The 71,433-nt window shown below is 44.0% G+C and overlaps 3 protein-coding genes across 5 annotated transcripts in view; 1 reads left to right on the forward strand and 2 right to left on the reverse strand.

Moving 5' to 3' along the window:
• Positions 1-873: 873 nt before the first annotated feature.
• LOC123030899 (24-hydroxycholesterol 7-alpha-hydroxylase) lies at positions 874-32,944 on the reverse strand. The gene is made up of 12 exons (XM_044445217.1): positions 32,762-32,944; positions 19,210-19,345; positions 17,403-17,577; positions 14,603-14,752; positions 13,890-13,983; positions 13,552-13,650; positions 11,544-11,634; positions 10,919-11,052; positions 9,235-9,330; positions 6,906-6,994; positions 3,759-3,846; positions 874-2,163 (listed from the first exon to the last, which is right to left on the reverse strand). The coding sequence occupies exons 1-12, from the start codon at positions 32,942-32,944 to the stop codon at positions 2,092-2,094; spliced, it is 1,407 nt and encodes a 468-aa protein (XP_044301152.1). The 3' UTR covers positions 874-2,091.
• A 5,265-nt stretch (positions 32,945-38,209) lies between these two features.
• On the forward strand, positions 38,210-51,739 carry TDRD6 (tudor domain containing 6). Its single transcript, XM_044445141.1, has 5 exons — positions 38,210-40,367; positions 40,482-44,345; positions 47,780-47,898; positions 48,036-48,125; positions 51,351-51,739. Exons 1-5 carry the CDS (start codon positions 38,210-38,212, stop codon positions 51,438-51,440), a joined length of 6,321 nt encoding a protein of 2,106 aa, XP_044301076.1. The 3' UTR covers positions 51,441-51,739.
• A 5,120-nt stretch (positions 51,740-56,859) lies between these two features.
• The window catches only part of PLA2G7 (phospholipase A2 group VII), a 53,087-nt gene continuing 38,513 nt past the window's right edge, over positions 56,860-71,433 (reverse strand). For all 3 annotated transcript variants that reach the window (XM_044445232.1, XM_044445231.1, XM_044445234.1), the window contains 3 exons: positions 64,787-64,957; positions 60,606-60,754; positions 56,860-58,931 (listed from right to left, as the gene is read on the reverse strand). In XM_044445232.1, the coding sequence (XP_044301167.1) occupies positions 58,819-58,931; positions 60,606-60,754; positions 64,787-64,957 (433 nt within the window). In that variant the 3' untranslated portion in view covers positions 56,860-58,818. The remainder of the gene's footprint in view (positions 58,932-60,605; positions 60,755-64,786; positions 64,958-71,433) is intronic.

The following is a 71,433-nucleotide window of genomic DNA, read 5'->3' on the forward strand; positions in this document are numbered from 1 at the left end:
ACCTCGGCCAGGCACCGGTTCAGCACAGCCACTGCCTCACCTGGATTGGTGGAGAACGAGAGGTAGAGCTGGGTATCATCAGTGTACTGATGATTCCGCAGCCCACACCTCCTGATGACCTCTCCCAGGGGTTTCATGTAGACGTTAAATAGCAATGGGGACAAAATGGATCCCTGCGGTACTCCATGGCATAGCTGCCATGGCGCAGAGCCATAGTCCCCCAGCACCACCTTCTGGAATCGGCCACTGAGATAGGAGCAGAACCACTGCAAAGCAGTGCCTCCGACCCCCAATCCCGCTAGCCTATCCAGAAGGATAGCATGGTCAATGGTATCAAAAGCCGCTGAGAGGTCCAGAACCAACAGGGACACACTCCCCCTGTCCTTCTCCCTGCACAGGTCATCGTACAGGGTGACCAAGGCAGATTCAGTACCGTACCTGGGTTTGAAGCCGGACTGAAATGGGTACAGATAATCAGTTTCATCCAAGAGTGCTTGGAGTTGTCCCGCCACCACCCGCTCCAACACCTTGCCCAGAAACGGGATGTTGGCCACTGGTCTATAATTAGTGGCCATCTCTGGATCCAGTGACACCTTCTTCAGGACCGGTTGGACTACCGCCTCCTTTAAAGGGGCAAGTACCCAGCCCTCCCTCAGAGAGGTGTTAACCACTTCCAAGATCTAGGTCCCTATCCAGTGCTTGGCATTGTTAATTAGCCAAGATGGGCAAGGGTCCAATAGGCAAGTGGTGGGACATACTCGTCCAAGCACCTTGTCCACATCATCAGGCCGCAGTAACTGAAATTCCATCAATTTTGGACCAGACGGCGACATTGGTCTCTCCCCAGAAGCCTCTGAGTCACTAGTGGAGTCCAGCTCGAGATGAATCTGAGTGATTTTCTCCCTGAAATGCTTGGCAAACATCAGAGTTAAGAACCACCCCTACTTATGAATGAGCAAACCCCAAAGTTCCGCCTTGTCCTCAAACAGCAAGTGGGAACCCTTGGGTGCCGAACAGGAAGCAGAGGAAGAATAGGAAGGGAAGGAAGGAGGGAAAGGCAAGCAGGAGGGAAAAAGTGGCATGCAGCTAAATTGGAACTAATTTCGTGGAGGCAGAGCTACAAGTTTTTCGTACTAGTGAAATCATGAAAAAGGAGTGCATTCATGCCTCCATATTTTGGATCATGTGATGTGTTGCCATCTGTAACTCTGTACTGCATTTGGCTCATAAACATCCCTCCTAAACATAAATACAATGTTTATGTATTGTATAAAATGTATATTGTATACAATGTTTATTGTATGTATTGTATAAAGTGCAAGTGATGCATAGCAGAAAAGAAAATCACAACTAAAGTGGATGTAATAATGTGATAAGAGAAAGGTGAGATGCCATCAGTGATTGGGAAAGTATTAGGCTTTAGTCAATCAAAAATTCACTTCTTTCTCTCTTCACTACCTGCAGTTACTATATTACTACTGTGTTACTATTTTTACAGTGCTGCATCGTGATTAAGATGTTTTAGTTTGTATGAAAGTATTTTTAAGTGTTCTATGTGCTTTTTATAAATGTGATCTGTCTTACATACAGATTCAACTTGAAGACAGTATCAGGAACAGAACTTGCCCATAACCCAGGGACTCGGTGCAATTTTAAGTCTGTGTCACCACCCAACAGGTGTTTTGTGAACAGCGGCTGTAAATATTATCTGTACTTTCTCTATTTCAAATTCCTTCTCACTTCACTGAGAATCCCCCTCACAAGTTTATGCTACAATATGCTGCTATGTTGTCTTTCAGAACCACAAGGCCCTTTGATGTTATGCAGCTTCAGCACATCCACTTTGTTCTTTGTTGTTTTGAAGCAGCAGCCTTATGAACTGGCTTTTTCTGTTAATCAGATAATTAGTTGGGCCTTCAGGATGCAAAAAGTTGGCACTTTTCTGGATATGTCCCAATTCTGTGATGCATTTCTGGATGTTGAAGTTATTAAGTGTCTGATAACACAAGAAGTGCAGGAGTGGAGCAGATCCACATACGCTCAGTCTGGCAGGCGCTGGTAGGAAACTGGGTTGGGCACCATTGATCTTCTTCATGCTCTCAATTTGTATTGAATTCTGCATGGTCCCACAGGCTGCTGTGTCCCTACCAAGTGAAGATAGCTCTGCCCAAGGAAAGAAAGGCAACAAGACATTATAAACACGCACCTTTGATTATTATCATGAATATGTTTCAGGCCTGTTTTGATGCTGAAAACAGAACTATAGGTGAAATCAAAACGTATTTTACACTTCAGTGTTCAGTTGCTTCTGTCATGCAATCTAAAGCAGTGGTTGAAAACCACTGTGGACTGGCCCCAGCATGGAGGAGGTTTCCTGCTAGGTCCATGGGAGGGCTGCATTGTGTTAGCTGCAGACCGGCGGGGGGCTGGCGCTGCTCCAGCACCTCTTCCTTGGTTGGCATTTTGTTTGTGGGTGTGCGCTGGTGCCAATGGGGACCAAGGAGGGGAGAGACAGCCTGGTGGGAGCCATGCTACCCCGATTTTGGTATTTTGTTCTTTGGTGGCATTTTTTGTTGCTTGGTGTCTGTTTGTTTTGGAGAATTTTCATTGTTTTGGTATTGTGTTTGGAAACTAATACACATAATGCTGTACTATGTGTCTGGTGCTTTTTGTTTCTGCCTCAGCGGTCCCCAAGGTGGTTTTCCTGTTTTCGCTGGTCCCCAGCTGTGAAAAGGTTGAAAACCACCGATCTAAAGCACAAAGTCCCGAGTGGGGGACAATGGGATGGCATTCAATGCAGGTAAGTGCAAGGTCTTGCACTTGGGGCACGGAAAGGGTGTCACAGGTACAGGATGGGGGACAAGTGGCTGGAGAGCAGCACTTGTGAAAGGGATCTCAGGGTACTGGTTGACAGCAGGGTGAATATGAGCCAGCAGTGTGCTGCAGCAGTTAAGAAGGCAAACGTCACCCTTGGATACATAGCCAACAGCATGGCTTCTAGACTGAGATAGGTATTACTGCCACTCTATACGACTCTGGTGCACCTGCAACTGGAATACTGTGTTCAGTTCTGGGCTCCAGATTACAGGAAAGATACTGCCAGGTTAGAATTGGGGCAGCGTAGGGCCACAAGGATGGTGGCCGGATTGTGGGGGAAGCTGTATGAGGTGAGACTGAAGGAACTGGATCTTTTCAGCTTGAAGAGGAGACTCCAAGGGGATCTGTTGGCAACTTATAGGTAGGTGAGGGGGTGTCATGCGTTGGTGGATCAAGACCTGTTTTCCCCTGCAGAGGAGGGCAAGGCACATTCCAATGGAGCAAAGCTCAGGGAACCCAGGTTCGATCTGAAGTACTTCCTGACAGTCAGGACCTGTAGGTATGGAATGGGCTTCCACAGGAGGTGGTTGAAGCCCCTTCGGTGAGGGTGTTCGAGGATAGGCTGGACATGCACATGGTAGGTATTTCATGAACACAGCCAGCTGTAACCAGGGGTCAGACTAGATGGCCTGGGAGACCCCTTCTGACTTGCTGTGTTTCTATGTTCTATGTTCTCAGAATTTTGTAGAAAAGATAACAAACAGCAAACTGAAATGCAAGATCTGTACAAATGAGCTGACAGGTTTTCAAGTGCATTTTTGATAGATACATTCCACAACAACAAAGTACTAGGTAAGAAAAGATCCAAAATGTGCACCTTATTTCAGAAATGTTCCAAAATATCAACATATGAGATAAAGGGCAAGTTATGTAAACATTACCTCTTTGGGTAGTGGATCCAAAAGACTACATTCATATTTCCGAAGGAACAAAATGACTAGAATCTGGATCTCCATGAGAGCAAACCATCTAAAGCAATATAAAAAAGTAGAAGTCACATCTTCAGTATGAAATGACATAGATGATAGATATCAGGCTGGATACAAATATAGTTTCATTTGCTTTCCACTGAAATCAGTAGCACTAAATTGTAGCTAACTGTTGACACTGATTTCAATGCTCAAGTGCAACTAACTTATTTGCACAAAACCCTTTGCATTTATTTATTACATGGATCCTCAAACTACAGCCCGCCATGCCCATTTATCTGGCCCGCATGAGAGGTTTTGGACTTGCTTTGCCATAGCTTTCCTCCTAAGGAGCAAACTTCTTTTAATTTCTTGGCTGCAGTCCCCGTCTGCGGTGATCTTGGAGCCCAGGTAAATAAAATCTGTCACTACCTCCATTTCTTCCCCATCTATTTGCCAGGAAGTGATAGGACCGGATGCCATGATCTTAGTTTTCTTAATGTTGAGTTTCAATTATTTTGTTTAGGATTTATAATATATTGTAAGCCGTCCAGAGATGACAGTAATGGACGGCCTACAAATTTCCTAAATAAATAAATGCATTTCCAAATTGCTGCCACCACTGCCCATTCTGCAGAACCCCTCAGAGGAAGCAACAGGTTGGCAAGCTCCCGGAAGAGCCACCGTGGCTGAAAAGCAGCCTTCATTGCTCTTCAGTGAATACCTGGATGCCTGACTGGAGGTGTCTTTTCCTAGAACCAGGGCAGGGGTTCTGCTCTAGGCAGGGGGCTATCCCTGGAAATTTGGGCCTGATCCAGTTTCTGAAGAATCATGCCAGCCACTTTGCTGGCCAAAGTGGATCTTCAGGGGCAGCAATAACCTAGAAGCCACAGCAGGTGGTTTACTGACCCAAAGGGGTGAATGAGCAGGGTGGGAGGAGTGAGTGGCAGCGAATGGCAGAAGATGGGCAGAGGAGTCTCTGATCCTGTGACATCACCATCCCTCAGTATTTGAAGGGGGTGTCTGTTTTTATTGCTTGGGTAGCCGTAATTTTATTTCCTACCCATAAGCAATTCAAGGGGAAGTATGGCACACACTCGACATATCCAGGATTTTAAGCATGTATGTTAAAAGGATACAGGCATTTTTATTAATGTGAAGGGATTTGTCCTTTCTCCCTACTTTTTCTGGGCAGAAAAGGTTTCCAGGGATCTTTGCCTGGGTTATTGCACACCTGCATTTCCCTGGCTTGTTGCTGGACAAAGAGATGGGTGCTTTGGCCACCTCCAGAATGAATATGCCTGTTCGAGCTCAGGGCAGGGCTGCCAGACGGGCTTCTGTTTCTTCAGCTCAGACTCAGACAGGTTGTGTCACTCCCTTTCAGCACTGCCTCTCCAGTGTCTTCTTTGGACCCATCAGCAAGGTGCTGGATGGCTGTAGCTCTGTTAAACACCCTTGAGCTGGGGGCACTAGAACAATCCCTGCTTCCCTGCATGGACCTTTGGCTGCACAGCTAGCAGAGCTGTACGTGCTCTGTCAGGAATCTGAAGAACATTGTTGAATAGAAATGGGAGAGCAAAAGCTGCTCAGTTTTCACCTATTTTGCCTTCAGAAGACAAATGCCTCATTTTAGGAGGCGGAGGCAGCAAGACCTCTGCCCTGGGATGGGCACTGCTTTCTAGCATCCTCCTTCACTGTCATAAAATGTAATGTTGGACTTACTGTGCAAGTGCATTTCCTACAATTGGTGGAAGGCATCCTAGCTGTCTTGGTTAAAGATGTCTCATTATTGGGGTGGGGAAGCAGGTGTTTTCCAATTTGGCATTGGTGTCTTTCCCTTGGATGCTCCCTGCAAGTTTTCATAGCTATTAGATTTACTGTTCTTTTCTGCCCTCAAGATTGATAGCTCTTGCATGAACTGGTAACCTTTAGAGTTATCACTTTCTTTCTAATGCTGTTTTAGTCCTGAAACTTGGAATGGGGGCTTTCTTTCCCACCACACCTTGGAGTGAGTGGAAGAGCAACCCTTCAAGGATGCGCTCCATTCCAAGGCAGAAAATGAATGTGTCAGGATGAATCTAGCACCACTGTCCTTATCGTTCCTTTGCAATAGCCTCCATTTGGCCATGTGCAGATCAACCAAACCAGCTTGGGGCAGTAACAATCTTACAAAGCTTTTCGAGAAACAATGCAGAACACAATGCAGCCTTCCTGAGGGTTTTGAAAAGTAGAGAGGATGTTAGAGAGATGTTAGTCTAATACAGGGGTCCTCAAACTTTTTAAACGGGGCCAGTTCACTTTCCCTCAGACTGTTGGGGGGCCGGACTATACTTTGAAAAAAATATGAATTCCTATGCACACTGCACATTAAAAATTACTTAAAATTAAAATAAATTTAAAAATTAATTAAAATTAATTAAAATTAAAAATTTAAAAATAATTTTAAAATGTTTGCTCCATTCACTTGGGCTGCAGCAGAAGCCCAAGATGAGGTGGGGAAGAGTATGTCCATATTCAAGAGACACAGCTACAATGTCTGCGATTGTGCAGGGGGGGAAATGGGTGCGGTTGCGCTGGGGGAGAAGATGGACATGATTGTGCTCATGCAGGGAAGATGGGCACGATTGCAGGCACACTTGTGCAGGGGAGGCAGGTGTGACCACGGCCATCTCCCCCCCGCACCCCAGCACGATCGCAATCGCGCCTGTCTTCTCTGAATGAGCGCGACCACGATTGCAGCCATCCCTCCCTGCCCTGAGCATGATCTTGCAGGGAAGGCAGGCGAGATCGTGGGCACACTCCTGCAGGAAAGACGGGTGCAATCGCAGCCATCTCCCTCCCAGCACGATCAGGCCAACTCCCCTGCCCCCAGCACAACCACGATCGCGCCCGTCTTCCCTGCATGAGCACACCCGCGATCGCGGCCATCTCCCCACAGTTATGCCTGCACCAGCTCAGAGTTTTTGGACTCGCTTGGAGATAGTTCTCTCCGAGCGAGTCCAAAAGCTCTGAGGTGGGCCGGATAAAGGAGCAAGGCGGGCTGTAGTTTGATGACCCATGGTCTAATAGAAGGACCAGAGTTGCTCCCTGAAGGGTATAAACTGTAGCCATTCCACTGACCTTCCTGGACACTGATGTGCCCCTCCTCCAAATGCCACAAAGCCATCCAAGAACGTATTTTTCTCTAAAGCTGCTTCTTTCCAACGATCCTATGGGAAGAAAATGTTCTTTTCCAAAATCAAGTTTGCCCTGTCAATGAACTTGAAGTGAAATGTGATCTGTTACAAATAATTCCTGAGTAAGACTCTATCTTGGTGGGTAAAGATTTGGATGATAAATTGTAGAGAGGCTTGAAGAGTGTGGTAGTTAGGCAATGTATGCAGATGGTTTGCATAACAGCTCACGGGCTTCTGCAGGATCCCAAGAACACTGGCACACCGAGTGAATCACAGCCCTACATGAGCTAGTGATTGGAAACATTTCCCTGGCTTTCTTCATATTTGATTATTCCAAGCTTGCTTAGAGACTTCTTGGAAAAAAGCCAGAAATTTCCAGGTAATGCCAAAGAATGTCTAAAAATCAAGTCTCAAGAAACTTGCAACAAGCTCTTCTTGCCCCTTCCCCCTGTATCAGATACATTTACCTTATGAACACTGAAGAATAAGCAGTGGGGATGGGCTGCTGTCAACCAACCTTCCCTAACCTGTCATTTCTGGCAGAGTGCAAGGGATTTTCAGTTTCCTCTGACTCCCACTCAAGACTCCAACAGGAAGTGATGCTCTGAAGCAGGGTTAAACAATAGGCAGCTCACAGGCAACGTGTGTCCCTGCCCCACTGTAGACCCCTCTACCTCAAAGTAGTTTCTACTCCAATTCATTCTAAAGGCATTTCAATGACTATAGAGTAGCTAAAGATCCAAATTTAACTTGTTTACAAGCTAAAGTAGGCCCTTTTATCACTCTATAGCTGCTAGAGTACCAAAAAAGATTAAATTTAACTTGAATATATTAAATTGAACCACTGTAGTGCTCTGTAGCACTGTTAATTGCAGCATTTTTTAATTTTAGGTCAGCCCTAGATTACACACAATTTCTGATATATTTCTATGGCAGCAGTCATATGGCAGCAGCCCCTGAACATCACCTGAAGGACCTCTGGATATTCCAGATTTCCCTCCTCCAAGGTTTAAGGCAGGGGAGTCAGATCTCCCCCACCCCCAGCTTTTTGCATTCAGCCTTTGATGTTGGAAACTCAGCCTCAGAGAAGGGATAAAGGGCAGTGTGCTGGGCAGCAGGAGGAGGAAAGCAGAGGCCAGGATGTGAGCCATCCAGAGGCCTCTCTGGTCTCCATTCTTCCCCTTCCCAGAACACACAAGGAAGGTGGGATTGCCTGTCTGGCAAAACATTCAGGCCAGGAAGATGTGGAAGCTTCCAGTCATCAGGGGCGTAATTGCTATGAGTAAGTAAATCAGGGCAATCTTATCTGATTGGCTGGATCACTAGCTAGAACATTTTGATCACACTGTACTAGAGATCTCTGTTTTCTGAAGCTTGTAATGCAGTTTTCTGATCAATGTGCAGAAGAAAATGTTTGTATTAAAGAAAACTGCACACATTCCAAGAAATGTGTATCAAAAATAGTTTATATGCATTTCCCCTGATATACTCTTGATTATGAGTTAATAATGTTTGATTCCAGAGTAATATCAGCATGTGCACAGTTACACCTGGGTGGCCTTCTTTACCTGAATTTATGCAGTGGATCAAAAGGCAGCCAAGTTGTTGGTGGTTCCTTGAAGGAATGTGGAACCAACTGGGACCTCTGCATTGTGGTCTTACCTAATGACACAGAGACCTCCTTGCTAAAAACAGTTCTGTCCTCTTGGTCAAGGGAGGGAAAAAACTTCTTCCTGACCCTTTAAAATCATTTTGGTTCTCCCACACACTCTGAATGGTTTGGGCTTTTCTCTAAATAATGGCATGAAAAACAAGATGGATGGCAAGATTCCACAGTGACATGGTGCCAATGGCATGCCAGCAATTTGCAGTGATGATTTCACTGTTCAATCAACAGCATAACCCATCAATAGCGGAGAATAACCACAAACGACATATATTCCCCCACCATCTATGGAAGTCTTTTGTCCCAACAGCAGCAATCATGAAGTTCTGCCTAACCATACTCATACAGTAATCATGAATGAAAGGAAGGCATATGATAATGGATGTGTGGATGGCACCACCCCATCTTTCTCCGTTCTCTCAGCAACCATGCTCCATGCATACAGCAAATAGGCAAGAACCAAAAGTGCTTTCCTCTGTGCAAACCAGCATAAAGTTCTGATGTGGCTTTCCAAGCACAAGGATACCTATGAGGAAAGGGTTCACGGGTTATACTACACAACAGCCAACAAGAAAAAACACAGTTGGTCCTAATGAAAATAACTTACTGGTTTAAAAATATGGGGTTCAGGAAAATATTTTGGGTTTCTATGAATCCAGTATGGAGACAACATCAGCAGGTCACCAGCAGGGATAACAATATTCTAAAAGCAGGAAAACATGTTCTTAGAAATATAAACCAGACAATTTTGATACCTATTTCAGCAGAGGCAGTCATCGTGAACCCATTTGATTTGTTACATTTCAGGCAATCTTGTCTATATACGTATGGTGACCTGGTACATGCAGTTAACCCTATTTGAAGTCACGCAGTCTGGTGCAGCAGCACCACTGGTACTGGCTGCCCCCAGGGAGAGTAAAGCAGAGCCAGTCTCCTCAGTTGCTTGGCACTGAATCCCTTGGGAATGACTGGGCAAGGATCTACCAGGTTCCTATTTGTTGGGCTTCTTTCCTGCCCACCTGTGCCCTTAGGGGAGCACAGCTAGATTACAGGTTGTACTCAGCCCACTGTGTGGACTGGGTGTTGAAATGGTGTAGTGTGAATTCCTGGGAGACTAGCTCCTGGCACTTGTGCTGGAAAAGAAAGGCACTCAGCTCCAGTGGAGTGTATGTCACATGGCCCCTGTCAACTTACCTGGGTGGAGATTCCAGAATAATCTCTTGGTTTTGTTTGTTGAGTTTCCAGTAATGGCTCAGCTCTGAGATGAGTGCTGGAAGAACTTTATTGTTTAGACACTGGGACAGATTCCCGGGTTGGCTAAGAGGCAATGTTTGGCCTACAAATGATCTCAGCCAGGTCACCTGTCTTGCCAGCACCAGGTGAGCTGGACTTTTGCTTAAGCAGAGTCTTGTAACTGCTTGCAAGAGGGAGCTTTCTGTTTCTTGGACCTGGCTAAGATGGAGTCGGTATGGTCTGGCCAAGTAGGGCACTCCAAGCCACGCATGACAAGTCATCACTCAAAATCCTCTTCAGACAATACACCTAAGCAGGGCGTATTTCTAAAGAGGTGTAAAGAGCACAGGGCAGCCTATGTCAGTCTCTTTTGCCCACCTCCAGCATCCCCTGTCCTGCTATACTTACACCTACTTTGCCAGATGGGAGGGCCAAGATCTGAAGAGGCTCAATTTGCATTCCCATGAACATGAGTAGAACTCTCCACACTTTGTTAGGGCTCCTGCTCACGTGGGACATTCTACTCACTTACACAAAAACATGCATAGAAGTTGACTTCTCCAATCCATGCGAAAGTCTCAAGAACTATGGATTTGTTGCCTACAGGCATGTGGAGGGCACACACCCAGCCCTGTGTCCCTCACATAAATTTAATACTCCGTTCATGAAAAATTACTGATCAGGGCTAAAGTGGTGCATTTAGGAACAGTGCATATATGAAAGTCTTGAGTGTTGCTCAGGCCCTGAATGAGGGAGTTTAGTGTTCTCCAATATACCTTCAATGGAGAAATGAATCTCAAAACAGTAACATTGTTTGGGACCTACTATACACCACCAACTGTAAATAATCTTTAGCAGAACTCATCCTCTTCAGTAAGGAAATCACAGTGCTCAGGATTCGTTTGTTCAAGAAAAATGGATGACTTGAAAGAAAGCACCATCTACGCTTGCATAAGTGGTTCATATATTCAGTGATGTATTAATTTGGAAGATTATTAACTGGGGAATTACAATGCATTGCTATAGGTCTTTTAAAAAACAGAAAACAAAAATCTTACCCCAACTTTTATTGGATTCATTACTTTCTTGAGAATGGCCCCTGGTGCCCTTAACCGTATAGTTTCCAAAATGCACCACTTGGTAAACTGGAGCCTTTTAAGGTCATCCTGAGAGACTCTGATTTTTTCTTTACCTGCAACAGTTGTATACAATAGTATTCCATGTTTGCACTTTCACAAATTTTACCATATCTTGGTCCTTTAACTTTTCTGTGTAGGATGAGGGTTGGGGAATTGTTTTTGAGTGTTTTTAGTTTTTTGCGTGTTTGCTGTGATGTGTGTGTGTGTGATTGTTAATTTCCATAAATGTCACTTCAAGCAAGAATTTTGTGTTTTGAGGACTCCGAACCCATCTCTGCCATGTAATTGGGTAAGTTACTTGTGAATTGTGTGCTTTGTGACTAGCTATGCCCCCTATATTTTGTGAAAAGGCACTCCGCCACACACACAGCATCCAAATTGTGAGAGCAACCTCAACACTTTCCCATAGTGTCAAATGTCAGACAGGACCAAAGAGGTTCAGGATCTCTGAAATTAATGGGCAAAAGAGTTTAGGGTTTGCATTTATACTAACTGCTTTAACCTGTTTACAAAATGCCACAAATATCTCTCTGGCTATACTTACCTGATTTTCCATAAACAGATTCTAGTTCCTTCATGACATTTTTGAAAATAGAAGGCTGAGACAGAATAAATGCAAGAGTCCAGAATGAAATCTGAAGAAAGACCAGAAGGAATTATCATAGAATGACAAAAGACCCCTCTCTGTTAACCTAGAGAATTTACTGTCACAGGATGTGATGATGGCTCTTAGCTTAGATGTCTTAAAATGGGATTGGAAAGATTCATGGAGGAATCTACAAGCCAGGATGGCTGTACACCAGCTCCAGGATCAGAGGCAGCGCACCTCAGAATGCTGGTGGCTGAGGAACCACATGGGGATGACTGTTGCCTGCATGGCCTGCTCATGGTGGACTTCCCAAAGGCATCTGGCTGGCCAGGGGGAGGAAGAATGCTGATCAGATAAGCCTTTAATGTGACTCAGCAGGGCTCTTGCTTTCTTTCTAGCAATTAACAGTACTAGGATGACCCAGCCCAAGTTAAAAGCTTGGAGGCTCAACTGATTTAAATGAAAGACCAAATTTCTTCTTAAATTACTAGGACTTAAACTATGTTACTTTGGTTGGATGGTGGTCTACATATTTAAACCTGGCCTGTATTATAGTCCTAGAGTTCATTTCTGACTGGATTCCTAAGAGGGAGGAAGAGGAAGTTCCATCCCTTGCCTAGTAATCATCCTTTGCTTTTCTAGATGATGTGGGAAGACTTGAAGCAGAGGTGCTGTTTACATGGCCACTAAAAGTTCCTATGGCACAACGCATAGCATTCTTAAATGTTCAGGTGTGGTGGATGGGGACATATGGAGCCGGCTGGAGCTGGGAGTCAGACTAGATGGTCTAGGAGGCCTCCTTCTGACTCGCTCTTTTTCTATGTGTCCATGTATCAAAGCAGTCATCCTGAGAAGGAAGCAGACCTTCTTCTTGGCCTATCTCAAGAAGCAACTACTAAATTTCCCTTGCAAGCATTTTCTCATAGAAAGAAACCTCAGGGACATCAATTCCTTCCTCTATCCTCTGCTCCCAATAATGTTTCCTTGACAACATCAACAGACAGCAATGATAGCTCCTGGGAAATTCCATATGCTTGAGATATCCTTCCTTTGCTACTAAGCCAGGTAACAGCAGATATGCTGACATCATCAGAATCATGAGTTAGAAGAAAATTACTGCCCTTTTAATGGGGGACAGATCTTTTTCCAGTGCATCTCTCTGTTCAAGTATTTCAAAACCTCAGTAGGTTTCAACCCAGGTTTTTATTTTTGTTTTTTGTTATTTGCAACAGATTGCCAATTCTCTGACCTAAAACGTACCTGTTAGTCCTAACAGGCCTCCAACTTTTATGGTATGTTCTCTAAGGTTTTGATGACTGACTACAACTAAATGCTTCAATCTGCAGCCCAGTTAGTGGTCTAACTCATCCACAACAGATACCTGCAGACAAAGCAGTGGGAGCATCATGGAAAACTCCAAGGAAGCAATTTGTTCTGACAAAGTCTGCAGGCCAATTTTGATTTCAAGAGTCCTTCATCTAGCACAACTCTCTTAAACTCTACCTTCTGCCTTAAAGAGCAGAATTTCTCTTGAAAGTGAGCTCCTCTCTTTTCTGTGGCCTCCTGCCTGATATACTCCCTGTGCAGTTGGAAAGGCACAGTGGAACCACAGGGACTTGGACTGTGAATTATGCTCAGAGGAAGCAGCCCAGGAAGGTACTAGTTTCTCACCCAGAGAGCCTTTTGGCCTAATGCAATGGTATATAAATCAAATCAGTAAATCAATGATAAATACATAGCTTTGATTACAAAGGTTCTTGACCACTAGCCTTCAGATCCATATTAGGAACTTAGTCTTGTTCCTCAGCTGTTGGTACAGAAGTTCCAGACTGAGCCAGCTCATCTTCCACTGACTCTGAACTCAAGGCCAAAGCTGTGGCAGGTAGGTCTGCAGGTGCTTATGTTCATGGTTCCTTGATTGAGTTTACCTCTAGATCAAAGGATCTTCTAGATTTATACTTACAGGAATTGCATTAGCCTGAGATGCCCAGAGGAGCAAGAGACCATAATTAGCACTGAACTGTTTCCCATGCAAGGTCTCCAACACATTCTGGAATAGTGTCTGTTATAAAAAAGAAAGAACACAAACCGAAAGACAACTAGGATCTCACAGTGTGTGCTGTGGGACACACTCAGAAACAAGTAATGTTTCACTTCTGGACCTCAGCTGTTTCTATAACAAGCTGATTTACAGAAGCCATTGGCAGGTACTTTTGGTTAATTGTCCTGTACATAGTAAAATGTTAGATGTTTTCTAAATAATAATTAATACAAACTTGAGAAGACATATACAAAATTTACCTTAGAAGAGCCAGGTGACAAATTAGTTTTCTCTGCACGCAATACAACTTGTGCAAAATGTTTAAGAAGCCACTTTTTAGATATAGACCATTTTCTACATTGGGAGAAGGAAACATATTGAAATGCATGTGATAAATGTCTTATGTGCAATTCAAAAGGAAGCCTGCACAGAAGTGTACATTTGAGGGATGCTAATTTGCAGAAGTTCAAACCACAGTGGCAGGTATCAGCACTCTCTTTGGACAATGTGGTCCTCAGCGTGAGCCATCAGCTTGTCCACAAGGATGGCTGAGCAACAGGCTGCTTGGTCTGAAAGGGAATCGTGGCCACTTCAATAAACTGTCCCTAATGCTAGGAACACAAGGGAGCAGAGGGAGGAAAGCTGCCCAGTGCATTGCTTAAAGGAACCTGATTTGGGTTGTTCTGACCAGGATGGCCAGTCAGCATAAAGCAAGGCTTGATGAGCTCAGCACAGCAGCTGAACCGTGCCCTCTCTGCCATTGCACTCAATAGCTACAGTGGTACAGGCAAAAGGTGGTAACCAACCTGCTCTCCCTGGACAGGGGAGTCCATGGGGGCAGCCTTTGTGAACCCTTAAGTGGCCTATGGATCAAATCCAAAATACTGTAGTCATAATGAACAGTCATCTAAGGATAGTCATAGCTAAAACATAGATAAAATTATACTGTGAAACAGAAACCCCAAATCTTTACTTCATAAAATATTCAGGAAGTTGGGTAGCATATTCAAAGTTGTCATCAAAGTTTTGAAAGTGCTCTTCAAAGTCCTTGATATTATTCCTAACTGTCAGAAATGTGTCTTTTCCAAACAAGATGTTCACTACTGCAGGGAACATGATATGCCTGTGAGGGAAGAAAAAATATAGTGGTACATGAAAGAAAATAATTTTATAATCTATTTAGAATATTTATAATGGAATCTGCTTAGAATGTTTTAGAATCTTTCCATAATAGACAGTTGTTCCACACAGCTAGTAAAAGGTAAGTATAAACTATATAAACTGAAGAGCCAGTGTGGTGCAGTGGTTGAGTGTGGGACTGGGTTCTCTTCCCCATTCAGCCATGGAGTTCACTGAGAAGCTGTGAGCAAGTGATTTGTGATATAAATATGATAAATAAAAAAGAAAATAAGTAACAATGACTGTAAGCCAGTAAAAGCAGTCAAACAGACTAAGAGACCTTCTAGTGCAGGAGTGGGTAAGTAAGTGTTCAGTCCCTGGCAGCCAGGTTGCTCTCAACCCTTCCCGAGTCCTAACTCTGCAAAGGCCCACTCCTGACATCATTCCACTGTTTCTTTGCATATTTTCCTCTGTGCAGAGTCAGACAACTCTCTGCCAGACTGTGCATGAAAGAAAAAAAATACTTTTCTTTGTGAACAGACTGGGAGGAGATGATTCCTACCTTCCCCTGCATGGAGAAAAATACTGTCTCCTCCATACAGAAAGAAACAGCAAATTTCGTGCCAGACTATATATTTCTCCATGCAGACACAGGCCAGAAGCTGCTTAGAAGAGAATACATTTTATTTCTGCAGAGAGTGGGAGTTGTTTGCCCATCTGTGCATGAATGTAAATGCTTTTTCCTCCATGCACAGGCAGGAAGGAAGCCACTGTCCCTTGCACAGAGGAAACTTCTTTCTAGCAGAGAGAGGATTTTCTGCTACTAATAACCTGGGGTAACAGCAGTAATTTCTCTGAACTCTGCTTCCTCTCCCAGTCAGGAGAGCAAGTGGACCACAGGAGAGTCCCCACTGCGGGCAGGCATTCTTTTCCCATGGGGTCAGGGCTGTAGGCAGGATGGGTGAGCTGAGCGAGCAAAAGGCTCTCCATCCCTGTTGCAGCTGTTCTGTTGCTACTGTTGTGGGGTGGGTGCACCTGCATGTTTTAGTAAGACCGTGGTGTGGCATTTTTTCTATAAAACTCTGCCCACTTCATTCTTTACAATTTGCAGGATTGCCAAAGACTGCACCTTTCCATGCCAGAAGAGGTCAGTCTAACACAAGGTATCATGATTTTAGGTTATTCAGACAGAATTCCTTGGAGTCCTTTGCATTTTTGTGCACTTTGTGTGCAAGAGTCAGTGCAGAGTCAGATTGGTCTATACCAGTGATGTGAACCTTTTAGAGACCGAGTGCCCAAACTGCAACCCAAAACCCACTTATTTATCGCAAAGTGCCAACACTGCAGTAAAACCTGAATACTGAGGTTTTAGTTTAGAAAAAAACAACTCATACATTAACATCTTTTGTCTTAAAAGAAAAACACAGTAACAGAGCTTTCAATGATACAAACAGGTTTTTGTTGAAAGGTAAAAGTTTGCATTTGGCGTGCTTTTGCCTGCTCTGGAAAAGGCATCTGAGTGCACTTCCTACCTTGTGGGGGCTTCTGCTAAAATCAAAGCCAGTCCAAGCTAATACACACACACGCACACACACACACGCACGCACACACATACTTGCTCTGGATTTCATAAATTCTTCACAAACAACTAAATATGATGCTACAGATTCAAATATGCCAGGGGAACAGCACAGCATTAAAATAATCTCAGTCTCTTAATTAGAACATCTCTTTGCTGAATCTTAGATATTAAATTTCAATTTTTCATAAGAAAACTCAAAAGCTAAAATCTTGTGTTAATAAAAAAGAATGTATTAAAACTCACAGCCAGTCCAAGCAAATATACACACACAACACACACACAGTGCTTTTTTTGTAAAAAAAAGGTGCCGGAACTCATGTCCCCGCTGGCAGTAAGCACACACACCAATCCAAAGCCGAACAGCCAGCGGGAACAGCTTCCCAAGCAGCTATCTCCCACTATCAGATAGCAGACACAATAGCAGCCTGCAGGCACTATGTTAATGATGTTTGCTGCTGATCTGCTACTCCAAAATCACTTCCTAAAATCCATTGAAAAAAAGGTGCCGGAATGCCGTTCCGGTGCGTTCTATGACAAAAAAAGCCCTATATATATATATATATTCTTGGCAGCGCACTGACCGACCATGCAAAAGCTCAGACGAGTTGCAGCTAATGAGTCGCAGCTCATGATGTCATTGCCTGGCGCTGCTACTCCTTTCCAAGCATGTGCATGGCCCCATGTGTGCTGTTATCCGATGTTCGGCTGCTGGGGTGACTTGGCTCACATGCCGACAGAGAGGGCTCTGCATGCCTGCTGCGGCACTCGTGCCATAGGTTCGCCACCACTGGTCTATACCATGAAATACATATGGAATTTGTACTGATTTGTTCAGTGGTCAGTTCCACCCAGAACAATAGCAAGCACAAGGGAGTAACTCTGGAAAGACCCTGGGCTTGAGAGCAGCCACAGCATCACATATATTAGCCAGACTTCTTAACAGCCACATACTTGAAAATGCTCATTTATTCTCCTTGAGACTATGACTTATGGCTTATACAAAATCTTTAGTCACATTGAATGAAAAGAAGAGAGGCCTGTGCTATTGGCCCTGGTTTGTAAAATCACCCACCTTACAAGGTCTCTGAGCTCTTTTGTTCCCTCAGGACCTAGAGCCTCCATGTTCTCCCAAAGTTCCTGACAGAGACTGTCAGACAACAGATGCAGATTTGAAACAGACAGTATCCCCTTCATCATGCTATAAAGCCTGCTCCTGTTCTTGTAAAATATTTCTTCAGGAACGGAAACTTTAAAAGACAAGTTTTAAAAAGAACACCAATCAATTAGAATAAGCCCTAGAATCACCCTGAAAATACCTGGATTCTACAAACCTCATGAGCAACCTTGTTTCTAGATATACACAAATATGCAGGGGCAGAAACACATGATACTGGTCGATCTCTTTCTTGTAGTGCTCTTTCTTGTTTTAATTTCTGCTGCCTTTGGCCAGTTTGCTTAGGAAGAAAGAAATTGAAATCTACAGGCTATATATTTCCTGCATGGTTCAAGGGTGGTTTTTTGTTGGTTCTCCATGCTACATTATTCATGTCTGTAGCACTGATTTGTGCAACAGTACTACTTCAGCGAAGTGTGAACAAAGCCACTTCTCCACCCCCTAAATTTACACATACCCAGAGAGAGAGAGAGAGAGAGAGAGAGAGAGAGAGAGAGAGAGAGAGAGAGAGAGAGAGAAACACCCCTCATTGAGTAATGAAAATGCTACTAGTGTGGACCAATGGAAGAAGTCAGTCTGGGCAGTATAACAGTGACACTATTTTAACACATATTTTTGAATAGCAGTGTTCACAGTTTTCCAGCTTGATCCCTTAAGGAATCTAATGTCCCTTTAGCTTCTGCTTCTTGACCATCTATCTCTTCCTTGCCCACCCTGCCAGACCTCATCTGATTAAGAAAAATGGGGTCTTTTCTGATACACTTGGTTAATGAACACGCCCAAATTCCACAAATTCATCTAGCTGCCTCTGCTAGCTAACAAAGAGTTTTGTTACTTAAAACCTCTACAGTTTCAAACCTCAAGGTACATAGTAAATACTGAACTATTCCATCGCCTTATTTTCCAGTAAAAATAAAATTGTTTCTTTTTAAAAAATGGTTCTTTTTTACACTATACTTTGTTTTAGCTTTGTTATATGATTTGTACATACCAAATAGAAAATTTTTCTGACAAAGGAAACAATGTTTAAAGTTGTGATTAGATGCATATAACATTTAGTCCAACTATGAATGAAGTGTTAATGAACTTCAGAGATTTTTTAAGTAGTAATAAAATTTGTATTCCCTAAAAGGGGTGATGCTTGCAGGCTTACCGCTGTAAAATAAGCTAAGCTGAAAGATGTCAGCAAGCCCAAGTTTTCCTGGCAAGCTTCATGCCTAAGCAGGGATATGAATACAGTTCTCACTATCCAGTGTTCAACAACATACAGTTTTTGGACTGAAACAGAAAGGACTTGGGAGGCATGTGATGAGGTTATCCAATATGTTTGTTTTATCTTTAACATAGCTGTGCAGAGCTCTGATTTTTTAGAAGCAACATTGATGGGGGAGGGGTAATTAATCCTTCTCCCCACACATCTAAATTACCCCCATGAAGCTGGTTTTAGTCCAACAGGAAAAAAACAGAGGAAGCACTGCAGTGCCTATACTAGACTAATAGCAATTCTGAGGGTAGGATGCAGATTGAAATCAAGACCGCTGTGTTAAGCACTTCCTCTGGCAACAACATTGCTCCAATCATAATGTGAGTCCCAAAGTGTGTTTTAACATGAAAACTAAGGTACTGTACATCACATCTGTTTCAGCCCTTAGTCTACTGTGATAAGGAAAAAATGTTGCAACTGAAGTAAAAATAATTTACCTACCTGCATGCTGGACAGACTGTTGTACTGCCTGTTCAAAGTCTGTATCTTTAGATGAACAAAATGCTTGAAATCCTTCTTCCTCAGTAACAAATGTATATCGTTTTCCCAGCACATACACAGTGAATGTCGGTCCATACTGCAACAAATATTGTTTAAAAAACCATGTTTTACTATAGCTGCATTTTAATGCACAATGGATGTACCAAAATCAGCATGATTTTCAGTGGACAGGCATCCCTTGAACAGTTCTGAAATAGTAAAGTTGTCCATTTGAACCTCATCAATAAATGTGGAGTATGCCAGTGATTTTATTTGCAGCCAGTGGCAGACTGAAATATCTGACAAGAATTCCATTCTTGCTTAGCCCTTTTGGGTGAATGAAAGCTGTGTTCTCATTCTAATAGAGGCTCCAGAGAGAGCTCTGAGTGCCGCAAGTAAAAAGATATTGTGCAGCTATTCTGCCTTTCCCTCTTCAATGGGTTCTTGTAAGGAAAAAAGATGGAAGACATGGGGACAGGGTTACAAATGTAAGACAACAGTCATCCTGATCCTATAGAATGTCCAATGAACGAAACAGGGCAATTGTACAAAAAAAGTGTTCTCTGGCAGCATCCTAAATGTGCAAAAGTATAAGGTGGAAAGGTGGCAGTGCTCATAATGACCTGGAAAAATTGTAAATTAATCTCACATCTGAGATTTTTCTATTTATATTTTAAAACAAAATCTATGATTGGGATACAAAACTAAGATCCAAATCAAAGCCTGTATACCATCCATTTTCTGTATGCTTCCCCACCATTTTAAAGGAAAAATTACATTTGCATAATGCCTCTCTTCAGCTGAATGTTCCAAAAAGCTGACAAGCTTTCAAGTTAATCAAGACATGTTTTTCAGGTGGGATGTTAAGGACAGGCTTTACACCCTGTGACTAGAAGGAGAGTCCAGGCCTGCAGGCTGTAACAAAATCCTAACAGTATAAGCCTCCTTACTAGCTACCCTCCCATCTGAAGTAGGACTGGGGTCACATTGACTAGCTTTACCCGCCAGTATGCTCCACCCCTTGGTCACTGCATGGTCAACATAAGCAACAGCACTGAGGAAGGATGCATGCACCCAACTGTTCATCCCAATGCATCAGGGCAGTCTATCATCTCCAATCAGTGTCCTGGATGGTGTGCCAATACTTCCTTGCTGCAAATGCTTGCACTGAAAACATAGAGAGGGCAGGGAAGCCATTTTATGGAACCTAAAGGGCAGAGCTATTTGGCCATGAAGAGGGAAACTTAAAAGCTGGTCAGTAAGTTATCCTCCATGGCTGATAGTGAATTGAGGGGAGATGAAATTGGTGTGGGGCAAAGAGCTAACCCCTCCCCCTTTGTTGTGGGGTGCTCTTCAAGAAAGGACAGATGTTGGGAGTGCTAAACATGAAATTCCCATGTCCAGCTGGATCTAAGAGGATTAAAGATGCAATTCTGTTCACGTTAAATCATACAGAAGGCCTAAAACTTTGGGTTCCTCACAAGAGCAAAAAAGGCAGGATATAAATGCAGGGTGGTGGTGGTGGTGGTGGTGACAACAATGATGATGATGATGATATAATACAACTGGTTGGCTGGGGAATGTTAGGAGCTGTAGGATGTTTTCTGTCTAAATTTGTACAGGATTGTGCTCCTAGTCTTCCAGAGGCTTACTGATTTAATCTTCTAGTTTCCTGCTAAGTCCATACAATCTAAAATAATGTTGTTCAGCTGCAAGGGGATAAGTTCATCCAAACTAGATGCAATGTCTCCTTTCTTGATACATTTTGGTCTTAGCAATAATTTATTTTTTACAGAGAAGGAGAAGATGAAAATGAAACTTTTGAAAAGCAAATTGCCAGCATTTCAATGAGACACGATGTTGTCATTATGGGGGACCTCAATTTCCCTGATGTTTGCTGGGAGACAAATTCTGCCAAACACAGCTCCTCCAAGACATTCCTAACAAGTGTTGCTGAGAACAGGAGAAACAGCTATCCTTGACTTGACACTTACCAACAGAAAAGACCCAGTGGACAAAGTGGCAGCCACAGGAACTCTGTGGGAAAGTGACCCTGTCATACTTGAATTCTTGCTTCTAAAGGCAGCAAAAGCCTAACATGTACCCTGGATTTTAGGAAAGCCAATTTTAATAAACTCAGAACAATGATGAGGAAAGTCCCATAGCAAGTGACTCTAATGAGAAAAGAAGACCAAAATGGGTGGGATTTTTTGAAAAAAGAGATTCTAAAGGCACAATTACAAACAATTCCAACAAGGAAAAAAGGGTAGAAGACAACAGAAGAAGCCCATGTGACTTCATGGATGATCTGAAAGCAAAAAAAGACAGGTATACAAAGTGGAAGGAAGACCAGGCTACAAAGGAAGAATACAGGCAGGTAGCACAGAATTGCAGAATGGTATCAGGGAGGCTAAAGCTAAGAATGCACTGAGGCTGGTGAGGGATGCTAAAAGCAACAACAACAAAAACACCTTCTTCAGATATGTCCAAAGTAAAAGACAGAGAAAAGAAATGGGGGTTCAACTACTCAATGCAGAAGGAAAAACGGTAAGAGCAGGTTGCTTACCTGTAACTGATGTTCTTCGAGTGGCCATCTGTGCAGTCACACATATGGGTTCTGCGTCTGCACAGTGCCTTTGGCCAGAAGATTAACAGCTAACGGTTTTTGGCGGGAAAGCTCCACTCCCCCCCCCCCAGCATTATATAAGGAGCGGAGTGTCCGCCATTTTCCAGTCTTTGAAAGACCAACGTTTGTTCTTATAATAAGGTTTGTCAGTATGACAAGATAGCCAAATTCAGTAGTGGTATGACACATAGCAAAGAGATCATAGTATCGAAAGAAATAGTCGGACCACCCATGACACCAAGCAGGGTCGGAGGGTGGGTTGTGTGACTGCACAGATGGCCACTCGAAGAACATCAGTTACAGGTAAGCAACCTGCTCTTCTTCGTCGTGGCCTCTGCATCACACATATGGGTAGAATAACAAGCTTACCCCAAATGGAGAAGGGAGGTGTCATCAGCGAAGGACAGAAGAAAGGACAGCTCTTCCAAAAGAGCAATCCTGCCTGGCACGGACATCAAGTCTATAATGTCTGGCGAAGGTACACGGGGTAGCCCAAATGGCCGCCCTGCACACATCTTCTATCGGGACCCCTGATGCAAAGGCCGAAGAAGCAGCAACAGCTCTTGTAGAATGACCTCTTGGAGTAGATGGCAAGTCCAACTTAGCTAACTGATAAGTCAGGACAATTGTATTTACTATCCACTTCGAAAGACGTTGTGAAGTGACTGGACAGCCTCGGTCATGTTCCGAATATTTCACAAAAAGTCTATTGGAACGCCAAACAGACTCAGTCCTGGACCTATAAAAGGCTAAGCAACGACGAACATCCAGCATATGTAGAGATCGCTCTATTGGATTCGAAGGGGTCGGAAAGAATGCTGGTAAAACAATCTCCTGTTGCATGTGAAACGAAGTAGCGACTTTCGGAAGGAAAGACGGATCCGGCCGAAGAACCACTTTTTCCTTATGAAAATTTAGAAAAGGGGGGTCTACCCGAAGGGCGCAGAGGTCAGAGGATCTGTGGGCTGAAGTCACTGCAACAAGGAAGGCAGTCTTCCATGAAGCAAGGCGTAGATCAATCGTCGCCATGGGTTCGAAAGGTGATCGAGTCAGCGCTTGTAAAACCACTGAAAGACTCCAGGTGGGCATTAGAGGTCTTATAGTTGGATGCAGATTACTCAATCCTCTCAAAAATCTTTTAATCAAAGGTTGAGCAAAACTGGAGAGACCATGTACAGTTCCCCGGTAATGTGAAATTGCTGCTGTATAAACTTTTACGGATGAAGGTTTGAGTCCAGACTGATGCAATTCAAAGAGAAACTGAAATATCTGTGAAACAGAAGCCAAGGGGGCCGGAAACGAGTGTAAATTGGCAAAGTTAGAGAATCTCTGCCATTTTGCCGCGTATGACTTCCTAGTAGATGGTTGTAGTGCAGATTCAAGAATATACTGTAGGTCTGGGTGTAGACTCTGCTGAGCAGGAATGGCCGAGACGGTTGGTGGTGTCGAAACCGGTGCATCGCATACGGTTATCGTATCCTCCATGCAGTCAGTTTCAGTGACAGCAAGTCTGGGTGGCGGATCGTGCCCTCCCTCTGGGTAACGAGATAAGGAAGAAGAGGGAGTTGGAGAAATTCTTCTTGGGAGACGTGAAGGAGAGTTGAGAACCATGGTTGGCGTGGCCACGGGGGGGTGATCAGTACCCCTGTGGCCCCTTCGTGAATTATCTTTGCCAACACTCTCATGATGAGTGGGATCGGAGGGAAAGCATAAAAAGTCATGTTTGTCCAGGGAATCATGAAAGCGTCCCTGAGGGAGTCCTGACCCACTCCCGCTCTGGAACAATATGCCGTGCATGCCCTGTTCCGTTGTGTGGCAAACAGAATGATGTCTGGCTGGCCCCATCGGTGAAATAGCATGTCACGAACCCAATGGTCTAGCTCCCATTAGTGGGACCGCAACGTATGTCTGCTCAAGAGATTGGCGTCTGTATTTTCTGTGCCCGCAAGGTGAATTGTTACAAGAGTGATACCTCTCGGTATGCACCAGTCCCAGATCTGCATGGCCAGGCGGGCTAGTTTCTGGGATCGGGTTCCCCTTTGTTTGTTTAAATAAAAGACTGTCACCATGTTGTCCAAGGTCACCTGGACGACCTGGTGCAGAAGCACATCCTCGAATGATTGAAGGGCTTTGAAAACGGCAAGAAGTTCCAGAAAACTGATATGGTTCCTGCAATCCTGATGACTCCATATCCCTTGGGTACGTAGATCGGAACAGATTGCTCCCCATCCCAGTAGAGACGCATCGGTACCGAGGGTTATTGTAGGGTACCGGGGTCGAAATGGAACGCCTACAGTCAGATTGGCTGGGTCTATCCACCATAACAGGGACTGAAGAACGGAAGCCGGGAGTCGAATCCGTTTGGTAGGTGGATCTGTCTGTGGTCGAAACATTCCGTTGAAGAACAGTCAAAGGGGACGTAGCCTGAGTTTGGCATGCGGAACCACAGTGATGGAAGCAGACATGTGTCCCAACAGGCTCTGAATAGACTGGGCGGGGACGGTTCTTGCTTGTTGAATCCGAGCGATGCACTGAGCAATCGCATGCCGTCTGTCCTGAGGAAGGAAGGCTCTTGCCAACGTCGAATCCAGCCGGGCTCCGATAAAGTTGATCACCTGCGTAGGGAGAAGGGAAGATTTCTGTTGATTAATAGAGAGTCCGAGATTGTGCAATAGAGCACATATAAACTCAACAGCAGACGAAAGTCCTGCTTCTGTGTCGGAGACCAGCAACCAATCATCAAGGTACGGGTATATCTGAATTCCACGTAATCGAAGGTGTGCACAGACAGGAGCCATACACTTCGTAAAAACCCGTGGTGCAGTGGCTAATCCAAACGGTAGCACATTGAATTCGTAGATTTCAGAGTCCACCGCTAAATGAAGGAAACGCCTATAACTTGGATGTATTGAAATATGAAAATAGGCATCCTTCAGATCCAATGAGGCGAACCAATCTCCTCTTCCCAGCAACAGGAGAATACTTTGAAGTGTGGTCACCCGAAACTTCTTTGGTGTTATAAATCTATTGAGAGCTCTCAAGTCCAATATTGGTCTGAGACCCCCATCTCGTTTCGGGACCATAAAGTATCTGGAATAGAACCCGTGGAATCCCTCCGATAACGACAGGCGACGAATAGCTCCTTTAGCAAGGAGTTGGTGAATCTTGTCTAACAGTACCAAGGAAGTCGGAGTATAGTGGATAGGATTCGGTGATGGCACAACATCGAACTCGATTCCATATCTGTGCTGAATGATAGATAACACCCACCCATCAGATGTGATGGACTCCCAAATGGAGAGCCGACTCTTCAGTCGATCCCCAAATGAGAGGGGGGAGGGTAGAGTTGGAATGAGAGGAGAGGTTCGCTTGTCGCATCAGCGCTGTCGCCTGTCCGTATCAAAGCAGCGGCGGCCCTGTTGGAAGCGCTGGGGTGGTTGTTGCCTGCGACGCTGCTGACGTTGATGTGGTTGCTGTTGCTGAGGAGGAAATTGTTGATGGTACTGTGGACGTGACCATGACCATTTACATCGGGGTAGAGATTGCAATTCCATACGATGGGCCGTCATCCTTGACTCATGGATTTTCTTCAATTTGCTATCCGTCCTCGCATGGAAGAGACCGGAACCGTCGAACGGCATCTCCTCAGTTCTCCGCTTCCTCTTGTCCAGAAAATTGCAATTACGTAACCAGGCGTGTCTGCAGAGGGAAATGGCACTGACCAGCGACCTCGAATCAGAGTCCACGTGGTGCCTCGCGGTGAAAAGCTGTTGCACCGCCACTTGCATGGCTTCCTTAACAAAAGTCTTAGCAAGTTTGCCCTGGTTCCTGGGAGGGTATCGATGATGGCGTCCAGGCGTTGCATAAGGAAATACTGGTAACGCGCCAGGGTTGCCTCATAATTAGAAATTCGTAAACCAAGGCCTGAAGCTGCGTATACCCGGTGGGCGAGGGAATCAACCTTTCTGCCCTCTTTGTCACGAGGCGAGGTGTGTCCACGGGCTTCTCGACCCTGCGAGGATTCTACAACAACTGAATTTGGCTTGGGGTGACGGAGAAGAAATGGGATGTCCTCTTCCTGCACCCAATACATGGACTCGTATTTACGAGGAGTCGGTTGTGGGTGAGCTGGGAGGTCTCATGGCTGGGTCATTGCCTGCCGTAAGGTCATAATAAACGGCAAGGCAATAGATGCGGATCGTTCGCCCCTGACCACATCATAAAAACGATCGGTGCTCGGTCCCGGCTGTTGGTGGGCTTCTATATCGAGCGATCTCACTAGTCTGGCCATCAGACCGTTAAACAATATGTATGGTTCCTCAGGCGACCCCGGCTCCTGAGAAGCAACCGCTGCATCCGGCGAGGTCGAGTCAGCCTCAGACTCGTCGGATTCCATCCAGTAGGGGGGTGGTACACTGGAGGAAGAATCTCCTGGTGACTCTGATCTGCCACTTTCTTTAGATGGGGCCCTCAGGGTGTCTCTGGGCGTTGAAAGGAAACATTCCTGAGGCACTGGTGGCGAAGATTGTCCCCTGGAGGTCGGATAATAGGCTACGGAGTGGTACTCTTCCCGTCTCGGAGCGGAGGAGTACCTGGAGTGGTACCAATCATCAGACCTCGCATCCGAGGAACGGCTCCTACGGCTTCTCAGAGGGGAGATGGCGATCTCAGTATCCATCGGGATTGGAGGCATCAGGGTTGGTGATCGAGCTCTAGGTGGAGAATCTCGTATTTCCCCATCAGAGATGGAACCACGCCTTGAATCCAGAATGGGTTCGGCTGTCGGTCGGCGCGGTGAGCCCGGTGGGGTAACCCTCATAGCCACCTGGATGGTCGGCACCGAGGGCGTCGGTTCCAAAGCAGGGATCGGAATCGAGGAAGAGGCCGAGCCCGAGTGGCGGTGTTTTGCCTGCTCGGGGTTCTTCAGCTTCTTAACCGGCTTGCCTGTCTTATCTTTCTTGGCCTTATTATGCACAGGATATTTATCTGAGTCACTGCGCTTTCTTTTTTCCTTTTGTTTCCTCAGCAGGGAAACAGACTGGTCGGTCATGGTATGAGCGCCTTCTTCAGAAGGGCGTGAGGGCGGAGCAATGGAGGAAGAGGCCAGGCATTGCGGCAGGTCAGCCGAAGTTGGACAGCTTTCGGGTGGGGCCACAACAGTGGGAGGCTTAGCCACCAGCCGGCCCGATTGGAGGAGAGCCTGGTCCCATAAGAGTTTGTGGAGGCGGTTCTCCCTGTTCTTCCTCGCCTGTTTAGAGAAGGCCAAACAATGGCCGCACTTATCGGTTCTGCACCCTTCCCCCAAAAAAAGGAGGCACAGATCATGCAGGTCCACGGCGGGCATTTTGGAGCCGCATTTTCCACACTTGCGGAAAGCCGCCTGTTGCGCCATTGTAGAAAGAAGAAAAAAGGAGATAGTAAAGTGGGAAAGTAATATTTTTGGTTTTTTTTTATATGAACGATAAAGAGGAAAAAATGGTGCAAAGTTAAGAAGAAATATAAGTGAAGTACTAATAACAAGAACAAGGGATACAAACTTGGTAGGAAAAAGAAGAGATTTTCAAACGAGCAAGAAGGTAAGTAATAATCTTAGCGAGAGCGAAGCGGCACGAGGCACAACGAACGGCAGTCACAAAGACTGGAAAATGGCAGACACTCTGCTCCTTATATAATGCTGGGGGGGGGGGGCGGAGTTCCTGCCAAAAACCGTTAGCTGTTAATCTTCCGGCCAAAGGCACTGCGCAGGCGCAGAACCCATATGTGTGATGCACAGAGGCCACAACGAAGAACAGATAACAAAGAAAAGGCAGGATACCCTGGAAGACAGAAATAGGATTCAAGGGGATCTTGATAGGTTGGAGCACTGGGTTGAATGAATGAAATTCAACAGGGACAAATGCCAATTTCTGCACCTAGGAAAAAGAAACCGCATGAATCATTGTAAGATTATATAAGCATTATAAGAATATTTGGCTCAACAATACTGCAAGTGGAAAGGATCTTGGAACTGTTGGAAATCACAAGCTAAATATGAGTCAGCAATGTGATTAGGCTGCAACAAGGGCAAATACAGTTTAAAGATGCTTTAATAGTAGTATCATTTCCAAATCCCATGAAATACTAGTTCCCCTATACTTAGCATTGGTTAGGCCACATCTAGAATATTGTGTCCAGTTCTGGACACCACAGTTTTAAAAGAGACAAGTTGGAAAGGGTTGAGAGGAAGGCAACAAAGATGATCCAGAGACTGGAAAAATTAGGAAAGGAGGAGAGATTGAAAGAACTGGGCATTAGCTTTCAGAACAAAAGTCTGAGGGGAGATACAATAGCATTCTGCAAGTACTTGAAAGGATGCCACAAAGGGGAAGGCCAGGATCTCTTCTCGATCATTCCAGAGCTCAGGACATGGTATAACAGGCTCAAGTTGCAGGAAACCACATTCCTGCTAGACATCAAGGAACATGTCCTGACTGTTAGAGCAATGCAGCCAATTCCCTAGGGAAGTTATGGGCTTTCCCATCCTAGATGAATTCAGGACACAATGGGATAGCCACCTAAGAGGAATGTTTTATATTTGATTTGATTTGATTAAAAGCTGCCTGTTAGCATCATGCTCTCTGGGTTTAACTTGGGTCTTGCACGGAGCAGGGTTGGACTCAATTGCCCTCTGGACCCTTCCAACTCTACTATTCTATGATTCTATGACACTTGGAGTGCAAAAAAAATATTGTAAAAAATACATATTTCAGTCACAGGTTTATGTTTTGTTTATTCTAGAGAGGTGTATTATCTTAGCAAATACAGTGGTACCATGGCTCACGAACGCCTTGGTTCACGAACAAATCAGGTCATGAACAAAAATTTCATTAAAAATTTGACTTGGGTCACGAACTCCGCATTGAGTGGCGACCTTGATCGCAGCCATCTCCCCCACCCCACCCTGAGAGGGGAGATGGCTGCTATCGCAGTTGCTTTCGTGCAGGGAAGGTAAAGTGATCATAGGCGTGCTCCTGCAGAACAGACAGGCGTAATCCCAGCCATCTCCCCCACAGCTGTGATGTGCTGCGCCCGTCTTTCCTGCAGAAGCACACCTGTGATCACGCACATCTCTCCGGCATGAACAGAACTGCGATGGTGGCCATCTCCCCACTCGGCGGGGTGGGGAGGTGACTGAGATCGCAGTTGTGTTCATGCAGGGAAGGCGTGCATGATCACAGGCACGCTCCTGCAGGAAAGACGGGCGCAATCTCAGCCACTCCCCCCCAGGCAGCACGATCGCGACCATCTCCCCACCCCGCAAGTGGGGAGATGGCCGAGATCGCACCCATCTCTCCTTCCCCAGCGCACCCCGTTTGCACCCGGATCTTCCTCCCCCAGTGCGCCCACAATTGCGCTCGTCTCTCCCCCCCACCCCCCAGCACATCAGAATGACGGGCGCCTGCAGGGATGACAGAAGCGACCTCAGTTGCGCTGGGGGCGGGGGCAGGGAGATGGTCGCGATCTTTATTGTCACTTTGCTTCACATTTTTCTGATTTAAAAAATGGTTACAGAACGGATTAACCTTATTTACATTGAACCTTATGGGGAAATTTAACTTGGCTCATGGCCAATTTGGGTCACGACCAGAGTCCTGGAACAGATTAAGTTCATGAGCCAAGGTACCACTGTATGCCAACTAATCCATTACTGAACGTTAAGGTGAGTATTATGAACCGGAAGCATCTAAGTCAATGCTTATCCTGATCTCTTATTCCATAAAATAGGAAAACCAGTTTGAATGTACAAAGACCACTTGAGAACCAATTTGTAGTGGAAGTAGCTTCCATTCATTCTGATTTAAAATCAGAGGAGTTTGCAGACACTTTTAATCTTAGGGATTCTGAGTCTGTGCAAAGTGACCTTGCTGCCACAGAACTATACTGCAATTAGTTCTATGTCTAAAAGGGCTGAGAAGGGCATTCCTGCATCTGAGACCTTGGAAACTTCCAGTGCACATTGACTGCTCACCCAATCCACCAATTTCTTCTCCAGGCCCTGCCCTCTTCCTGTTTTTTTGCTGATTAGACATCAGAGCTGCATCCACCGCACACTGAAAACAGTTGCAGTGTTTTCCTCAGTGCCTAACAGGGATTTGCTTGCATGCCTGACCAGCCACTGACTGGGAAGTTTTTCCTGCCAGGAATGAGGCAAGGGGAGGAAACTGCTGAGCAAGTAATTCAGTCCTGTTTCATTCCAAGATGCCATCTTGGAATGGTATTTGGGCTGCCATCTGAAATGCTACCAAGTGATTCAGTCCTGCTCACTTCAGAGCAGACATGATGAGGCTTGACTAACTTACTTATGTACGCTTCAAACTGCTCAAACTAACATTTTTGCAATACCCACTTTGCATTTGAGCACTCCCTCAGATCTCTGGCAGACTGAAATTTGGCCTTTCGTTTGAAAATGGTTCCTTACCTATGCCATATTTTATAGCAAATGAACATGATGGACAGTCACTCATTCAACAGTAACTTTGGGGTGCAAAGGTAGGACCCTAGATTACTCCAAGTGCACCAGGACTTGCTCTGACCAAGTCTAGAGCTGATCACTCTTGGATCAGACTGCAACTCTGAGGTTCTGCCCCATTACTGAATTAGGGAAAAATCTGAAGAGGGCATGGCTCTGGCTTTGCTGCTGCTCAGACAGCTCCTACACACGTGCTGCATGTGGGGAGCATGGGGCCCCTGATTTGCAGATAGCCTCAGCAGCAAGCCTTGTCTCTGAGTGTCTGTAGCCAGGCACTTCAGGCTCATGTGCCAGGCTGCTTTGCTTTGCAAAAGCGCCCGGAATGCTTTTGTTACCAAGAAACAAGAGGAAGAGCACAAAAGGAGGCATTCATGCCTAAGCAATCAAAATGATCTTTTTGTTAAACCCTTGTGGATATGACCCACATTCCCTTAGTGAGGTGCAACTTCCTGAATTAAGCATTTTCAAAAACGCGATCTTTTCAGAATGCAATTCATATGCTCCTGACACAGCACACTTGACATCTTTTCAAATGCAAGCCTTTTTGGTATATACTGAGGCAATAAATCAAATCAGTCCTAGTGCTGAGAACATGCACACTCTGCAGGTATACAGTTGTATGCTAAAAAGAGTTTAGCTACTGATTCAAAAATCCCAAGAGTAGTCAGGTTTCAATCCCTCATTTCTGAGTAGCTCCAGTGAGGCAAATGACAATGCACTGAAACTGTAATTTGAAGATTTCTACCAATATATTATTTACAGTTCATGGGAAAGCACATTCTCAATTGTTCCTTGTGTTGCCAATTGCAGTACCCCAAAACACCCCAAAAGTAATTGGCCAGAGAAAGGCCCCAAAAGCAGTTGGCCAGAGGAAGGCCACATAGTAAAAACACCACAGTTATACTGTCCCAGAAGGGAGGGCAAATAAGAACAAAATGAACTTTGCGTAACCCACAGCTAACACGCTAGCCTGACCTCGAATACAGTAATCAAAGGGACAGTGGAAACTGGTTCTAGCCGCCATGAAAGTTACAGATGTACAGGGAGTAAGAACATGGCAAGCCTGTGTGAATCTCAAGCAGGTAAGAAATAGTCTGGTCCTTGACAGAAGAAAGGACTCTTTCTCCAGCACAGGAGGGGGTGGATACATTGATGTATCGATGCATTAGATGTGTATTAGGTGACCTAATTGGTTACCTAGGGTATAAAATGCATGTACTGGGGTGCAACGTTTGAGACACTGCTTTGGGCTGAATGTCCCCTTTTGTCTCCCTTTATTCTACAGTGCACTAGAATAAAGCTGATTTTGGCTCTAAGTCTTGTCTCAGGCTCTGTTTGGCTTGGGTCTGGAGTCCACCCGGGCTTGCTCCAGCTGTTGGTAACACCTGTATAGTTATTTTTTAAAATTGGGATTAATGCAGGACAAGAAAAATGCACAGTAACTAGCGTGTTACTTTGCAACCACCTATATGCACAGCATTAAAGCAGAATTTTTCCAGTATCCAACAATTATTCCACAGAGCCATTATGATATAGTGGGGTCAGGGTGTGGGACTGGGATTCAGGAGATTGAGGGTCTAGTCCCCACTCAGCCATGAAGCTCACTGGGTGCCTTTTGGCAGGTCACTCAGTCTCATCCTAACCCACCCCACAGGGTTGTTTCTGTGAGGATAAAATGGAGCTGTGTAGCTACCTTGGGTCCCTCACAAGAAACAAAAAGATAGGCTATAAATGCAATGTAGAAATAATTTTTAAGCACATAAGGAAAGAAAAGCAGTTTCCTTGCACAGGAATATCCTTGCAATTTCCTTGAAGTTGAAAACTGTGCTCCCATATGCCCATTTTCAGTACAATTTCATGCTTTGCTTAGTGCAAACCAAGCTACAGAGATTACTCAAAGCAGTTTATTCCCTATCTCTTTTCAAAATTAAGCAATACAAAGAGTAAATAGCCAAGCAATAATTAAGCAATACAAACATTAAACAATAAAATTGTAATGCAACATGGAAAAATGGCTGCTTGGAACTAACACTTCAATGCAGTTGTGGCAATTGCTTTCATTACACACACAGTGTTGTGTTGATTTCTGGAAATACCCTCTAAACTCATGCATGCTTTTAATGAACTCAGATAGGTTCATTGCCATTATATATTCCACAGATGGAAAGCCCTTTGCATTATGCATGCAAACAAAGGAACTTGTTTTCAGCAAATTTTTCATTATGCTTTTTGTAGCAAAGTAATTCACATGGTATAATTAATACCTTGACAGTAATCTCTTAATGCAAATCATATTAATTGTTGGCTAATACAAGAGGCTTCTTTTATTCTGCTAAGCTTTATCCGCCTCCCCTTTGACTGCCCCTCCTAATTGTTACCTTGAGTCTGGCTTGCTCTACAAACTCCAGCGGAGCTTTCCCAAACTGGAAAACAGCCCCCAGCCAGGGGATCCAGCCACGGATGCAAGGTGGTTCGTTACGGTTTCTGGACCACCGTGACAACACGATTGTGAAAACCAGCCCAACAACCATTGTTAACAGGATAGTAACAGCTATGCCCATCTTTTAGTCCTTCAAAACGTCCTGCTTTTCTGACCTGATTGCGCTGCACTGTCGTTCCAAAGTAACTTCAATATAACAGAAAATCTTTTATATACTGCTGCCTCCTTCTGGTTACTATGACAAAAAGTCAAACGTCATCATCTAGAAACCTTAGGGAGGAACTGAAGGAATTTTGTCTCAAAAAATGGACTTTTGTTAGTTCTAGAAAATAGTTTCTTCTCTGTGTTTGCCCAATTTGCAAACATAGTAGAGGGCACAGGAGCCTGTTTTCCTTTGAATTTGAGGTGTCAAAGCATTTTTTCCTGCTACCAAAGCTTTTTGCACCACGCCCTTTCTGGCACACATCTTCCTGCTGCCTCATTCAGCATGCAAGCTGAGCAACGCCCAGCAGACGAACAGTGGAGAGGGTTTTGCCCTTAAGGACAGCCTAGAAATCATTTTAACTTTGCTTTACAAATTGAGGGGTGTTTGCATCACAAAGTGAGGGGTCCACAACACCCTGACCTAAAGCCAGATGTTACTGTTTTCCTTCTGTGCAGAAAATGAGTCCCCACAGTACCAGCTGATCCTAGAGGGACTGCCGTGTTCACACAAGAGAACATGCCTTCTTTCCACAGAGTGCAAACACTGCATGCAGCCCCAAGGCCTTGGTCCTGTTCTCAAGATGTCATAGCTGAGGGGGTATGAGGGAAACCCCACCAGATGGGTGAAACTGAGTTATGCAGGGGCCACGGTGACAGATGCCACTGCAATCCTATCCCAGCATACTCTTATCTGACCCGCAGGTCAGAAATGGGGTGGCACGCGTTCCCCATCGGTGGAAGAGGGGAAAAGTAGACATATGCCATATGAATTTTCAGAGTCTCTTCTGACCACTGAAAAGAGTGCAGGTTTGAAGTAACTATCTAAGAGGAAAATTCTCCCAGAGGAACAGAAATGCAGAACAGAGACACACACTTCTAGGAGTATATAAACCCTAAGCAGGGTGGCTATAATTAAAATGATTGTGTTGGTGCTGCAGAGATACATCTCTTTGACCTAAGGATGTGAAAAACTGGGCAGGAGCAGGGGAACACAGAAGAAATAGTCAAAAAAAAACTTCTGAATTTTCCATTTTTTGGATCTTTCTTGGTCTTCGCCCCCCCCCCCCAAAAAGGGAAAATGCATATATTTTCAGAAAGACAAAGTGTGTCATAAAAGGGCATGGTTCTGCAGGCTTTCCTGACATGCTTACTGTGTGCCACGATCTCGTTAACCTCTTCCTGAGGTCATGCAATTTATTCTTGCACTGCAGTGGGGCTGTAGTTGCTCCAGAAACACAGGAGAGATTATCATGCTACCTCCAGCACTCCCACTGGCCCATAGGTCAAGAAATGTGTCCAGTTGTGCTTTGGTCCAAAAGTAGGTGTGCAGTGTCTTGTGGGACTTGCACTGCCTGCTTCTCTGTCGTTGACACAGCTTCATCAAGAAAGGATTGCCGAGAAGTGGGTTGCAAGGCTGCAGTGGTTTGGGAGAACAGGTTGGGGGATGGTATTAGCCTGTTTGGCAGTATCTGCTCTTCTTGGGAGAGTAGACACCAGTGCAAGGGACAGACCAGAGTGTCTGGCTGGGTGCAGCCTTCCTGTCTGAAGTTCCCTGGGAATGGTGAGAGGCTGGCTTTTGGGAAATGGACTGTGACATGGATGTGGTAGGTAGGGAGAAGATTTCATTCATTAATTACATTTATATACCACCTTTTTTCCTTTCGAGGAACTCCTGGTGACTGACATAATTTTCCTCCTCCTGCTCTCAGATTTATCCCCACAATATCAACCCTGTGAGATCAGTTGGATGCTCCCTAGAAGCAGTGTGGACTACTTTTCCAGGCAAATGAAATCTGAACTGGAGTTTGAACAAGAAGTCATAGACTTTGGCTCTCAACAGTCATCTGTTCTCCAGTCTGTTGCACCTAGGCAACAGCCCCTGGAGCAGGAGCAGGAGCAGCAGCACTGATCTTGACAGCATGGCGATGCAGGGCCCCACTAGGACAGGGACTCCAAGTCACAGGAAGCCTGGTCCCACAGTTCTATTCCCTTGCAATGGTGGCAGCTCTCCAGAACGGAAGTTGGACATGCATTAGCTACTCCATGTGCCAGGCAAGCCAGCTTCCCAGAAGCAGGGAGAGAGTAAGGGATAGAGGGAGTGGGAGTCCAAAGGCAAAGGTTGCTGGAGAAGGGCATGGAGAAGGGGCTGACAAAAAAAGACATGCTTCTGTGCCTGATTGTTAAGGTCGAGTGGGGGAAGGCACTGCAAGTTGGGAGAGGGAGCACTGCAAAAACAGCGCTTTCTATGAGAAGGTTAATTAATTAAAAGGCAGATTTGGTTGAGGGATGGCAGGAGGGGGAAGGTAATAAAAGGAAGAGGTAACAAAGGACATTTCCTGGGAACTTTGCAGACTAATTGGGAAGATGCAGCTGACACAGGCAGGAAAACAACACATCTTTGTATTGAATTACAGCCACATGGGATACATGTCAGCAGCTAGAGATTGGAGTGGGGAGATGGAAACCACAATAACCTAGAAATCATGTTTTTCTGTTGGACAGATCATGTAAGAGTAAAAAATGAAAATGTGTGGATATCATGGTTTGATATCCACACAGGGCTACTTGTCATATAATCCTGTGTTTCTGGGCTTGTTGGATGCTGTACCAAGTCAATCAAAGTAGTTTTAAATCCTACATATGAGAGAAACATTGCATATTATCTCATTACTGTCATGATCTGTGACAGAGCAACATAAACATTATAGCACTTCTGCTTTTACAAAAGAAGTAGTAGTAGTAGTTTAGATCTGTGGAACTCCCTGCCACAGTTTTAATTATGTTCCTAGTTAAATTTCAGAATAGCTGCCCTCTCTGCTATAAATTTTTAACTGCTGCCACCATACTAAATGCTCCCTATACAAAACCAAGCCGCCCCTCAGCTGCATGGTTCCTATGGCACAGGCACAGGATTGACACTACTGCCAAAGAAGTTTCAGAATGAACAAAAAGCACGACAGCAACGCTCTGTTTCAGATTGCCCCACTGGTGGCCACCAACGTTCCCATGACCTCAGTAGGAAAAGCCTGTCTGCCTTCTCTTGCCCCTCACAGCTGCCATGGAAAGAATTGTGGTGGCTGCTTGAGATTACACAGTGACCTTAATATAGTCGTGGAGTGGGGATTCTGGTGGGTAGGGAGGCAAATGCCATGACTAAAGGATCTCCTGCATCCATCCCAGTCCACAAGACTACTGGCTTCTTTTCATGCTCCCTCCCAAGTACCCCAAGTTTCTGATCCCCATGTTTGCTGGGAAGAAAGATCCAACAGAGGGTGGCGTATGCTGCATATTTCAACATGCACTCTTTGCAGGCCTCCAGCCCAAGGCTGTCATGCCTTTGCCACATGCTGATCAGCCTCCTTCCTGCCCGCTGCACTGTACAGATGAAGGGGTGGTTCACCACCCTGGGAGAAACCCTCATGTCCAGGTTGTGGACGTCCCACAGACATCTGGAGAAACAAATGCTGGATTAGATATGCATTAAACTTTTCTTGTACTGTTAAGTTATGGACAATCTTGAGAAACAGTGAATTTCTCATAACAAACAGAACACCCACCTCAAGTCAACTGAACATCTGGTTTACCTAATCAAGGTATTTTGATAAAGTATGAGCTTTGGCTTGGTGACATTTTATTTAATCATTAATCATTAGCGTGTACATACCAAAGTTCTGCAACTACTGTACTGCTCCAACTTCCAGCAAGTTTCTTCCTCAGTGTCTGTTGTACTGACTCACAGACAGGATGTTTCAAGATTTCTTTCAATGGTATTTTTTGAGGTTATCTTTTGAGCAAAATGGCGAGGGATTCTCTGTATTTTTTCCTTTCTTTTATACTTATTGCCATCTATTATTACTTTCTATTTCTCTCCCTATTTTCCATAACTCTGTAGCATCCTGAGCTGCCCATACTTCTTGATCTGAGAAAGCCAGAAGGGGTCCATGAGCCAGAAGGTGTGTTCACTACCATTTGAAGTGAATAAACAGGGTAACGCCTTTTTAAAACAGTCTAGAAGGACCAAAATTATTAGTCATAAAGGCCATGCTACCCATTCCTAAGAAAGGTAGTGACTGGTTTCACAGTTCTTTTCCTTGACTTGCACATGATGGCCACATACCACTTCACTTCCGTAATTCACTTCACTCATGCTAAATGTGAGTTGCATGTCCTCTGAATCTTGCAAGGTGGGGGATGAGGTGGCTTCCCAGCCACTCTGCAACTGATGGCTTGTGTTCTAGGGTTCCATGATGTCTACTGTCAGGTGTGACTGATGAATTTGGTTAGCTTGGCTCATTTGGAAGCTGCTGTTCTAGAAAACTGCATGATGTTTGAGATGGGTTTTAGGCATCTAGGGGTTGATTTGTTATGTGCAATCAAGTCATCTTTGACCTATGGCAACCCCATGAATGAAAGCCCTCCAAAATTTCCTGGTAATGACAGCTCCGTTCAGCTATTCCAAGTCCAAGCCTGTTGCTTCCTTTATGGATTCAGTCCTTCTCATATTTGGCCTTCACTTTGTCTTCTGCCTCTGACTTGATTAATATGGGTTCTCTGTTATACACCCTCTCCATTTGAAGCTTTAGTTATAAATGAAGTTTAAGGCTGCAATACTATACACTTTCCAGGAACAACACTTCCGTGAGTGGAACTCCCGTCTGAATATGATTGCACAGTAAGCCAATTTTAACATTCCTGCATTGACACAAATGTGCATTAAATTTTAAAATGGCCGTTATAGTTTATGTAACGTTACCCTTCAGAGACAACACATTCCAGTTGTCTTGATTGCAGAGCAGTCAGGATCCCGTCACTGGATCTCCAGAGGTCCTTTGCGTAGCTGCAAGGGACAAAGGCGCACGGCAACCTCGCAGCCCCTTTCGCGCCCAGCCAGCACCACACCCCTCCGTAATTGCCCTTCCCTGCGGGCCTTTTCCTTAGTGAGCGGGGACAGCTCGGCGGGTCTGGCGAAGGGGCCCGCAACGGATCACGTGTCGGCCTCGTGGGCGCCCGATTCAACGGTTTCTGCCGCCGGAAATCCTAGGCGTGCCTGGGCGGCGGCCTTTCGCAGCGCCGCAGATCACGCGGCGCTCGCTAAGGCGACTAGCCGCTACTGCTGGCGTGTCCCGCAGAAGGAGAGGAGACCCGGCGGAAGCGGTCGGGTGCTGTCGAGGCGGCCGTTGCCATGTGCTCCGCGCTGCCCAGGCCGGGCTGCAGGATGGCTCTGCGGGTCTCCTTCGTGGAAGTCCGCCCCGAGGCTCCCCTGGTGAGGCTGTGGGGGTTTCCCGGCAAGCGGAGGGAGGAATACTTGCGGCTGGCGAAGGAAATCCAGGCCAAGAGTGGGCCGCGCTTGGCGACCACCCCCGACGGCGGAGACGCCCTGGCGGCGGGAGACTTGTGCTTGGTGGAGCTGGCGGGGCGGTGGAAGCGCTGCCGCGTAGTGAACCGCCAGCGCGGACTGGGCCAAACCTACCGCGTTTTCTTGCTCGACGAAGGCCACACGCTGCCCGTCACCTCCCACTACCTGGCGCGGGGGACTAGCGAGCTCTTTCACCTGCCTCCCGAGGTGATGAGCTGCATCCTTGCCGACTTGGTCCCTCCCAGGCAGGTAGGCGCCACCTTGAATGCTGCCGGAGGGTCCAAGGGACTTGCCACACCGGGGTCTGAAATGCCGAGTTCCAGCTGGACGGCTAGTGCTGCAGAACTTTTGGGCTACCTGCAGGGCAGGGTGGTGTCTGGCCTTATCCGAGAGGTGCTCATCCCTCAGCATCTGGTAGTGTTGGAGTTGCCTTGGTTACTGGCACAGATGTGCCAACTGGGGCTTGCCTGCCAGATATCTCCCAGTACCTTCAGCACCTTGCTTAGCATTTCCCTCCAAGGTTCTGGTCTTACTTCTCTTCTGACAGAATTGCCTTCTGAACCCCAACCACCCATTCTTACCCCTATTACCATGTCTCAGCAAGATCATGTTAGTTTGGATTATATCTATCCACAGCTGAAGTTGAATGTGATTGAGCCTGTGATAGTGACTGAAATCATCGATCCATGTAGAGTTTACTGCCAGCTGCACAGCTTTTCCAAAGCGATCCAGAAACTCTCACATGCCATGCACCAATCTTTTGAAGCATCCAAGACAAAAGACTTACAGGGATCTTTGCCCACACCGGGTTCTCCCTGTGCAGCCCGAGGCATAGATGGGTGTTGGTATCGAGCTCTGCTGCTAGGGATATACCTTGGTGGGGGTCCAGAAAATCAGCCAGGAGCAGTTGCCCAAGTGATTTATGTGGATTATGGCAGGAAGGAGTTTGTGACAAAGAGAAATGTGCGGCATTTGCCTGCTGAGTTTTTTTGCATGCCAGTAGTCACCTACGCTTGTTCATTGTATAATATTACAGATGGAGGTAGTGGATGGACCTGTTCACAAGTCAGTCAACTTAAAAAATTACTGTTGGGCAAGGTGATGCAAGCCGCCATTGAAGCTTTTTGTCCTTTAGAGCATCTCTATTATGTAACCTTCTATGGGGAAGATGGTCTCAACTTTAACTGCCTCTATGGAGTGCAAGCACACTGCCTGACCCAGTGTTTCCTGCACAGCAGTCAAGAGTATACATCTGCCTTGACTGAACTGGAGCACATGGGGACTTCAGCCAAGAAGGAGCCTGGCTCCCTGTTAGAAATGTTGTCCACACTAGCTGCTGCACCACTTCCTGTTGTGTGTCTGAAGGCAGGAGAGTGCCACACTGCTGAAGTCTCCTTTCTGCAAGACCCTTCAGAATTCTGGGTGCACCTCCTGGAGCATTGTCAGCCACTCTGTCATCTAAAACAGAAGTTAAGTGACTTCTACTCTAAGAATAAGAAACTGGAGGGTATTCTTCGAAAGCTCAAGCCAGGATCCCTGTGCTGTGTCATACTAAAGGAGAACTCCTACCACCGTGCTGTTGTCACCAAAGTGCAAGGGAAGAGCATTGAAGTATATCTTGTTGACCAGGGAAATACTGAAATAGTTGATTTGTATCAAGTGAAGGAGCTGCTTCCCCAGTTTAGAGAACTTCCTGCTGTAGCACTCAGATGTACATTAGCCATTCCTTCCCCAAATCAATCATGGAGTTCAGATGCTGTAGATTATTTTAGAAAAGCTGTACTGAACAAGGAAGTGGTGATCAAAGTCCTAGGCATGCAAAGAGATACTTACACAGTTGAACTGTTTGATCATTCTCTGGTAGGAGAAAAAAATGTAGGTAAAATCATGTCCCAGGATATGTATGCTGAGGATCATGAAGATCAAGTTCTAGAGACTCTCCAGAAAATCACAGATAAGCCATTGGGGAAGGGCCCAGAAGGAGAGGGTGTGGGGCAAAGGTCTCTGAGAATTTTAATAAAAGACAAAGCAGACCACCCAAGAAAACATGACTGCTCACACATTAGCAAATGCTCTTGTTATTTGCAACCCAGTGTCACTGTAAAAGAGGATTCTAGCACTATCCCAAACTCTTTGTCCTGTAATATGCAAAACTACTCTGAAATAAGGCCAGGATTTTCTTGTAATGAGCAGCTGAATGTTGGAAGTACAGTAGAAGTAATAGTATCCTATATAGAAAATCCTAGTCTCTTCTGGTGCCAGTTAGCTAAGAGTTCCCAAGACTTGAAGGTACTTATGACTAAAATTCAGGATTACTGTATTCATTCAGCAGAACCCCATGACTGGCCAAATCCTGTATGTCTGGCTAAGTTTTCAGAGGATGAAAAATGGTACAGAGCTCTCATAATTAATAAGGTAAATGCTACAGAAGTTGAAGTTGCCTATGTTGACTATGGGAATAAAGAATGTGTTTCACTGGAGAATATTTGTGCAGCTAAGACTGAGTTTTTATATTTGGAAGCCCAAGCTTTCAGATGTAGCCTTTACAATTTAATTCAGCCAAAGGGACAGAATCCTTTTGTTTGGGATGAAAAAGCCACTGAAGCTTTTTTTGAATTTGTGAATTCAGCAAGCAGATTGGAACTAAAATGTACCATATTTGCTTTAGCAACATTAAATAAAACACATCTTGTTAATATTGTGGACTTAATTACACCTTTTGAGAGTGTTTGCCATTTTTTAACAAGAAAGGGTCTAGCCAGACCTGTACAGCCACAGAAGCCCCTGATACCATCAGTTCATCTTCTGTCATACTATTATTCAACACATGACATCAAAATAGGCAGTGAAGAAGTGGTTTATGTTACACATGTTAATGATCCTTGTCTTTTTTATTGTCAACTTGCTAGAAGTGAAAATGTTCTTGTACAATTAGCTTCTAACATTGATAAGCTCAACAAAATGGGGCACAGCTTGAAAACATCTCGGGCCCCCGGAAATTTGTATCTTGCAAAGTATACAGATGGCTGCTGGTACAGGGCTATAGTGACTTCAGCAAAAACTACCAAAGAAGTTTTCTTTGTGGATTTTGGGAATACACAGTTGTTTAGGGATGAAGACCTGATTGTAGTACCGAGTGATGCTTATGAGTTACTGCTTTTGCCAATGCAAGCCATAAAATGCTCTCTTTCTGACATTGCTGATGTACAGAAAGATGCTGCTGTGTGGTTTGAAAAAGCAGTACTAGATAAGCAATTAAAAGCTTTGATTGTAGCTAAAGAACCTGATGGAAAACTGATCATTGAACTATATGATGGTAAAATGCAAATCAATGCAAAACTGAGACAGGGTTTAGGTTTGCAATGTGGCATTGGTGTAGTGGAAAATGAAACTTCATTTTCTAGGAGAAGAGCCACAGGAAAGAATTGGCCTTTGACAGGCATTATCAAATCTGAGAGCAAAAGGAGGAGCGCTCAAAATCTGGAAATACTGGGCAGTAGCACAGACAGTGGTGTGCACAGACAGGAAATACAATTGCAGCAGGAAAGAAAGATGGCAAAGTTTCCAGGGACAGCAGAAGAGTTTAACAGAAATGATTCTGAGGAAAGTAAGAAGGCCAGTAACTGTGCATGCTCTCTAATGCAAGAGAAGATACCTGAAAATAAAAGCAGAAACCTAACTGAAGCTAATGCATATTCTTCACTTAAAAAGCTGTGTGGCTTACCTCAGAAAAGCATATACCCTGGTCTTAAAACAATGGTGTATGTTTCTCATATAAATAATCCTTCTGATTTTTATGTTCAGCTAGTAGAAGATGAGCCTCTGCTTGACAGTATTTCAGAAAAATTAAACAATCCTACAACAGTTGAAAACCTAAAGGGGCAGTCAGTCCATATAGGAGACCTGTTGTGTGCAGATTTTTCAGAAGATGGTTTAAGGTATCGTGCTGTAGTTAATAAAGAAAGCACTGATGACTTTCTGAGTGTGCAGTATATTGATTATGGCAATACTTCAGTAGTTAACATCTGCAAAACATGTAGACTTCTTGAGGACTGTCTCTCTTTCCCAGTGATGAGCATTCATTGTACATTGCATGGAATTAAGATCACAGAATGGACACAGGAAGCTGTACAGTATTTTTTCCAAATGACAAGTGAGGTTCAAATGAACAGCGAATTTGTAGTAGAAACTGAGGGCAAATGGGCAATTCTGCTTTTTGGCAAAAATGGTAATGTGACAGTGGATTTGGCTAATAGGTACCCAGTATACAAAAAATCTATTTTGGTGGAGACAACTGACAAGATAGATTGCAAAGCTGACCTGACAAACCTGTGTGAAAATCATCTGTCTGAGTATAGCAACGCTTCAAGTATTCCAGATGCCAAATCATTTGTCTGGAAGATACCTAATATAGGTGAAACTGTAAAAACCTTGTCAGTTACTGTAAAGAGCCCAGAATCTTTTTGGTGTCGGTTGTTTGATGCAGATGTTATTCATTCAATTGAAAGGAAGCTTGAGGAGGTTCAAGACCTTTCAAGAATCAGCTTGGAGAATATTGCACATGGATACTCTTGCCTAGCAAAGAATAATGAAGATGATACATTTTACCGGGCAGTTGTTAGAAATATAAAAGGGAATACCTTGTCAGTGATTGATGTTGATTATGGAACTGAAGCTTTTGTTAGTACAAAGATGATCAGACAAATTTCTGATGAGCTATTATCAATACCACCGCAAGCATTTCTGTGTTCTCTGTTTGGCTTTAATTCTGCAGAAGGTTCATGGACTGAAGGAATAAGTAAAATTTTTGGTGATATATTAGCTGATTCTCCACTGGACATTACAGTCATTGATAAACAAAATTATGGTCCTTTAGAAATCCCTTTATTTAGTGTTAAAGTGGAGTGTCAAAATATATGTCTCAATGAGCAAATGAAACCCTTTTGGAAACATAATGTTGAAAACCCTGGTTCCAACTTGGGAGATATTCACAAGCCAGAAGGACAGAAGAAAACAGAGGAAGAGAGTTCAGAGGGTGAGTTGTTTGAAATGAAAGCATCTGCTTGTTCATTCATGCCTTGCAAAGATACCATTGCTTCAGAAGATGTATTGTGTTCTGCGGAAATTCAAGCAGTAGTTGATGCAAGGAGCACAATTTCATTGGACGCATTTTCTCTGACTTTACACGTATATGAAACTATCCCTGAAGCAGTTCATAAGGGGAACCAAAGAACTATAACTGAAACATTTCATAATAAAAGAGACTGTTATATATCTGAAAAAGAAAGTGATAACCTACTTTCTGTGGATGCTTCTGAAATGCAGGCTCCTGTTACTAGTGAAATGGGGATGCTTTTGAAACAAGATCACCTTGAAACGCTGCCTGCATCAAATGACACCAAGCAGCAGCAGCTGGAACTAGACATACTAAGAATGCACTCAGCTGAAGAAATGTTGGAACTGGAGATAACTGAATTGAGTCCTTCCCAGTGTGATGATTCAGAGTGTTCAGAATTGAACTTGCTTGAAGTAGCACACATGGAAGGGGAATTAGAACAGAGCCCTTCATCAACAGACACAACTGATAGTTTGCTGCTGGAACTAGAAACACCCAAAGTGCAATCTTGTCCAAACTATAGTAAAACAATGGCAGATACATTACCTTTGGAACTGCTTGCTGTATCCCATTCTGCAAGTAATGTAATCAAGTCATCATTTTCAAAAAAATTAGAAGAAGAATCCTTCTGCAATGAATGTCTACTGAGAGTGCATGGAACAGGAAAATATGGCATAAAACCCCGTCACTTAGAATGGGAGACTCCGCTGGAGAAGAGCTGTGTAGAAACACTGAAGAGCCATGGCAAGTGTGAAAGGTCTTATGATGACAATTTTGTTGGGGAGGATTCTTTAAGAAGTATGTTGCTGGATGAAGAGCAAGTTAAAACTTCAAGTTACGATACAGGTAAGACATTAATGGTTGGTTTGCTGAGTGCCAGAATTAATCTGTATGTGTTTATTGCTTGTCTTACTTTAAATTGACAAATTTAGCTAGGCAAGAGTACTATTTGAAGAAGTGGCTGTTGGAAGGAAGAATAGTGGGTTTGCATTTTACCAGTTTAGAAGTTTTATATCTCGATAGATAGCAGCCAGTGAATTTTGGAATATATATTTTTCTTGCAAAGCTTAGCAGAATTGCTGTTACTTACCAATTCAGTTAAAAGTACTAGCTTCTTTTATAGAACCATTTTTAGTGATAGAACCATTTTTACTGAAAGCACTGGTTTTCTTGGATCCACTTGCTGGCACATCCGTAGCCACAAGATGTGCTGACTTTCCAGAAAAATGGCATTCCTAACTATGGCAAGGGGATGCAGGTGGCGCCGTGGTTTAAACTGCTGTGCTGGTTGATCGAAAGATCACCAGTTTGAATCTGCACAACAGGGTGAGTTCCCATTGCTCTGTCCCAGCTCCTGCCAACCTTGCAGTTCGAAAGCGTGCAAATGCAAGTAGAGAAAAAGGTACCACTTCGGTGGGCAGGTAACAGCATTCCGTGCACCTCGGTGTTTAGTCATGCTGGCCCCATGACCACGGAGACTGTCTGCAGACAAACGCTGGCTCCCTTGGCTAGGAAATGGAGATGAGCACCACCCCCTAGAGTCAGGCATGACTGGGCTTTAATGTCAGGGTAAAGGTTTAATGTCAAACCTTTACCTTTCGGCAAACTTCCAAATTCCAGGCTAGTGATACACTCTTATTTGTCATCTTCTGCTGGTAGGTCCTAACTAAAATTGTTTGATATATCATTGTGTGGATTTCTTTTTTACTATACGTTGAAAGTATGCTAGTAGCTTTTCCTTTACAACAGAGGTATAAAGAATCTGTGGCTGCCCAAATGTTGGCTCCTACTTCCTTCTGGTCCAGTCAGCATAGCAAATGATTAGGAAGCATGGGAGCTGTAGTAGTCCTAACATCTTGCGTGTTCCAGGTTCCTTTCCCCCTTAAAAAATTAAGGAAAGAATGTGCATCCACAAATATCCTCACATCTATGCAACTATTAGGAGCAAATACAGTGGTACCTTGGCTCACGAACGTAATCTGTTCCACGACTCTGGTCACGACTCAAATTGGTCGTGAGCCAAGTCAAATTTCCCCATATGTCAATGTACTTAAGGTTAATCCATTCTGTAACTTTTTTTTAATTACAAAAAATTGAAGCAAAATGACAACAACAAAGATTGTGGCCATCTCCCCCCCCCCCCGCCAGCATGACCACGATTGTGCCCGTGTTCCCTGCATGAGCGTGACTGTGATCGTGGCCATAGATGGGCATGAACGCAGCTGCACTCAAGCAGGGAACACAGGCAGGATCGCAGCTGTCTCCCCCCCCCCCCACATCCGCAATCGCACCCATGCAGGGAAGGGTGATGTGAGCGTGATCGTTATCTGATGCAGAATTTGTGACTTGAGGCAAAATTTTGCCAAAATTTCTGCTCATGACCCGATTGGTTGTGAGCTGAGGTGTTTGTGAGTTGAGGTACCACTGTATTGTGTCTACAGTAGTGTCCCCAACAGCACAGTATTCTTGTTGGTAAAACAAATGCAAATATGGTTGTATTCATACAAATAATCCCAGCTCTGTATTGAGTATGAAGAAGGTGAGAGGCATGTCATAAGAGGTTAGAAATTGCCAGAGAAAAGATCTCTGTAAAGTGTTGCTCAAAAAGAGGCACACTTTTTTACACCCTGACTGCTACAAACTTCCTCACCTTAAAATACTCCTGGAATCTCTGTGCAAAGGCTAAATAGTCAGCTTTCAGTTTATTCCTAACCAAATAGATCCTTAAGATGTAATGAAATTGGGAGCAAGATAGATGAAGATATTTCACAGGCTGGGTGCAGCCATGGAAAAGGCCCTCCCATCTCATCTACCTCAGATAAAGGCAGGACATGCAAGAGGCCTCTTACAAGACATGTAAGATGGGAGATAGGCCTCTTAATTTTTTTACCTCTAAGCCATTTAGGACTTTTATGGTAATAATCAGCACATCAAGTTGATCTCAGAAGCAAATTGATGACCAGTGCAATTGAATAAAAAATGACGCAGAGGACTAGATGCATTTAGCTGGTTTTCGGTAACATGCTGCACCAGGTGAAAGTTCAAGCTTTCCAAAGACAACCTTATGTAAAGTATGTTACAGTCCTCTCTCTCTCTGCCAGCCAGCTCCCTCCCCACTTACATCTTAAGGCATGCATGCACCACCCCAAAATGGGGGAAAGTACATTTCGAATTACCATGTTTGGAATATTAAATGCAAAAATAGTTCAGTGTTCATGCGGCCTGATAACATAATGTGGATGCCAGCTGTATATTGATTCAGTATATCTACCAGGCAGCTTAAAAAAGGAGGAAAGCCTTAAGGTAAAGCAGAGTGGGTTTGATTTAAATCATTAATCAGTAAGAGTCAATTTAAATCATGGTTTTCTACATAATTTGCATGCATGTCTGCCTTACTTGTAGGTAGAGTAACTTCATTAAGATATTCCTAGACTGGGTCTCTTTGTAGCCTGCTGCCATTATAGGCTTTCCCCTCCAGGGAAAGAATAATATGACAAACTTCAGTCTATACATAAAAAAATCCAAAAAATTGGAGTAGTCTATTCAAAGGTTTAAGCTTCATTTTTACTGCTTGTCCCGCCCTCCTCACACTTAGCTTCTTGTACAGCTCTATTCCACTCCCAGCAGTTTTCTCCTATTCATTGAATTTTTTGAAATGTAGCACTTAAGGTATACACAGATTTGCAACGGAACAATGGGATTAAGGTCTCTCTTCTCAACTGCATGTTTATCTTACAGCATTCTTGCTGTGAAGAGATGCATGATCTCTGCAGACACAAATTCACTGTTTCAAGAACTGTAAAACAAAGGATCTGTGATAGTATCTTCTAGTTAGAAAAATTGCTCAATAATCTTACAGAAATCTCTGGAAGAACATGCCATTGTGAATGGTTTAATGGAATTTGTTTACCAAAAAATTTAAACATTGCATGAATACACAGCCATATGGTACATAACTAAAAATTAATCCAGATTTTATGATGGATAACTTTTGGACTGTAATATATCTTAATAGAAAACTAGATAGATTTTTTCCTCAAAAAGCATTTCATTTTTTAAAAATTTAATTTAAGTTAAACATTCACTTTAACTAACAATTTCAATTTATTTATTTTTTTAATCACTGATTTTTATCCACCTTGAGGTGAAGGGAGGAAAGCCTTAAACTTTAATAATATTGCTTGGTGATTGCCAGTTTGGATTGCAGTTGCTAATCTTATTTCTCTGGTTTGTAGCTTCCAGTGTGAGAATCCTTGAAAAATAATATCTATTTTTTGCAGATAAAGAAGAAATCATTTGCAACTTAAAGGGATTTGATACTGGTTCCAAATGCATGGTGTGGTCAGGTGGTCAATGGTACGAGGCTCTGATTCTAGGTTTATCTGCCGAAGGCACAAAGGTAAGGTGGCTTGGATGAATCACTGTTCCTAACTATGGTTTGACGTGCATGTTATCTCAATGGTACTTTTTCTGCACATGAGAGGCTAGAGTTTCTTTGTACAAATAATTATCTCTCTACTTTGTTTTTACATAAAGGTCTTGAATCTTTCAAGTGGGAATGAAGAGGTCATCAGTCCTGCAGATGTTTGGCATAGGCTTCCTGAGCTGGAGTCAAATCTAACTGAGGTAGAGTAACTTTCTAAAATATTAGAAGTGTCTCTTGACTGCCCTTCCCTGCCTCTGTCCCTTTGAAATTGGTGGAAAGTATTAAGCCCCATGTGCATTATACCATGAACTGTCAGTGATTAAGATGCAAAAAACCCTAGCTTGTTACCACAAAGACTAGAATTAGTGCAAATGGTTACATATTTAGAGGACTGTGTCTTGCTGAAGTTTAACTCTTACCTCTCTAGTCTCAATTTATGTATTTATAGTTTTTATTTTAGTTTTTACAATCTTTGAACAAAACCAAACATAAGTGCAAAACCACCGAGAATACAAAACAGAAGCAAAAATACTAATACATATAAAGAAAAAGAAAAGGGAAAAAACATACAGTCACATAGGAATGAACAGAGATGCAGTAAATTAATTATACACACATGCACAAACATATATACATACACATTTACATCTACATAGATTGAAAGTTCCTGTGACCAAATGTTGGAATGAATGTTGAGATGAAGTTGTCATTGGTAGTATATTCTCTCAGGACTTCAGTCCATTGTGTGGTTAAAGGAGATGATTTGTCTTTCCAGCGCTGTAGTATGAGTCTCATAGCAGTGGCAACTATTCCTCTGGATGCAGTGGGCCGAGTATCCTTACTTGAGGTCTATCCTTAGGCAAAGACTGTGAATCCCATTCATTTATGGATTTACAGCTGCCCCAGAACATATACTAGCAACACCTTCAAATAAAACACATGCTCCATTCCTTACATTGCACAGCAGTGTTCACTACTTTGGAGTTCCCAACATTGGAGGGCTTGGTTAGCTCTACAATGAAAATGAATCCAACAAGATATGACATACAGCCATCTTGACATCCAGACACTCAGGAGTGGAGTGTGGAACTAGAGTGACCCCATCCAACCATGCCAGTTGAACATATACAGTGGTACCTTGGCTCATGAACACCTCGGTTCACGACCAAATCAGGTCGCGAACAGAAATTTCAGAAAAAAATTGCATCAGTTCGCGAACTCCGCATTGGGTGACAACTGCGATCGCACCTGTCTTCCCCGCCCAGGCACAATCACGATCATGATGCTCGGGGTGGGGGAGATAGCTGCGATAGTGCTCGGGTGGTGAGATGGTCGCAGTCGTGCTTGTGCAGGGGAAGATGGGTGCGATTGTGCTCATGCTTGGGGCAGGGAGATGGCTGCAGTTGCAGTCATGCTCGTGCGGGGAAAGATGGATGTGATCGCGATTGTGCTTAGGAGGGGAGATGGCTGTGATCATGCTCGTGGGGGGAGATGGCCGCGATTACAGTCGTGCTCGGGGGTGGGGAGATGGCTGGGATCTTTGTTGTTCTTTGTTACTTTGTTCTTTGTTTCAAATCTGTAAAAAATGATTACAGAACAGATTAACCTTATTTACACTAAACCTTGTGGGGAAATTTGACTTGGCTCAGGACCAATTTGGGTCACGACCAGAGTCATGCAACGAATTAAGTTCGTGAGCCGAGGTATCACTGTATCTTTCCTACAGTCCATCTCCTTGACCTGAAATTGGACCTCATACAGCAAAAGCTGCTCTTTTGGACATATTGGACTTGATAGCACATTTTAGAAAAAATGGCAATTCTCTAATATAGGGGTCCTCAAACTTTTTCAACAGGGGGTCAGTTGAAAGGTGCTGGTGGTGGGCGTGGGCCGCCAAGGCAGTGGCGGCGGGAGCCGCACACCGGTGAGGGGCGGGGGGATGCGCAGGGCGAGGCAGCAGCTTGCTCGTGTGGAGATTGTTTTCTCCGAGTGAGTTAAAATTATCTCCCCACGAGCAAACTGCTGCCAGGTGCGTGCACGGCAAGGCGCCAGCTTTCTCCATGGAGATCATTTTCTCCAAGCAAGTCCAAAACGATCTCCATGTGAGCAAGCCATCGCCTTGCCACGCGCCCGGCAAGTCCCATACCTCGGAGGCGGGCCAGATAAATGGACATAAATGCTGATGATGTGGGGTGACAGGAGCATAATTAGGGCACATGATGAGGAAATGCCCTGCAGTGACTTCCTTCTAGAAGGTTTTTTTAGACATAGCGGTGTCCTAAATAGATAATTCTTGTTTAAAGATGTCATTGTATTGCTGAATTACATTCCCATATCCTGGAAGCAACTCTTTGGCTACCCCTAGTCACAATTCTGATGAAATTCCCCAGAATACAGCGATTAGCCTGAGAGAAAGAGTTCTCAATAGCACCAGAGGGAGGTTTTTCTCCCTCAGGCCAATTGTCACAATGGGAGAAATAATGTCAGGGTCACAGCTGTGGGGGAGACCCAGGGAAGTTCTCAAGCTGCAGTTCCAGTGAAAACTTGGGTCTCCTCATACTTAATATTTAATTTTTAAACTTTAAATATGTGGTCATAGATCATACCATTATAATATCAAGCAGGGTTACCCAGCATGGTGCCTTTGACTATTAATGCTTCCTTAAGGACTTTCAATGGTGCCCACAAATCGTTCACATTCTGACCCCTTCAAAATTTTATTTTTAACAAAAAGGTTGAAAAGCAGTAGGGTACCAGGTTTCCCGTCCTATTCCTGAATCTTTCACTGATCAGCTGTTTGATGGACAGAACAAGAAGGAAAGTTGTTTCTTGGCCCCATTCAAATTTCATTGGACCTATATTAAAGTTAAGAAAGAATTTTTTTGTTTCTACATGTTGTTTTCTGCTAGGATGGTAATGCATGATTATGTTTTATAATGTGTTCTTAAGGCTTTTTGGTTCCCTTTTTGTGTGTTGTTTTATTGAAGATGCTGGGAACAATAGATGGCAAAAGAAGAAGGGGACGGCAAAGAATGAGGTGGCTAGATGGAGTCACTGAAGCAGTTGGTGTGAGCTTGAGTGGACTCCGGGGGATGGTGGAGGACAGGAAGGCCTGGAGGAATGTTGTCCATGGGGTTGCGATGGGTCAGACACGACTTTGTGACTAACAACAACAACAATATTGGAGATAGATATAAAACCTACACCAAGGGTGCAGTCCTGTGACCTCCTGACATTGCCTGACGTAGGTCATAGAATTCTAAGATGAAAAGCAGTCTGTATGTGTTTGATCAGTAACAAGTAACACAATTTAAAATATACTGGTTAGTATGTACACATCTTTAGGCAATCAAGTTGAAATACACATCAAAATATTTTTCTGTTGTATAAGCTGTTTCTCTAGAGAACTTGGTTTTTTCTCTTAGGAATTGGGTACAATGGATACCTGGCATTCTTTGCCAGCAGGTGATTTGCCAGTTGAAGGTAAGACTTCAGAAGTATTTTCAAGTTTATAGCATGCACTAAATCATATCTACACTTGTACTGAATAATCAAAGCTCAACAGGATAGAAGAGGGTTTTATCTAAGTTTTGGAGTCATGAGGAGATGGCAGCTAACTGCAGTTATATGTGCTACAAACTGAGTAAGTTGTACTAATTCTCATCTGTGTACAAATGATTTTGTCAATCTTGAAAGGAGAGTGGTAAGTTGTAGCAGTTATTCTCCATGTTCAATATGTAGCCAAAACTAGCTGTTCATTTTTCTTGCAGAAAAAAGTGGCCGACTTTCATTGGTTCTTGAAATTCTTAACACTGGTTTCCTGCCTACTCCTGGATCCAGCAAAAGTTCCCGATCCATACTTTCAAAGTCCTCTGTGTCTTCCCTACCTCCTTTATCCCTCTGTTCTTTTCCCCCCATTATATTCCTACTCATAATCTTTGCTCCATCAGCTGCCAATGAAGTTCTTGTGCTGCAAGAGACCCAGTGAAAACCTAGGTCTTCTCATATTTCATATTTAATTTTGAAACTTTAGATATGGTCATGGATCACACCATTATAAATAAACCTAGTTTATTTGTTTGGTTTTCACTACTTCAAACATTTTTATAACACACCAAGGTGATTCAAAAGTTGAAACAGTATGCTGTTTATAAAAACATAGTAAAACAAACAAATGTTACCATTATAACAATTGAAATTGCAAAGTTAAAACGGCCTCCTTCCTGAATGCAGACGAATCCCAACTCCAAAGGGTGTTTTCAAGTTTGGGAATAACATATGGAAAAGCTCTTTTCCACAAGCTAAACAAACAGCTGTAAACAAGAGTATCTTCAGAAGGGTCTTTCCTGCTGATCTTAATAACTGAGCAGGTTCATACATAAACAGGTGATCCCTGAAATATCCAGGACTTTGAAAGTGAAAGACAATGTGAGCCAGGAAAATAATTGGCAGATTGCATTAGAATCACGTGATCAGGATGCTCTGCTCAGCTGCCACATTTTGCATCAGTTGAAGCATTCAGATATGCTTCAAGGGTGACCCCATGTGTGGAACATTGCAGAAGTCCAACTGTCAAGATTACTTTGACCAAATGAAACTGACTCAAAAATGGCTACACCTGGTGCACTAAATCTAGTCATGCAGTATCTCTGTGCAAGAAAACAGCAATGGTTTCTCACAAATTATTTGGAAGACTTTGCCAAAGTAAAAAAGTTCCTGCCTGCTTCAGATAACATGAGAAGACCCTATCTCCAGAGTACTCATCTTCCCCGCCATACACTTTCCATCTTTGTATACTTAAGAGGTTAAATGCATGCATCCTCCTCCACACCCCCAGCTCTGAGGTAACCCTCTACCCCCAGCCTGCAAAAAGCACATCCTACCAAGGCAACAGATACCAAGACATTGGCTAAGAAGGCAAAGAATTCTAAAGTTTGTGTTGAGGAGAAAAGAGAAAATGGCATCAAGTGTGCTAAAAAGCCTTGCGATAAGCAGCCTTCTAGTTGCCTCCTACATGATAAAGACACAGTGCCAGAGCCCAAGCCTCTCTGGTATTCCTGCTTGGTTCCAAGACCAATGCAGTGACCTCCAATTCCACCGCACCCCACAGCCCTGAGTGCTTCATTCTCAGAGGGCAAAATATGGGAACTGTTACCACCTGAGCAGGCTGTGCTAATTGCTGAGGGACTGTGAAACCCATCATCACCCCCTACAATCCACTGCTGCACCCCATGAAGTGCGACAGACACCACAATTGATCCCACTTTCCTATGACCAATCGGCATCATAATTTTCAGTGGACCACACCAATGTATAGGTAGGAGTATGAAATGGATCTTTACAGGGAGCTCTGGGCATCCTTTGACTTTGGATGCCAGGAATGGGCACAGTGGAGCCCTGCCTATTCCAAGAGGTTGTCCATCCACACTGAGATGCCTTTGCCTGAGCCAAGATTGAAAGTTTCCAAAGCTGCAAAGAAAACTGGAGCACAATGTTTCTTGAGCCTGATTGGTCATGTGAAGTCACTTGAAGCTAACCAGGCAATGTTCACACAGGCTAGGGAATTAGATTCCAAATCCGATGCCTCCAGCTCAGAACCTGCATCCCTGGATCAGTACTCCAAAGTATTAAAAGACCTCCATGCACCTACTTCTAGTATCCAATGTCATTTCCTGGGATCAAGGCACATTTCTCCACCCAGAGGTGCACATGCTCTGCCTCACCACCTGTAGGATCTGGTCAACACTGATAGCCTAACTGATAAACTTGCAGACTTCCACCTTATGGTTGAGGCTGTTCTGAAACCTACCACCAGATGCTGATACCACACAAAGTGGGAAACTTTCTCTTGCTTTGCCTCAGAGCACAACTTTAAGCCTGACAGTTCCTTGGCGCAACAGCTACTACTGTTTCTGAATGCTCTCTTCCAAAGGGGACTAAGACGGCATTGATCTGCATGTATGCAGTAGCCATTTCCACCTTCCATTCCTCAATTCAGGGCCACTCTGTCTTCTCCCACCCCTTTGTTTGCTGGTTCATGAAAGGCCTCAATTACCTGACCCCACCAACCCAATTGCCTATACCAGTCTGGAGCCTTCCTGTGGTTCTTCATGCCCTTACAAAGAAGCCATTTGAGCTTCTAGCCACTACAGATCACCACCTCCTGCCATGAAAGACTGCTTTTCTGGTATCTGTCATCTCAGCTTGCTGGGCAAGTGACCTGGCCACCTTCTGAATCCACCCCCGTACCTCAATATTAACTGATGATGGCAGAAATGGACCTGGTGCTGGAGAGTGGGGATATGATTGTGCTGCTCAAGATTGGGGGTGGAGTTACCACTGGATTTGCTTTCTTGAAGTAGGCCTCAAGGGTTGCTTGTACAGCCATTTTCTTTTCTCATCATAAATGGCCTTGTACAGCTGAGGGCCTGGTTACAAGGACAGAAGCTACAGGAAAAGCCAAAGGGGGCAATGCGTTCCACACGTCTCAGAGCACACTGACTTGGATACACGCAAGCCAATGCCCAGAATGAAAAGTTGTGAATACTGATTCTGTAGGGAACTTCCGGATTACGTCACAGCAAGATCAGCAGCGAAAACAGGAGCTCTGTATTTCATGCCGAAATCCGTTCACCAGGGGGCTTGGAGAAGCCCAGTTCACTGCCCTGGAGAGGCGGTGAGAGAGTACGGATTGCCTCTGGTGTTTTTGTGGGCGGCAGCCCCCTCACCCGCCAGGGAAAACCGTCGTTTCACAGTGAACGGAATGGGAGGGGGGGCCTAACCCCCTCACTGGCTTTTCATAAGAGATATTCGTGTAGGGCAGGGGTGTCAAACTCAGCTTCCCTGGGGGCCGCTGGAAGTAGAGTCTGGGTGAGGCTGGGCCGCATCACGTATCCCACCCCCGCGGTGGGAGTGGGCCGCTCATCCCGCGTGGCTCCCGGAGGCCAGTGGCACTTTGAAGGCCGCAGGGCCCCTCCCCCGTGCCCCGCCCGTCCCAGCAATGGGCCCGTGGGCCGCGAGTTTGAGACCCCTGATGTAGGGTTTATGGCAGTCCACGTATTTTTAAGTACAGGTGGTTTGTAACTCAGATGTTCGTAACCCACGGACTGACTACCTGTATGAATCTGATTCTATGTTGCGACAGAGCAGCAGTGGTGGCACGGTGGATGCCTTCAAGATTTACTTGAAGTTTCAAGTCCTATGGGAAGCAGTAGGTTAGATTGCATGGACCTTGGGTTTGTTCCTGTATTTTTTCTTATCTGTAATGAGTGAAGGGAAATGTTTTCTCAATAGAAGGTAATTAGGGAGCATGTACTAGTGGTGGTTGGGACCAGAGCTGAAAATAGATGGGGCACCTTTTTCTCTCTTTTATACCCATTCATCCCTTTTCTTTCAGCTACAATTTTTATCTTTCACACACATTCACACAGGTTGCTAGGGCAAGAAGAATTTGATCTGTTTCTTGGCAGCTTCTGTGCTGGATGGAAGAAGACAAATTTTTACTGAGATCAGCAGTGGAAATGCCAGTGCAGAACAAAGCATTATCTCTGCTGGCAGCTTCTGTCTTAAGTGCAAAGGAAGTTTTCCTTTTTCAGTTTGCAGCACAATAATATATGAAAAAGACAGTGGGTTTATTCACTGGCAGCTTAAATTAGGCTTGGGGCAGGGCTGCTGACTCCCCAGCAATGTCTAGTAAGATTACTAGAATATCTTTTAAATCATGGCTCCTTGAAAACTTGCTGGGGTTTCTCAATGGCAGGTAAAGCATGTGCATAGTCTATAAATTATTATTATAATCACTTCTTTGGGACTGAAGTACCCAAACCATTTAGTAGTATTTTGCCACTTTAAACAATTTTCTTCTAATAAGAATATAATTACTGTCATGCAAGCCTTCACTGTTCATCTATTTTCAGGAAAGCGTCCATTTTCTAATTTGAGAGTGGAATATATGTGAAGATATATATAGCCCTGTACTCTTGGCATTGGCTGGCAACAGAACCCCAGGGTTTTACGAATTTTTCCAGCCATAGCTTCTTGGCATGCTGAGAGTTGAACCTTCAGAAAGGAGAAAAGTTTATTGAAGAGATCCTTACCATTGCAGCTCTTGCTACTGGGACAAGGTCATTAAACTTAAGAGTGTAGAAATGAATATGTATGTAGAATACGTATGTTTTAATAGCTAATATTTTAGCATAATGTGCATGTACACTGCTTATTTATTTACATATATCTATAGGCTGCCTATAATTGCTGAGGCCTTCCTAACCTACTAATCTAACCTAAATATAGCCTACTAACTCCCTTGTATCTTTGGCAGTGGAAGAAGCGACTGCTGGCTTGGATGATAGTACTGGCCCTTGTGCTGAAAGAGTACCTGAGTGATGGGACCATCTTCCACAAATTTCTTGGATTGCTCTGAGTTAGCCTATCCAAATCAGGAACAGTTCTCCACTTACTAGTCTATTAAGCAAGTTCTGTACTTTTGCCCTTGCTTGTAAAGGGCTTCCTTCTCTGTGTTACGAAGTTGCATGGGTGTTTGTTGTCTAAACTTTGGAGTATTTTTGTGACGGAAACATGCTTTGTTGCATATTTTGAGTACACTTCCATAAATAGCTTTAAAAAAATTGCTATAGCTGTTTGGAAGTCCTTGTATTTCCTTACTTTAAGGAAAAAATAAAGCTTAAATTGTGCATAATATGAGGTCTTACTGTTCTTTTTCCCTGCTTCATTGAAAGCTTGTGATGTCTTTAATGATAAGCTGGGTGCATGATTGATCATAACAGAATTATGAAACTATGCTAAAACCTTCACTAGTACTCTCAATATAATACATATATTTTATAAAAATGCAATCATTTTCTCAATTTCATTCAGTAATGCAGGAGACTTTTCATGTTGATTGTATAATTAGTTCAGTCTTTTGCCACCACAGATTGTTAAGAAGAAGAATTTATTTCAGGAGAAGTAGCTTTATTAAAAAAGGTTAAATTCTTCAAACAATATGAAGGTTTTGCTACAGTGGAAGGTGGACATCAATAATACAAATATTTTCAGTTTCTTGGGATCAGTCTAGCATAAACAACAGAATATAGTTCAAATGTTTAAATGTCAGCAACAGTTTTCTAGGATTCTGGATGATCCAGCATATGACATTTTTACTGGTACTAGATCTGAACCCAGAAATACTGATTGCCCAACAAGGATGGTGCCAGGGAAACCATAATCAGGTGTCCCAGACGATGGTTTTGTGGAAAAGAGCTCACTGGTATGGTGCAGGTACTAGTGAACTTGTGGCAGCAAGCTGCATCCTTAAAGATAAGAAAGTAGATGTAAAGAGAAGGCATGCACTAGACTGCTTTTTCTGCCTTGTGTGCATGGAAAGTGGGAACAAGGACCTATACTGAGCTATGATTTGGGCTGAAGAAATTAACATCTAGCCTCACTCTGTTTTTTCCACTGGGATAACTAGCATCTCAACTTGCCACTTAAGTCTAGCAAGAAAAGTGTGCTTACCATCTTCAACGCTGTGCTACACAAGAGGTGTGGCTTGGTGCCCACCAATATTCCTGCTGTTGAGAGTGTTTTTCGTGCACCAGAATGTATGATTGCTAAATTAAAGGTTTCTGAATTTCTTTTGCTAGACCTGGTTCACATAAAACACCCAGGCTATTAATGAGATCCCACTTCACACAGAGGATAGAAGCTGTGTGCTGCTGTGTAACAGACATTCTGTGCCATGCTACCAGAAAATCCACTGAAAGTCATGAGGCCTGAGGCCATTTTATGGCATATGGCATAGGTGCTCTGGAATGGCTCTGCCATCAGTCTAGGTGCTTCTCCAAACCCCAGTCTAAGTGTTGTAATGGATGTCTCTCTGTTTAACAAACATGTTCATAGATGTAGAGTTCTTTTCAAGAAAGTGTTAAAAACAAACTCTTTCTAAGAATACCTCTTAAAAACAAAAGATTGTTACAGATGTAATAGATTTTATTTTTTAATTGCTCAGTGTTACCTAAATTACTTACACAGAGTACAGTATCAATTATGTGAACACCAAAATCTTGACTAATAAAATTTGCCACAGTTGTACTTCCTGCCTGTGTCAAATGTTGGCTTTTATTCTTAATAATTATATTTTCCTAAAAATATAAAATTTGCTTCTAAAATTTGACTAAAGGAAAAAAGCTAAAAGTGGGATTTTTAGATTATTGATAGCTCAAGCATGCAGTTATCATTTACAGGGATAATGGAAACATTTCTAATTCAAGCGCAATTCTGATCTACATAAAATCTCAACAGAAGCAGAGTGCGGTCACATCACCTCCGTCTTCAATGTCTCTAGGCCTGCTATGCCCTGAATGAGGCGCTGCTGCATTTGCATCTCTCACACTGGTTTTATCTAGGTGGCTGTTATAATTGCTGTGATAAAGAGGTAGGAAAGGAGGCCAGGGCACCAACAGAAATCAGCAGAACTCAGCCTGCTACCCCATCCCCCCACAAACACGCTCTGTTCTCTTCTGTTTGAGCTGCATCTGCAACCTTGGGAAAGGCAGCCAGCATGATTTTTTTGAGGTCAGCTGTGAGGAGGGAAGAGAGGGAGCTTGGCCTTTGGAGTCCTAGCTCCAAGGTCACAAAGTTTTGAAGCTGCAATACCAAACAATTCCCTGGAAAGCATGACTAAGTATTGTACCCTTAATAACTGATTTTTACTCAGTATCTTTCTTGGCTCTTTAGCGAGTTTTTGAGCTGGTGCCAAATTCCACTTTATATAAACATTCTGACTTGCTATGGAACTATCACTTTATGTTACAAAATAGTATTCCTAAAAACTTTCTACAGGAAAGCAGAAGCATGCAAACGCTTTACAGGCACAGCATGTTCATTGTGTCTTTATTGTTTCACCTGAGGTGCCACTGGGGCTAGATCAATGTTGGTGCCTGGAACAACATTAAATCCTTTGCCATCTAAGAGCATGTCCCACTGGTTAAAATCTTTGTTGAGACCTACAGAACACAAATGCAACATAAGAAAACATGAATCTTCGAAAGCAAAAGCTAGATTTAAAGTCATATAAAGAATAGCAGGTTTTTGTGACCTGTAAGACTTGCAATAAACTGAGTCTTTAGAAAATCTAGAACTGATAACTTGCTTTTATCAGTTATTGTAATACTTGTGTAAAAGTTAAGCCGAGCATAAAAATGTATTTCAAATATTCAGTCTGCATGAATGGATAGAGATGGCTGTGTGCTACAGTAGGAGCTGGCTGAGCAAATTTCTGTAGGATATGCCATGGTTCCTGACCCCTGCTATCCATTTCTATAGGGTTTGTAAAATTTTTGGTTTGCTGTTGTTGAAGGCGGGTAACATTTCACATTGTTTTATCCTGTGCCTATCTGTTCTAACAGGACTGCCATGCATAGAAAACTAAATTCTTTCTTTAAAACAAAGCTGCAAATAACTATGCAAGGCACAGTCTAGTAGGGGTGCCCATGACCATCAGAACTCAGAGGATTACAGGCATCCTACTGAGGACAGGAATGTGGAGGTGAAGGGCATCTCTGTACTTCTCAGGCCCTGCAAAGAATTTAGGTGGCTGATTTCAGCAGCCTCATGAGGATGAGCTGGGGAAGTGCTGAGATACATCTCATCCTGGCAGATTCTCACTACCCCTCTCTCCGCTCCCCACAGTGCTGGTCCATGGTTTGTCTTGTGACAAGGGCAGTGGAAGGATACTTCCAATCAATTATCATGGGCAGAGATGAAACCCCTCTTTTTCCTATGCCCAGCCAGACAGCATCTACCAGTTATAGGATAATGTCCTAAATGGGGACTTTCTACTTGAAAATTTACATACCACTGTTCAAAATGCTAGAGTAGCTTACAAAAACTAAGAGAAAGAGCACCAATAACATACAACAGCATGCTTAGAATACATTATAAAGCAGACTTTTTTCCCTGAAGTGCTGTTTGTTGCCAATCAAGCCTCCTTGAAGAAGAGTGCCTCCACTAAGAAGATGCTTATACTTTGGCTGTCACCTGACCTCAGATGGCTAGGGGATCTGGAAGGGATTCTCTGAAGAGGACCTCAGTACACCAACAGGCAGGTTGATGGGAGAGCAGGAGTTCTGGGTGTTAAGCTGCTGAGCAGCACTAGCCAACGCATGTCTACTCAGAAGTTAGCGTAGACTAGTTGGGTGTTCACTGGGGTCAGGTAAGTGTGCACATGACTGCATCCAAAGCCTGTTTACATATTAAGGATGCCCACTGTGGAAAAGTTTGCTATGGGATGGGTTTCTTTTGCAGAGCATAACTTCTATGCATGTTTTGTTCTGCTCCATGTCAGAAGTGTAAGGGCTGATGCATATATTGCACATACCATTGGGATGCTATTTTTTAAAAAATAAACTTAACCTCCTTGTGCTGAAAGACGTCAGTCTTAACATTTAGAACAACTTATGAAGTCTATTACTGTCAGTGGATATCAGGAACCCTCAGAGGGGAGAAGTCTCTAAATGTGATAGTCATAATTTGTGCAGCGAGCAGTGCTAAGATACATCTGGCTAAGGTGGGGAATCACTTGTCATTGAGTTTTAACAGCACCCCACAAACATAATATGTTCAGAGTACAAGGATGGGCTGGGCTACTGACCAATTAAAAAAAAACTGTGGTAACTTACCTAAATGTTTCTGTAAGAAAGCTAATGAAGCTTTGTTGCTAATATCAATAACTATAGTTGAGTCTGTATCTCCCTTCAGTTTAAAAATCTTTCCAACAATGTTGCCAGCCAGGAATGTAAAGTCTGGAAAACTCTGATGCACTGATCCTCTGAAAACAAGAAAGATATAGTCAGAAAAGTTTAAGTGAGGAAAAGTCTGATTCTGCTGCACCCAAGAAACCACTGGATTCTGCAAGCTCTGGAGTAGCCATGATAAATGAGCACTTTCAAAGTTCTTTCAAAGTTACAAATTTTGCTGAATCTTTATAGAAGAGGAAAGTAAGGTTGTTTACTTGTACTTCAAGGGGTCATCTGTGCATTTACACATAAAGGCTCTGCACCTGCATGGGGCCTGTTGTCAGGAAGATTTTCCTAGCAAAGCTCATTTTGGGAGGAGCCATGTCCCTCCCCTAGTATAGAAGGGAGGGGCTCCCAGCATTTTCTCAGTGCAGGTAGACTGATGTTAGGGCCTCAGAACTGAGTAGAAGGAGGGCCAGTTGCAACCCCACCCATGATCTCTCTGTCCAATGGAACAATGTTTAAAGGATCAGGTATGATGGTTGACCCCTGAGGGGCCAGTGGGTGGTTTGTGTGAATGCACAGATGACCACTTGAAAAACGTTAGGTACAGGTAAACAACCTTCCGTTTTGCCTTGTGGTCTCTGTGCATCACACATACGGGTGACTAGCAAGCTTACCTAAAGAATGGAGGTGGGGTAGGTGTTGTCAGCAGAGGACTGCCAAGAGGACAGCCCAGGCAAAGGCACAGACTTGTCTGGCACGTACATCGAGCAGGTAGTGACAGACGAAGGTTGATGGAGTGGTCCATGCAGCCACTCTGCAGAGTTGTGTTGGTATTCCAGCATGTAGTGCCATAGATGTCCCAATTGCCCAGGTAGAGTGTGCTGTTGGCTCATTTGGTAGTTGTAATCCAGCTACTTGGTAGGCTAATTTAATGGTCTCAACAACACAGTGCGCAAGTTGTTGGGTTGTGATGGGTTTACCTTTTGATTCCTTGGTCTTTGGGATCGACGAAAGTATTCATAGAATGCTAAGGCTCTTTGTATGTCTAGTATATGTAGTGTTTCTATCAGGTTGGATGGTGATTGGAAGAAGGCTGGTAAGATAGTATCTTGGCTGATGTGAAACAGTGATGTGATTTTTGGTAGGAAATTTGGTTGGGACGGAAGACTGCCCTGTCCCTGTGGTGGATCTGTCCAGAGGGCACAAAGGGCACTAGCTTTTCCAGCAGAGGTAATTGCCACAAGGAAGGAGACCTTGCATGGGAGCCCTCCATGGAAGAAGTTAGGAGGGTGGTTACTCGGAGGAGGGCTTTCTCAGCGGTGGCGCCTAAGTTATGGAATGCGCTCCCCAGAGAGGTCCGCCTGGCGCCGTCGTTATTTGTTTTTCGGCGCCAGGCGAAGACCTTTTTATTTAAGCAGTATTTTAAATGTTAATATTATTGAATTTTATTTGGCCAGGGCGGCTTGTTTTATAGTGTATATTTGTATTTTATTGTATATATTTTAAAATGTTATTTTAAATTTTTTGTTGTAAGCTGCCCCGAGGCTTCGGCGAATGGGGCGGCATAAAAATGTTTTAATAAAATAAAAAATAAAAAAAATAATCATAGATCTATTGATGCTCTTGCTGCACCCAGGCACAGAGCCCGTATGTGTGATGTTCAGAGACCACAAAGAAGAAAATTTGTGCTTGCTAAGATAGCAACAGGCATCATTTAAATAATCAGCAGGCCAACAGGTTGATTTAAATAATAGGGCTGCTTTGGAAAAGGATGCTGATGTGGAATATGGTTTCAAAGCAAAGGAAAAACAATGAAAAGAAATATTGGTGATTTTTGCCCTTCAAAGATTAGGACTTGGGTGAGCTGCAGTAATCTACATATCTGCCCATATGCTTCCTTATCAAATTGTCAGTTTTGAACTATCCTTATCTGTTATCAATATACAGAGGTACTTCGGCTCAGTTCATGGTTACGAACAAAAATTTCATAAAAATTTTGACTCAGGTTGTGAACTCCGCATTGGGTGGTGACCGCAATCACGGCAGTCTCCCCACCCCCTCCGAGTGGAGAAATGGCCACGATTGCGGTTGTGCTCGTGCAGGGAAGACAGGCATGATCATGGTTGTGCTCGGGGGGGGGGGGGGGGGGGGGGAGAGATGGCCGTGACTGAGCCTGTCTTTCCTACACAAGCGCAATCACGATCTCAACCATCTCCCCAACCCCAGCACAATCACGCCCGTCTCCCCCAAGTGCACCCATAAGTACGCCCGTCTCCCCCACCCCGAGCACGCCTGCGGTCGTGCCCATCTCCCCCCCATCTATGGCTGCGATCGCGCTCATGCTGCGGGGGGCGGGGGAGAGATGGCTGCGATCTTTGTTGTTCTTTGTCACTTTGCTTCAAATTTTTCTGATTAAAAAAAATATAGTTACAGAACGGATTAACCTTATTTATATTGACCCTTATGAGGAAATTTGACTTGGCTCACGACCAATTTGGGTCACAACCAGAGTCCGGAAACGGATTAAGTTCGTGAGCCAAGGTACCATTGACTCTAAGGTCACTTTTAGGGGGAGAGGAAGCTGCATACTTCACCTTAACCCCTTTCTCTCTCTTACTGTCTTTCCCCATCCTCCCCACCCCTGCCCTTTTCACTGTCCTTTACTTTTTCCTTTGTTTGATTTCCAGCTGTGATGAACATGAAGGTACCCTGACCCACTGCACTTGACTGGTAGGTATAAACCCTGCCTATCTTACTGGAATAATCTAAAATAGCCAGAATAAACTAATGGACTGCAGGGAAATTACAGTTCAAGTTACATAATTAAAATTCAAAATGCCTTGATTGCTTTCTCAGTGACAAATCTTACACAATTTAAAAAATATTTTATTCACATGGTTAGTTGATGTGTTCATCACTTTCTTTGAGGAAAGCACAACGATGTGAAGTCAATATTATAATATTGTTTCTATGCTGAATGATTTCAACTGGCTACCATATTTTCCATTGGACAGAAGAAAAATTCTTCCTGAATGGCAATTTGCTTCCTCAGACATTTCAGTCTGATTACTTATCTTGCCCTTACAGCCAAATACATTGGGAGCCAAACAGATGTGATGTTAAATGCATCTTTTCAGTTCATGTTGAGGTTTTTTAAAATGCAAACAGCATCTGTTGGGACTGCTGCAAATAATGGTCATGTAAAGCTTTCTTCCTTTGCTATCGTGCTTAGCAAAATGGATTGAGAGAAAATCAAATGTGGAAATTTCTCCCAATGCAAATGCCAGTTTCAGAGGAATGATTCTCCTAAGATGCATAACAAGGGAGGAAAAGGCTAAATCCTCCCTCTACAAACCCAATAAATAATAAGTAAATTAAAATGTAGCTGATGCTATTTGCATTATTTGTATATGTATATTTGTATATGTATATTTGTATATGTATTCATACCACCCAAAAGTCAACATAATGAAACAAAGACATTTACAATGTAATCCTGTGGCCTCTGGACAACAAAAGTGACCTTAGAGAAGGAGTTTAGTGGGCATCTCGATGGGTGGGGAGAGAAGACTAGTGCTACCCACATATGGGATGCCCTGTCATCTGCTCAGCCTCCTTTCCTCTCCTCAGCGCCACAGTTAAGACAACCAAAATTGGCTGCCTGCTCATTTTGTGGGATGGAAGAAGTGCCCCCATGAACCTCCTGCCCTGCACAGGATGCCTGTAATCCTCTGATTTTGAGGATTACAGGCATTCCGATTGGATTGTACCCTTAATAACACCTTAAGATTAGCCTCAAGAGAAGGCTCTTTGCTTGCTCATTTGGGCGGAATTTTACAGCTAGTTATCAAAGATCATTGGGCTGATCTCATATGACAATTTTGTTATACGACAGATACAGACTGAAGCAGATCAACTTCATGCTTTCCCATCAATTCCGTAATATGAAAATGAAACATCTGTGTTTTTTGGCAAAATACTAAAACCTGGAATAGTTCTTCGCTTTTTAGGGTATCCTTCACTGTGAACTCTATATGGATTAGAATCTCTAACTTGAGTTCATGATTCTATAGTTCCCTTCACTTGAAAAGAAGCAAACATCATATTGAAGCACTTACTTGATAGTGATCATCTTTCTTTCTCTATCTTTGCAATTGAGTTTCTTCATTTCTAGGACATTTGAAGCCCACTGGAATTTTTCTGAATTAATAAACAGCAATGGCTGGTGAACCCTGGGGTAGACCTCATCGCACAGCGGTAGCATCCATGCATCAAGAGCAATGCCACACCTGTGCAGAAGAAAGCATAGCGTGTGTCCCGATCTGCCTATCTGTGGTTACATTTGTCTTAGTAGTTGTGGAAGTCAAACATCTTAACTTGTATTCACAAAGACATTTCACATCTGTATGCATATGTAATGTGTGAGGCAACACTTCCCAGTGGTAAAGGCTGCTTCAGGAAGCAGCGGGTTCTCTGGCACTGGAGGCAGGGTGGGCACTGCAGATCCTACATGGAGCAGGGGCTGGACTAGATGGCTAATCCCCTGCTGAACCTCAACCTTCTTTCCAACTTTGCAGGTCTCTGCCTACTAGTGTACATGCCCTAACAGTAGTAGCATTAGCTCTTGCCAACAGTCATGGATGCTTTAGAGCCCATATGGATCACCACAAAGGCCGCAAGCACTTCTCCAATGGTTTGATATTAACTCTTAAAATTCCTCTCCTGTCCCGGTTTCTCTACTGCCCCCCATTGTCTCTTATCTTGCAGATTAAGGGGAAGGTGTAACAGATAGTAGAGGACTCATGGGATGCCTCTTTGGCAGCAAATGATACAGGGAATATCAAGTGTTTTTGCGCCAAGCCCCATATTCCACCAAGCTTCTCATGGGCCACAAATCATGTGCAGAATGTCACTTTCCATCTGGGATTATTTTCCATCTGGGGCCATGTGCCTTAGAGTCAAATCCCACTGTTTCCAGTGGGAAAACACACATTTACAGGCCCTGACATTAGACTTTTTGACTTACTCAAGGGCTGTGGGGCTGGTAGGGAGTTACAAAGGTGAAGTGCAAGCCTCAATTTGACTAAGGTTCTATTAAAGGGGAAGGCTATGCAAGACTCAGATTTATTTGAGTACATAGTCAATTTCAGTCCTGGTAATTCAAATATTATATATCTAACTACACATGACACAGAGCTTAGAAACTGAATAGGTCTTGTCCAGAGGCTTATACTCTAATATAAAAGAAACAGAGGGGAAAGGAAGGCAAGAAAATTCTTTAAACATTACTAAGACCTAAACAACTCAGGACCAGGATACTTAAGAGATTGCCTGATTACCCCCCACTACATACACACCTGCCTGTTTGGTTGCTGCTCTCATCAGGAGTGATTCTCCTGGTAATGCCTAAGATATCCCAGATTTGGTCCATGGTAGCTTGAAATACAGTCTCTACTAGGGTTGTACAATGCTAGGAATTCCATTTTCTTTAAATCTGATGGAATTCCACAGCATTTCCATTCCAGCAAGCAGCAGTGGACTGTTGTTGTTAGTCGCGAAGTTGTGTCCAACCCATTGCAACCCATGGACAACACTCCTCCAGGCCTTCCTGTCCTCCACCATCTCCCGGAGTCCACCTAAGCTCACACCAACCGCCTGAGTGACCCCATCTAGCCACCTCATCCTCTGCTGTCCCCTCCTTCTTTTGCCATCTATTGTTCCCAGCATTAGACTCTTCTCCAGGGAGTCCTTCCTTCTCATTAGGTGGCCAAAGTATTTGAGCTTCATCTTCAGTATCTGGCCTTCTAAAGAGCAGTCAAGGTTGATCTCCTCTAGGACTGACCAGTTTGATCGCCTTGCAGTCCAAGGGACTCGTAGAAGTCTCCTCTAGTGCCACAATTCAAAGGCCTCAATCCTTTTGTGCTCAGCCTTCCTTATGGTCCAGCTTTCACAGCCATACATTGCAACTGGGAAAACCATAGCCTTGACTATACGCACTTTTGTTGACAGGGTGATGGCTCTGCTTTTTAGTATGCTGTCTAGATTTGCCATAGCTTTCCTCCCCAGGAGCAAGCGTCTTTTAATTTCTTGGCTGCAGTCCCCGTCTGTGGTGATCTTGGAGCCCAGGAAAATAAAACCTGTCACTACCTCCATTTCTTCCCCATCTATTTGCCAGGAAGTGAGAGAACCGGATGACATGATCTTAGTTTTCTTAATGTTGAGTTTCAAGCCAACTTTTGTGCTCTCCTCCTTCACCCGCATCAAGAGGCTCTTTAGTTCCTCTTCACCTTCTGCCATTAGAGTGGTATCATCTGCATATCTGAGGTTGTTGATATTTCTCCCAGCAATCTTAATTCCAACTGGAGATTCATCTAGCTCCGCCTTTCTCATGATGTGCTCTGCATATAAGTTAAATAGGCAGGGCGACAATATACAGTCTTGCCGAACTCCTTTCTCAATTTTGAACCAATCAGTAGTTCCGTGTCCAGTTCTCACTGTTGCTTCTTGACCCGCATATAGGTTTCTCAAGAGACAAATAAGATGGTCTGGTACTCCCATCTCTTTAAGAACTTGCCACAATTTGTTGTGATCCACACAATCAAAGGCTTTAGCATAGTCAATGAAGCAGAAGTAGTTGTTTTTCTGGAACTCCCTAGATTTCTCCATAATCTAGCATATGTTGGCAATTTGGTCTCTAGTTCCTCTCCCTCTTCGAAATCTTGCCTGTACTTCTGGTAGCTCTCGGTCCACAGACTGCTGGAGCCTAGCTTGTAGGATTTTGAGCATCACTTTGCTAGCATGTGAAATGAGTGCAATGGTGCGGTAGTTTGAACATTCTTTGGCATTGCCCTTCTTTGGGATTGGAATGTAAACTGCCCTTTTCCAATCCTGTGGCCACTGTTGAGTTTTCCAAATTTGCTGGCATATTGAGTGTAGCACTTTTACTGCGTCGTCTTTTAGGATTTTGAGTAGCTCAGCTGGAATACTGTCGCCTCCACTAGCTTTGTTGTTGCTCAGACTTCCTAAAGCCCATTTGATTTCACATTCCAGGATGTCTGGTTTGAGGTCAGTGACCACCCCATTGTGGTTATCAGGGACATTAAGCTCTTTCTTGTATAGTTCTTCTGTGTAATCTTGCTACCTCTTCTTAATCATTTCTGCCTCTGTTAGGTCCCTGCCATTTTGGTCCTTTATCATGCCCATCTTTGCATGAAACATTCCCTTCATATCTCCAATTTTCTTGAAGAGATGCCTGGGCCTCCCTATTCTATTGCTTTCTTCTATTTCTTTGCACTGTTCATTTAAGAAGGCATTCTTATCTCTTCTAGCTATTCTCTGGAATTCTGCATTCAATTGTTTATATCTTTCTCCCTTACCTTTTGCTTCCCTTCTTTCCTCAGCTATATGTAAAGCTTCCTCAGACAGCCATTTTGCTTTCTTGCATTTCTTTTTCTTTGGGATGGTTTTAGTTGCTGCCTCTTGTACAATGTTGCAAACCTCTGTCCATAGTTCTTCAGGCACTCTGTCTATCAGATCTAATTCCTTAAATCTATTTGTCACCTCTACTGTATATTCCGCAGGGATATGATTTAGGTCATACCTGAGTGGCCTAGTGCTTTTCCCTACTTTCTTCAACTTAAGTCTAAATTTTGCAACGAGAAGCTCATGATCTCAGCCACAGTCAGCTCCTGGTCTAGTTTTTACTGACTGTATAGAGCTTCTCCATCTTTGGCTGCAGAGCACATAGTCAATCTGATTTCTGTGTTGACTGTCTGGTGATGTCCATGTGTAGAGTCGTCTCTTGGGATGTTGGAAAAGAGTGTTTGCTATGACCATCGTATTCTCTTGACAAAATTCTACCAGCCTGTGCCCTGCTTCATTTTGTACTCCAAGGCCAATCTTGCCTGTTATTCCGGTTATCTTTTGGCTTCCTACTTTAGCATTCCAATCCCCCATGATGATAAGGACATCATTTTTTGGAGTTAATTCTAAAAGGTGTTGTAGGCCTTCATAGAACCGGTCAACTTCAGCCTCTTCAGCCCCAGTGGTTGGGGCATAGACTTGGACTACTGTGATGTTGAATGGTTTGCCTTGGATTCGAACTGAGATCATTCTGTCATTTTGGAGATTGTATCCCAGTACTGCTTTTCCTACTCTTTTATTGACTATGAAGGCTACTCCATTTCTTCTGAGGGATTCTTGCCCACAGTAGTATACCTGATGGTCATCTGAATTAAATTCACCCATTCCTGTCCATTTTATTCATTGATTCCTATGATGTTCAGTCTTGTCATCTCTTGTTTGACCACATCCAGCTTGCCTTGATTCATGGATCTTACATTCCAGGTCCCTATGGAGTATAGATCTTTGCAGCATCGGACTCTCCTTTCACCACCAGATACATCTGCAACTGAGTGTCCTTTCGGCTTTGACCCTGTTGCTTCATTCTTTCTGGCGCTACTAGTACTAGCCCTCTGCTCTTCTCCAGTAGCATATTGGACACCTTCCAACCTGAGGGGCTCATCTTCTGGCGTCATATCTTTTTCCTTTTGGTACTGTCCATGGGGTTTTCCTGGCAAAGATACTGGAGTGGGTTGCCCTTTCCTTCTCCAGTGGACTGTACCAGGGGCTTATTTCCTCAGACTCTAGGAATACTGTGTGTGTGGTTTATTTTTGGCTTTTCGTAAGTGTACACCTGAGCATTTACAGGATCCAAAGCGAAAGGTCTTGCCTGGTCAATGTCCTGGGAAATATCTGCTGTCAAAGTGCATTAGGCAGCATCCATGGACAATGACCAAGAGAGTCTGTATCATGGTTGTTGTTTTATTTCTATACTGCCCCACAGCCAAAGCTCTCTGGGCAGTTTACACAATCTATAAAAACAAATGATTAAAATGTCAGAAAAATCAGAACAAACATTTAAAAGTTTACAACAGCTAAAAGCAAACTGTAAAAACAAGCAATACAAAGAATAATAAAGAAGGGTGACTCTGCAAACCTGGTGGTCCCCCTTAAGCCTCTGGGTGGCTGAGTAAGTCCTTAAAAGCCTCCGAAAAAAAGGCCACCTTAATCTGGTGCCCAAAAGATGACAGATTTGGTGCCAGCCACACTGCAGTGGGGAGGTTATTCCACAGGTGGGGGGCTATCACCAAGAAACCCTCCCCCTAGTGGACATCCCCTGCAGGTCCCTTGGAGTTGGCACTCGGAGGAAGGCTGAGAGGTTGACTGTAGTATCCAGGTAGATGGGGGCTGGGAGAGGTGCTCTTACAGGTTTTGTGGTCCTAAGGGATGTAGGGCTTTATAGGTTAAACTCTGCACCTTGAACTGGGGCTGGAAGCATGGACACAATCAATGCATGTTTGGACCGACAGGTCGCAGTTATTCATCTGACTGCCACATTCAGAACCAGCTGTAGCTTCTGAATCATCTTCAAGGGCAGCCCCAGAAACAGTGCTTTGCAGTAATCTGATTAAAGATTACCAGAACATACTCGTAGATTACCAAAGCTAGGCTATTCCTGTCCAGATAGGGGTGCATCTGAGCCACCAGGTGCAGCTGGTACTCTAGGCCACCAAGGCCACCTGAGCACTAAGTGACAAAGAACCCCAACCTACAAACCTGCTCCTTCAGGGGGAGTGCAACCCTGTCTAGAACAAGTTGAACATCTAATCAAAGGAACCACCCACCAACAGCATCTCAATTGTGTCTGGACTGAATATCAGTTTTTCAGCCTTCATTCAGTCCACTGTCACAGCCAAACACTGGTTTAGCACGTCCACACCTTCACCTGCTGGAGATGAAAAGGAGAAAGAGAGCTGCGTGTCATCAGCTTACTGATGGCAACACACTCCCAAACTCTAGATGAAGCCACTCAGTGGTTTCATGTAAATATTGAATAGAATGGGGGACAGAACAGACCCCTAAGGATCTCCATGCTGGAGAATCCACAAGAACTGAACAATATTCTTCAAGCACTACCTTCTGGAAATGGCCCTCTGCATAGAAGAAGAACTACTGCAGCACAGTGCCCCACACTCCCAACTCTGCCAATTGCTCCAGAAGGATACAATGGTTGATGGTACTGAAAACTGCTGAGAGGTTCAGCAGTATCAACAGGGTTACATTCTCCTTTCTCTCTCCTGGCATACAGAGTAACCAAGGCTGTTTCCCTGCCAAAACGGGACCTGAACCCCGACTGAACCCCTGAATCCCAGATAATCAGTCTCATCCAAGAATGGCTGGAGTTGACTGGCAACCACCCTTTCTAGAATCTTGTCCAGGAAAGGAATATTTGGTACCAGCCTGAAGTTGTTCAGATTTTCTGGACCAAGGGACTGTGGTTTCTTCAGAAGCAGTCTCACCACTTTAAGGCAGCATGGGGCCACTACCTCTCTCAAAGAGGCATGGATGATCTCCCTGGCCCAGCCAGTTGCATGAACCCTTCCAAGCACCTTGTCTGCATCCTCGAGCTGTGCCAACTGAAGCTCATCCAATAAAACTGGATCAGGTTGTGCTCTGAATACCTCCACAGATTCAACTGCTGTGGCTCTGGAGTCGAAGTCCTACTGGATGCAAGACATTTTTTTCCAGGAAGTGCTCTGTGAGTAGGCTACAATGGGCCAAAGATGGTTCCAATGTGTCCCTGGGGCCAGAGCAGAGAACCTTGAAAAGTTCCACTGGGAGGCAAAGAGAGGATTGGATAGAGGTAGCAAAGTATTGTTTCCTTGCTGCCCTCACTGCCTCAAATGTATTGGACTTCAGAGAC

Source organism: Varanus komodoensis, unplaced genomic scaffold, assembly GCF_004798865.1.
Source record: "Varanus komodoensis strain SLA01 unplaced genomic scaffold, ASM479886v1 scaffold47, whole genome shotgun sequence".
Classification (NCBI taxonomy): Eukaryota; Metazoa; Chordata; class Lepidosauria; order Squamata; family Varanidae; genus Varanus; species Varanus komodoensis.

What these genes read in the sequence shown, in the direction of transcription:
- LOC123030899 (XM_044445217.1), bottom strand. Translation starts at nt 32,944, where the DNA reads ATGGGCATAGCTGTTACTATCCTGTTAACAATGGTTGTTGGGCTGGTT. An exon ending in CTTCCTGAATATTTTATGAA is followed by an intron (nt 13,984 to 14,602) that starts GTAAAGATTTGG and finishes CTCCCAATGTAG; the next exon opens with AAAATGGTCTATATCTAAAA. An exon ending in AACCCCATATTTTTAAACCA is followed by an intron (nt 6,995 to 9,234) that starts GTAAGTTATTTT and finishes TTCTTCCCATAG; the next exon opens with GATCGTTGGAAAGAAGCAGC.
- TDRD6 (XM_044445141.1), top strand. Translation starts at nt 38,210, where the DNA reads ATGTGCTCCGCGCTGCCCAGGCCGGGCTGCAGGATGGCTCTGCGGGTC. An exon ending in GGGGAAGGGCCCAGAAGGAG is followed by an intron (nt 40,368 to 40,481) that starts AGGGTGTGGGGC and finishes AACCCAGTGTCA; the next exon opens with CTGTAAAAGAGGATTCTAGC. An exon ending in TATCTGCCGAAGGCACAAAG is followed by an intron (nt 47,899 to 48,035) that starts GTAAGGTGGCTT and finishes TTTTACATAAAG; the next exon opens with GTCTTGAATCTTTCAAGTGG.